General features: G+C 43.7%; 2 protein-coding genes across 4 annotated transcripts; one reads left to right on the plus strand and one right to left on the minus strand.

The window, feature by feature from the left end:
- Positions 1 to 3177: 3177 nt before the first annotated feature.
- LOC147903464 (uncharacterized) lies at positions 3178 to 45971 on the plus strand. 3 transcript variants are annotated; one of them, XR_015543712.1, is made up of 5 exons: positions 3178 to 3350; positions 3442 to 5668; positions 20180 to 20293; positions 42995 to 45364; positions 45659 to 45971. XR_015543712.1 is itself a non-coding variant. In XM_087399110.1 (4 exons), exons 2-4 carry the CDS (start codon positions 3713 to 3715, stop codon positions 45305 to 45307), a joined length of 4383 nt encoding a protein of 1460 aa, XP_087255236.1. In that variant the 5' UTR covers positions 3178 to 3350; positions 3442 to 3712; the 3' UTR covers positions 45308 to 45971. The 3 variants fall into 3 exon arrangements, 2 of the variants coding, with proteins under 2 accessions (XP_087255236.1, XP_087255246.1); XM_087399110.1 differs by having other exon boundaries at positions 42995 to 45971; XM_087399120.1 differs by having other exon boundaries at positions 3534 to 5668; positions 42995 to 45971.
- Positions 45972 to 60410: 14439 nt separating this feature from the next.
- Positions 60411 to 62292, minus strand: LOC147903465 (L-lactate dehydrogenase B-like). Its single transcript, XM_087399128.1, has one exon. The coding sequence runs from the start codon at positions 61909 to 61911 to the stop codon at positions 60655 to 60657; it is 1257 nt and encodes a 418-aa protein (XP_087255254.1). The 5' UTR covers positions 61912 to 62292; the 3' UTR covers positions 60411 to 60654.
- Positions 62293 to 72089: the final 9797 nt, after the last annotated feature.

Here is a 72089-nt window from a genome sequence, read left to right on the forward strand (position 1 = left end):
AAGCATCTTCCTCCAAGTCACCAGCAACATTCCACGCTCCAGATTTGTCACCAAGCATAGAAGCACCTGCAATAGCATTACTAACACCAACCTGACCAGCACTAGTGAGACTGGTAATACACCAACAGCTCCACCATGACTACCACTCCCAGAAGCAGCACACATGCCAACAAAACCCAGAGTAGTGAATACCAGCATCACTAGAACTCCCTAAACCACCACCGGCATGATGGAAACCACAACGAGAAACATCTCCGAAAAGAATATCTGCACTAGTAGAAATCCCTGAAGAAACACACCAGTAGATCCAATAGAAACACCAAAAGCATCTTGAATAAAATTAGCAGAAACCGATACACGATCCTTCACACCATCACCACCACCAGAATCCGCACCACCAGCTCCAAGAATCCTAGGAAAACCACCATCAACCTTCCTACATTAAACCTCCAGATTTCTCTTTAAAACATCATCATAATTCTGTAAAGAACCCTGATCATCATAAGGGTTAGCAGTCAACTCCAGCACCATTTCTACTTTCACATTCTCATTCCTATCATACTTACTCAAACTACTAAACCTTTTATGCCCTGTAACCTTCATTGCTCCATCAGAAGGAACACAACACAATCCAACCTTGTTACAAGAGTCACACGCAAACTTCAATTACTAGAGTTTCCCGAAAAACCGACAGAATCCATCATTGTCCTCACACATTTGTTTAGACCTTTCAAACTGACCCAATTCCGATTATACCACACTTGAACCCACACAAACAAACACAATCAGCAAATAAACTTACCAAAAAACCACAAACAAAAACACAAAACAACAACACTTACCACAGTCCTCGGATTATCAATAACGTGCAAAAAAATGTGCATCATCCTATTTAAACCCTCTCCATCATCAGGAAGATGTTTCACCAATGGATCATAAGGATCACATCAACGTCATGAACCCTCATAGGTGGCCGCATATATACTTTAGGAAAATGACGCATATCGACCCAATAATTTTTAGACAACTACCACTGATTAAACCTACAACCAAGCCACACGAAAATATAAACACACAAAACTACAAGACATAACAAACTTACTCCACAAAGTCGCCAAGAGTGTCACCTCACAAAATCACCTCAAAGAACATTACAGAGTTCCCTCCTGCCTCGAATAGAAAAACACATCAAATAGTAATACACAAACCTTCTTGCAAACCCTACGGATGATAGATACAATAGTCAATATCTGCCAAAAGACTCTTCTCAGTAGCAAAGCCAACCACATCAACCTTTTTCTGAGGTTTACATGCACCTTCCTGGACAGATTTGTTCATAAACATCACAATATGATGATGCGCTGCATCAAAGATCGGATTCTTACAAATATCAAAAGGAATCTCATCAACCTCGGTTTGAGCAATCCAAGCTTTTGCTTTCTAGCAATAATCCGGCCGAATGCACGAAACATACTCATCAAAGACGAAGCAGGGAACACCTCACCATTCATTTTCAAGATTGCATAAAAAATCTCTTTAGCATCTGACTAAACTCACAAAGATTCAAATCCTCCAACCTAACACTCAAGTCCAACCCACAGAACTTCCTCCAAGCATCAAAACGGTTCCTCGCCCATTGGTCCTCCACAGAACGATCATGGACACTCCCAAAAAGACGAGCAAGCTCATCAGGATCAAGATCCAAGAAAGGCACCTCACGACTCAAACCTAAAGAGCTAGAAACACGAACTAACTTAGAAGGACGACCATGACAACTCGTCACATCTCTCCCTACAACTTCACTTGCAACACCAAAGCTAACAGAGCAAATGCTACCAGCACCCTCCATAGAAACACCACCGCCTTTCGCAACACAACCTCAACATCCTCACCACCAACAATGACACCATCCTTAGGAATGCCCAAACTGAAACTAGGACCCTCGCAACCTTCAACCGCATCCCATCACTCCCTGCGACTAGAAGCTGCACCACAGAAGAGTTGCGAAGAAACTACAGAGAACGCAGAGAAACTGGCGAAGCTACACCCACAAAGGCACCTCCCACTAACACACACCCCCAGCCAAATGCACAAAACATGCATCCAACCAAAATTAGATACGTGTCTAAGGACACACCCAAAACACCACGTCTAAAAAGCCCCGAATGCAAAGGACACAATCAATCGGCATGTTTCGGTCATAATTAGCCATGCTGTTACTCCCCGCATGTCATCTCCATGCTGTAACCGCCACTTAGCTTGCCGTGTTGTAACTCGCCCGCACGTCATCTCCACATGGCGCAAGACGAGACCCTTAGTGCGACCCTTAACGGTCGGGAAGGGCCACATGTTGGCCTTTTCGGTTAAAATCTGATCAAATTTTGGCTCTCGACCTCTTGGCCGATCGCGTGAACCCTCCTGGCTTCCTAAGTGAAAGGCCTCCCGGTGGCCCTCCCCTACTCCATGAAATCTCAGGATTCTAGCCTAGCAATGCAATGCCCAAGCATTCTCATTGGCCCAAGCATGGATTGGTTGTGAAGCCTGCAAACCTCCCTTGAGCCTCATTAAATGAGACTTTGGACTTCTACAATTTTACAAAATGCTGGGTGGGCAGAGGGCTGCCAACATTTCCAGTAGTGGAGGAGCGCAGGGAAGCGCTCTAAGAGTGCTTCCCCGCACATGCTAGTGTGGCTATCTTAGCCCCACTAACGCACAAGTCTCATAGCCCCATGGCGGGCTAAGGCTGGGTGAGAATGCTAGGTTGGCATTGCAGCTCCAGCTCATCAGCATCTTGAAATTTCAGGATTCTGGTCCAGCCTTGTCTCCTCATTGGCCCAAAAAGTCTACTGGCTATGTGACAGCCTGCAACCTGCATTAAGTTGCATTAAAGAAGACCTTCAAACCTTCACGGGGTTGCATTTCTGGAAATGCTGGCTGGGCAGCAGCCTACTAAAGATTGTAGCAGTAGAACCAATGCAGGGAGGTCCTCTAAGGATGCCTATGGGATTAACACCTACGAACGTTTGCCTTTGAGTCCAAGTTTCAAGAACACTTGAACCTCGAGGCGCAACTGGAGCAAGAGCTTGGGCATGTTGTGGCGCGAAAAGCGTGGTAGGATCCTGAGTGGACCATTCCTAGTGGGAAAGCCATCAAGGAGACGTTCCGAGGAGTAAAGGTCGCCGGGAGACAATTTTCTGCAAACTTGGTTGTCGTTTGAATTTGTTGCCCTTTCTCAGTCTTTTCCAGTCCGTCGTTCGAGGATCTTGATCAGCCTGCTCCACCGCCAATCAATCACGTCTCTCGCCATCGATTTCTGCTCTTGCTCCGATCATTCTCTCGATTTTGGCGTCGTAAGTCGCTCTCTGTTTCAACATTTCATGCCATCTTGTGATTTTTGTTTCGACCTGCACCTATATTTGGGATTACGCCCTTTGCCAGCAGCTTCCCAGGTCTGGAGACTCAGGATATCTCGGAGAGAGATGACTCTAGGCGGTAAACTCATCCAGTTGCCTCGTGCTTGTAATTGGGAGAAGCTGGCGCGCCAAAATCCCAAACTTAGGCCTTATAAAGGGGGTGGAGTGATTCGCCAGGGAACCGCAAATCCGATGCGTCCTGAATGTGATTGTGTATTCACTTCCATAGAATCGGATTGTTTGAGCCCGCGGCCACTGGAAGCATCCATGTCGGGTGGATCTGATTTTAGCCTGTAAAGATGGAAGCTGATAGTGCTGAGATGTCTGGCAGTGAATTTGAGGGAATTGAGAAGCTCGTTATGGCGCATGAAGTCGAGCTTGGCACCAAGAAGAATGACCAGGAAGATGGAGACAACGTGGCTAGCATGCAGCATCACGGAGTAAGGGAAACCTCCATTTCCACGGATGTAGTCACGGTCACACCGGCAATTTCCCCGCCTTGTTATCTACAGGGTGGTCTCTCGAAGGGAGCAGGGTGCCCCGTTGAAGGTGACAAAGCTAAGATTTCAGGTGAAGTGGTCCCCGTCAGTGAAGAGCATGTTCTGGTTTCGAAAACAGAAATCGATCAAGATGCCAAGAACGCAGCCCCGGAGACTAGTGGATTAAGAATTGCCACTGCGGATGAAGAGATTGATGCCCCCGACGCAGAGTGCAGCGCTTTAGCCCATGCTGAAGAACCAGGGTTACGGACTTTCACGCAGGACGGGATCGTGGTGCCAACAGCTGTTGTGGCATTGGAAACTACAGCCCTTATCCATGATGAACAACGCAACCATCACGTTGAAGGGACAGAAGAAAGTTTCGATTTTGTCTCAAAAGATGATAATGCAGGTTGGAAAGCCGAGCAAGAGACATGCAAAGTCAATGATGAAGGATGGAAAGAGGTCCTGGACAATGCTTCTAAACTTTCACGAGAGGATTCACATACTCCAGATAGCCATACGGACTCAAAAACCAAGGAAGAATCCTCCAGTCATGAAGGCGAGGTTTCTTTATCAGAGAACATCAGCCTAACTTGTCAAATGAAGGAGGGGACCGATGATGAGGAAGGCGTTGTCAGGACAATGGGTGGAACTTTGGTATCAGGAGTCTGTCCGGAAGCTGAGAAAGACGCTTGCTCTGTTTTGACCTTTGACGACGTTTCTAATGTTGCATGTTGCGAAATAGAGGAGTCTGGAATTGAATTTGAGGCCACCGAAACTAATAGTGTTCATTCTGCAAAGTTGACGGAGAGTGCAAAGACCGCTCAATTCCTCCCTGAACAGGATGCAGATGTTGCAGAGATTTCTGATGGAGAGGTCTCTTTAGAATCCAGCAGCTTGCCTTCTGAAGTCGCAGATGCAGTGATTAGGACTGAGGATGATGGGAGGAATGGTAAGAGCAACGAATGCAAGATCAATGAAATCAGTGATCCTGTGGTGTCAGGAGTTCATATGGAAACTGACGAAGACGGCCATTCTACTAAGGGGGTAGAAGCTTGTAACGTTGCATGCATTGAAAAAACACGCTTTGGAATTGACTTTGGGACCTCTGACGACCCGTCAGGTGGTTATACAGTTGTGAAGGAGGCTTCCCAAAAGCTACTCCATTCAGAAATGGAAGGGGTATCAGAAAAAGAGACCGTGTTTAATACTTCGGAAGTGGTTGCTAATGTTGAAAACAGTGCAGAGACAGGTGAGGACTCACATCTCAGTCACTCTGCTCAAAACACAAGTGGTCAGGCCATTATTTTACAGGAGTTCCAGAATAGAGAAGAATGTGACACGTTCATTGATGAGATTCCCTGTCTGACTGTGAAGCAAGAAGCAGCCATGTTAGGAGAAGAGGATGATTGTATAGCGGAACATCCTACAGCAGGCGCATCCTACGGCAACTCTCTGCTGGCTCCTTTAAGCGCCGATAAATCCCAGATTCCAGATGGCTTAGAGAAGCAACAGTTGCAACCAGGAAGCTGCGCTGCAAGCAGTGAGCAGCAACTCTGTCAGGTATTAAGTTATGACAAAAGTGGAGGCAGCAGTATGGATAGCACTGCTGCAAGTGGACAGAAGCTATGTGAGACTGAGGGCCAGCCTGCTTTTGAGGATGCAAACAATAGTTGCAGTGCAAACTGTGCCAGCAGCCCTGTTCATATTCAACCTTCTACTCAGCAACGGAAGAAGAGGATAGATCTAAGTCACCAGTTTGTACGAGAAATTGTGAGTTGGATGAAAAGTAAGAATAGGAAGTGTGAATTCAACTTTGAACTGCATGCGTTTAATATTGTAGGCTGTAATGTGAAGTTGAGATATTGTTCATGGCCAGATGTAGGCATAGGTCAATTATGGATGGCTATGTTGTTGTTCCTCAAAATTATGTAGTGGCTGGAAAATACACAGATTTCTTAGAGAGCTTATACAGGTAGAAGGACCTTGGAGGCTGAATTTCTTAGTCCTACTTTGTCGATAGACAGAGCACAGAGAGTAGATAGCTCCCACCAGATATTGATCAGATTTTGCAGAGTATAATTTAACTCTAGTGGCTTGAGAATCAGTTATCCTGCATACAACTTGTAGGAGCTGTATAAGGGTCTACGCCATTGTAGTTAGTACCTGTAATTGATTTTCATTCATTATGAAAATCTCAAGAATGAATCTACAAGCTCTTACTTGCGGAGGTTTCACTCTTCTGTTATGAGCTAACAAGTCGTCTCTGTTTTTGAGTTGATTCTGGAATTTTTCAAAACAGTTTTTCATAGCCTGATTTCCACTTGCGACTGTATGCATTTGTGTTCTTATTTTCTTCAAAACACACTTGAAGCACCGGCATGAGCGGCCATTTCTTGCTTCAATTACCGTACCATCCTCCAACTGAAGCTATCCTTCCAGGCTGTAATGGGCTTTGCTGTGTTTCACATGGTCCGTCTCCTTATTCTATGCAGGCATTGACGCCTTGGATCATCCCTCTAACTCTCCAAATAGCATTGGAAACATAGGCTTATGAACGTTACACCTGGTGTACACACCAGGTACACCCCCTACCATCACTAAGTGTCAAATTCAAAGATGTCAGAAGTTCAACACAACGAAACCCCATGTCTGAGTAAAGAAGCAAGATGCACAGTTCTGTAAAGAAGCTTAGCAAGTCCTCCTAGTTGGTGTACGGATCTTATACCACAGTATTAATGGTTGATTAGGAGGATGGTGATGGAATTAAGAGTGGAAGCATTTTGATGAGATAATGTAGGACAGATGAACTCATCTCAGCCTATTGAGGTTTGGAGCGAGTGTATGGACTCATGGGTTGATTTTTGCTTTAAATAGGCTAAAACTTGGGTTTCAATGAATTTGCCTAATTTTTGTGCCTGCCAAAAGATGATATTTCCGTGGCAGCAGAAAAGGCCACACTGGTAGCATCTTATCATTTGCTTTTGGTTGGTTGCTGACAGTAATTCAGGAACTCACACATGTAAAGAGTCTGATTTACTGTTTTTAGACAGATGCAATAACACATTGTCATTTGGAGCATGTATGCACCCCAAGAGCTCGTATGAAATTGTCCATGTAGATTCCATTCACCTATATTAGATTTCATGAAGCTTACAATCTCAGACTATATGAAAGAGTACAGTTTCTGTATAGCTGTGTGACTGTTTGGGGTGACTTATCTCCTTGTGACTGATGTTGTCACCATACCTTCTTGTCTGTGCAAAGAAAACAGACATGTGGCTCTGAATTGTATGATTTGAAGACGTACTTATTGCTATTGAAATAATGTATAGCTCTAAATTGGACTGGTTTGAAGATGTACTAATTGTTCTTGAAATAAGGTATAGCTGACACCAGTACATTATGCGAACAACTTATGAGATAATATAGGTCAGTGATCATGTATATTTCCTAAGGAACTTCTAGTTGGTCTCGTGCCAAAAGAGGCATTTTAAGGTTATATTGGTGTGACATCTTGAATGTGTCGTGGGCGACCTTCTACACTGGGAAGCAATGTGGCACATAAATTTAGGTGCAGATGGTGCAGTCATGTAAAAAAGTCCTCTTTAAATCTAGCATGTCATTCCTGGGAAGCTGTTGTGTTGTTTCTAAAAAACCAACAGTCATTGCGCTTAGCATTGATTATGTCGTGGACAGAACCAGGTCACCATGTTTATCATTTGCTGGTATTACCCCCTCCACATATGGATGGTTTATCAGTTCCCATGAACAAACTGTAAATTCTGCACTGGGTAGCATCAGTTCAGGATCATACCTGAAAATAATTCTACAAATCTATTTAGGACATGTTTTTGACATTGGGTCTGGGCTACATGTACCAAAGATCTTGCAACATTCTCGACCTCTAATTAAAAATAGAAGAATCTTTGGACCTCTTTCGTGCGGTAAGGATGGTACTGAGAAAAATTGAAGGCATTCTTGATTCCTAGGTGCCAATAGTCGACTATATTTAAAGCCCCCTCTAAAAGAACAAGTTGATTTAGTAATCAAAGAGGACAAAGAAAGAGAAGCTAATGCATTGAAATCAGGGTAGGGGGACTACCTAAGGATTGGTATCAAGCGGAAGCGATATTCGATGAAAGCTATGAAGAGATAAAGACATCAACACGAAGCATTGAGAGGCCAGAGGATGACTTGATTAGAATCCATTTAGATGGTAGTCCTGCAATACTCACTCTTGCAAACAAGAGCTAGTTGAGTTCATATTCTCAGACAGTGTAGATAGCAGGAAAACTCACTATATTCCAACTCAGGCAAAAGGCCACAGAGTTAGCAAAGGTGAATGCAGCTAGAAAGGAGGGTAAGTGGGCTGTTTACTCTGAAGGCAAGGGAGTTCAAATCGAAACCTGAAGACTCTCAGTCTATAACTGATCTAAGTAAGTAGGCTTTGGGAGTGGATGCTTAATTTAGTGGCTTCACTCTTCAGTTTTTCTCTAGTATCTTTTTTTTTTAGTCTTTGGTTTTCTGCAGACTATAACATACTCTCTCTCTCTCTCTCTCTCTCTTTCTCTCTCTCTCTCTCTCTCTCTCCTCGCTCCCCCCCCCTTCCCTTTTCTGCCTGTTGCTATATTTTTTTCATCTGCCACGACTGTATGCATTATTTCTAAGCTGGGAGATGAGTATTTTCTCCCTTTTTGTTTTTTTACCTTCTATTGGCTTTAAATTTACATCTTCGCTCGATGCATTATGCACCTTGTTTCCATGGCGTTTGAGTGAATCATGATTTCTGGAGTGCATCCATAGTGGTAATGTACCACTGTCTTGGACTTCCAGTTTCAAAAATAACAAATGAGGTTCATATTGGCACCCAGGTCACGGTAGATGCTGTTTTAGAGAGAACTTAGTGGCCTTTGAGAGTAAGTAGCTTGATAATGTTGGAATAAGGGCCCTTAGTGTGGTCCTAAACTCCTTATGGTACCATGGACAAATAAAAGAAAGGGGTCTAAGTGGCCCTTGGCACGCGCAGGTGACACGTGGATATGTAGGGTAAAAGAAATCCCATAAGCATGGGATAATCACAGGAATCTTGGGATATAAAGAAGGGTTTGAGACTTTCCCCATAATCCCAGCTGGTTCTTTTTGGGATGTGGGGAGATATGCGTGGCTAGGAGGCGGGGGAGTGGGACCCCCCGTACTCGGCGCTTCTTTGGACGCGTGGCAGCCATGCAGAGGCTGCCCTACAGATAAAGCTGATCTAAATTATCTGACTTATGACATGTTACTACAATTTACTTTTTCAAGTGTATATGCATCACTAGACTGAACGGTATGTTTACTTCGCATTTTGAACTCAATGGCCGGAGAGGCTAGTGGGCTCAAATACTTATGGACAGTAGATAGATATCTAAAAGGCAGTTGTGATGAAGGTTAACATGCATAATCTTGAGATATAGAATCTGCACATGCTCACTAGTCATGAATAAACATGGCATAAACATCCATTCATAGAGGCAGTATAAGGCTGAAGTACTCCACAAATCTGGTGGACTGCTCCAAGCTAGGGGTTTCCCACATGAATCTTCACAGCTTATGGCTGAAGACTGCAGGCTAGTACAACGCGGAAGGCTTGCTTGCTTAAGATTATCAATGGGGAGAAGTGGCCCTCATTATCTAGCCTCGGTCCCCCTTTTCTAGGCTGACCTTGCTGCCCCTATAGGCAGACTTTAGGTCAGCTGTCTTGCTGTCGTAAAAGGACAGCCTGGCTGGGGGCAAACTGCTTGCATAACTCTGGGGTCGTCTTAGGAATGTGTGGCCGCCAGTTTTGGCTACATGCTTATCTGTATGGATGCCTTTACTAGGTTTTCCATCCTTGTGTTGTCGTGAAGATCGAGGTGGAGATGATAGTACACAATGGTGGTCTAGTTATGCTATTACATTCGTATGGTAGAGGATGACAGAGCGGTTACTGTATTGTCTTTTTATCATTTAAAATGTTTCATGTGACACATTTATGCTTGTTGGATGCTATAAGGAGGAAGCTCTCAAAAGGGCAATGAAAGGTCTAGAGAACTTGGATGAGAAGCACTACAGGAGAGGTTATCTTTCAGCACATCCACGGGTCCTGAGAATGGGTTGAGGATGGGAGAGCTTGTTGAGCAAGAGGTTCCATCCATTGTATGGACATCTTGTGCCTCACATTGCGCCTGGACCTCCTCATGGAGGACATTGGAAAGCTTCTGTGGATTGCTACTGTCATGCAAGATACTAGTACCATTACATCCTCCTTTAAGAAGAAGCGGAAGGCATTGGCTATTTCCAGAGAGCATAACACTTTTGATATCATTCGGCCGTCCAAGACATGCTTCGCGTATATGCACATGATATGGGAGAGTCTTCTTGCCATAGACACTTGTGTTAGAGATGTATTTGGAGTGGAATGACTCTCCTCGGCCAGAGAGCATGGCAGCTCAAAGGATGTGCTTGGACCATATATGTTGGAGTGATATGCAAGCCTTAGTGAAAGCCTTTCATCCTGTCTTGCGTATAGCTGATATGGAGGGGAGCATATATTAGTCTTGTTACACACTTTATGGATTAGTTCCGAGCCTCCCTAGAAGCATGCGAAGCGCTGGCACCTTTGAGTTAAGCGTTTCATGATTTTGCCTTATATTATAAACTACTGGTACTAATTTATACAATGTAAATCGTAATATGTCTTTACTAGTAATTGAGAATTCTTGGATCTTACATAATTGCGACATTGTGACTTGTCAATATTGAATTGACAATGTTGGCTGCACAAATAAATTGAGATTAGATGGATGTGAATGCAAAGGCCTATCCATGGCGTGCAAAGATGTTGCATTCATTGTTCAAGTCTCGAGATGTGTTAAATAAGACCACATTACTTGCAGATAAAGATGCATATTTTCCAAGGTCTACACTGAGGACATGCGATTCGAGCATCAGACTCAGAGTATAGCAGGACTTTGATGTGGCTGTAGTAAGCCATAATATGATAGTGAGGGCGATAGTATCATAGAAGACGATTTTAGATTTGATGAGGATGAGTCGTGAGTCATGAATCTACTATCTATTTATTACTTGGCACTATTTATTTTTCAGTTTGACACACTATTTTCAGACGTGAGTCTGAGACATGCAAGTTCTAATATGTGTATATGTGTGTGTATACATACATACATACATACATACATACATACATACATATGTATGTATGTATGGATATATGTATCCATGTATACATGCATACGTGCGTGCTGACACACACACACACACACACACACACTTTTTTTTTTTTGGGGTGAAATCTTTGATTGATTATATTATATGAGTAGCAACCTCAAAACAAGGTGCTACAATTACATCAACTGAAAATTTCAGTATATGCGAAAAAGACCTCATGATCTATGCAGCGGGTCTGCAAGCAATCAAAGAAAGATTGCTGCAGAGAACGCCTAAAAAAGCTAAACAGAGAGAAAGTAGGATCACCAAAGACTTTACAATTCCTATATGTCCATAAAGTCCATAGTGCCCAGTAACGAACCCAAATGAAGAAAAGATGAAACTCCGGTTTGGATGGATGAAACCCAAATAGCCAGAAGAACTTCCCAAACGGAACAGATGGGAATTTCGCTCGCAGGCGTTGTCGAAGCAGATTAAAAACCTCACGAGAGCAATGCCAAAACAAGTGAGGCACAGTCTCTGAAGAAGCATAACATCTGTGGCAAAGTGCAAGAGCAATGTGTCGATGAGCTAATAGTTGTCCAGATGGAAACACTCCCAAAAGAACTTGCCAAAAGAAAACCTGTTGCCGAAGCGGTACTTTATAGGCCCAAAGTTGCTATAATCTTTTCCTCCACCACTTGGCTGGACGATGCATTCGCCAAACAAAATCACCTCTCTCTGAAAGCCAAGGTTGAGGCGAAAGGATTTTATACAATGTAGGTACAGTAATCTTAGATAGCCTCAAAGGATGAGAAGAGGACCCTGGAGAAGTCAAAGTCCAATCTTCCAGCTGGCGGTCCTGGAGTTCCAAAGGAGGAATCGGAACAAAAGGCGAAAGCATAGAAGTAATTTGTCGCCACAAAGGACGATAATGAGAGCCCAATGCATATGTAGTGGCTGCTAGAGAAAAGGGAAGCACAGTACCAGCATCATCTATAACATTAGCAATCGAGGTGATGCCTTTAAACGAGACAAAGTAGGAACGTCAGGTTCCTGTAAAGCCAAGGGAGGCTGAAAGACTTTCGACCATTGAATGCTTTCAGCTCTCAAAGAATTCCCAAGCAAAGATTGCCGTCCATTCCATTCCAGATGAGAGAGAACATGCTTTTAGTCAAGAAGCAAGCGGGAGACAAAAGGGCAGCCAGGCAAAGTGCCATCAGTGCAGCCAAAAAAGAAATCCCATTGATCAAGTTGCCAATGACCAAACACATAAATACTGATATGAGTGACCAGAGTCCTAATCATAAGAGCCCAAGGCTGATCACCTTGCAGAAATTGCAACAACATTTTCCCCCTGTAGGCAAGAATATGCACATGAATATCCGTGATGTGCAATCCACCATGCATCTTGGGAGAACAAATGTGATGCATCGAAAGCAGCTTGAGACTTTTTCTGCCATGTTTGGATCGCCAGAAGATTTCCATAAAGAGAGACATGAAAGATGTAAGATTTGCCTTAGTGAACATGATCAATGGCAAGTAAAATTGAATACATGCCACAAGGGTGGACTGCACAATTTGAAGACGAACGTGCAAAGGCCAGGTTGCCAGTTTCCAATACTTAAGCTTTTTTCGAAGCTTAGCCAAAACCCAATCAGTTTGTTGTCGACGAGTGAGTTCCCACCCCAAAGGGTAACCAAGATGACGAACAAACTGAGTGGGTGGAATGATATCCCGGGGCCATAATAGACTATGCTAATCTTTGGAATGCAAAGGGAGCAGCTTAGACTTCTGAAAATTAACACGAAGACCAGCTGCCAAACCATAAACAGAGAGGGCCTGCATCAAGGCACCAAGATCATGGGACGTATTCTTCGGGGTAAAGAAAGAATCATCAGCATAAGCTTGAGCAACCATGCTGCGATTAGCATCCAATTCCAAGCCATGACGTGATCTTGTAGCCACAAGATGATCAATATATTGCAGCATAGGATGAGTAGCAATGGCATACAGTAAAGCACTGAGAGGGCATCCTTGGCGGACCGAATAACGAAGAGTCCACTCATCAGAGATATCGCCAGAAAGAATGCAAGCCGCATTGCTATCTTTGTAAAGCCAGTAAATAACCTGCTGCATTTTTGGTCCAGACCCCAAAGCTCGCATAGTTTGCGAGATGAAATCCCATTGAACTGTGTCAAAGGCTTTTGCAATATTTACTTGCAAGAGTAGAACATCCTGCTGCGTGTATTTGGCATATTCAATCCCAATATAATCATTGGCAATGTTATCTGTGATATGGCGACGTGGAACAAAGCCATATTGGGAGGGATGCAACCCATCATGCAAATAACCTTCAATCCAATCAACCATCATTTTGGCAATGATCTTGTAAATGACTGGCATGAGCGTTATTGGCCTCCAATCAGCAAGTGAATCACATAGCTGCTTCTTTGGAATCAGCTTGAGAAGATCCTTTTTCCATGACACAGGCATCTGTTGATTTTGCCATGCTGTATTTACCATTTGCAGCAAGGTGAATTTAAGAAGATTCCAGAATGCAAGAAAGAATTCAACAGTGAGACCATCCCATCTTGGAGATTTCCATCTGCCACAGGATCTCAGTGCATCAGACAATTCCCTTTCAATCAATGAAGGGATGTTCAAGTTCCAAAGCCTGATCATCAGACATAATTGGATGAACATGTTGCAAAAGAAGCTGACGTGCAGACACGACCCGAGGAGAAACAGTATCCACATGCCCAAAATGAGTGGAGAAGTGCTGCACACATAAATCAGCAAGCTCTGAACGAGATGTTGACCAAGAACCATCAGGCATCCTGATCCGACAGTTATTGGCAGCCTGTCTTTTGTAGTGTAAACTCTTAAAGAATTGCTTGGAAGAGCAGCCTTTATCCAAAAAAGCCCGTTGTCTGGATCAGGTTTCCCATTTAGCAAGCTTTCTGCGATCATTGGATTGAAGAGAGAATTGAGCCTGACATAAGAGCATGCTTTCCTTTGAAGACAAAGGGCAAAGATGAGCAAGCTTAGTCAAAATCTGACAAGTAAATTTGGCATGTGCTACAGTCTCCCTTGTGGCTTGCATATAGGATTTGCCATAATCCTGAATAACTGCTTGCATCCGAGCAACAAAAGCCTGCCAGGCATAATCCAAACCAATGTGTATCTGACAAGAGAGAGACTGAATAGCATCAGAGACCAAGGCTTTAAAGTCAGCATGCTCCAGGTAACTATTATTAATCAGCAAAAGCCTTCGGCAAGGCAATTTGTCAGTGGGAAATTCATGTAAGGAAAGCCTCAACCAAAGAGGAGCATGATCCAAATGTGTGAAAGTATGATCAACCCAAATTTGACAAGTAAAGGCATCACAATGCTGTGGATCAACCTGATACCATCTGTCCAAGCGTGCCCGATAAGAGGATTGAGCATTATGCTGAAAGGTGTAGCCCGGAAACATGGGCTGTAATTCCTTCCAGAGATCAACCAGGTGCAACTGAAGCAAAAAGTCAGACCATGCCTGTGTTTCAGAAGCCAACATATGAGTGTGGCCTGAGGTGTTGTCACCTGATTGAAAGGCATTATTAAAGTCACCACAAATGAAGGCATGTTGTCGCCATGGATAGCTATGCATGGCAGCCCAGATCAAAGCTCTATCACGAGAAGATTGGGGGGCATAAACCGATGCAAATTCAAAAATTTTCCCTTGAACAAGGCATTGAACAATAATCCATCTACCATGGCGATCATTGAGAGCCACAACAGGTTGAAGGTCGTGCTTTACCCAAAAAGCCACACTAGAAAAGGAGTGCTCTCCAGCATAGAAGATATCATAACCAGCAAAATGGCCTATTCGATCAGCATACATATGCTGATTATGCTCTTGCAGAGCACCTATATCAGGCTGCAATTGCTTGAAATATATCCAGACCAGTTTCCATTTGCGACCATCACACATTCCTTGTACATTGAGAGTAACACACTTCAGATGATCAAGCATATTTATAGTTATGGGACAGGTATGTACAGCAACTAACGGGCTGTCTACGTCTGCATTTCCACCTCAATGTCCGGGCCTCTACCTTGGGATGAAGCATCAGCCTGAGGAGAGGACAAAAGTGCAGCGCGCGCGCACACACACACATGTATGTATATGTATATGTAAGATTTATTTATTCATTTATTATTACCCTCCCCAAAGTCAGGGATGGGTAGGTGTTTGGTTGATGCAATCTTGAATTCCTTCCTTTACTGAAATGGATAACTTACTGCTGCATAAAAACCCAGAAAACTGAAGCTACCTTTCAATGCCCAATGATCGTGTGTGTCATGTGAAGAGACTTGTGGGATTGCTTCCACCACTTGCTGCAGATATTTACTTTGGATAGCAAGCACTGCTTGCTCTTGCTCGCTGTGTTACTTAAAACTTTACGTCAAGTTACTGTTTCCCATTGGGCCTTTTCTTACTTACCTTTCTCATAAAGAAACAACTAACCATAAGAGCTTGATATTTGACTTTGCATATTCGCATGACATGGTCACTCTCATAGATTGAGATAGTCCGTTGCTAGTGTGCCGGTGCTGGTGCCATACAAGCTGCACTAGGGTGTCGAGGTGAAGCCCAAGGACCTTAAAGACGCGATGGGCATTAGTGTTAGAAACTCACTGTGCCCACCTGTGAGCCCCCGATTTGAGGGGACAAGGGGCAGTGAGAGGTAGGAGGGCTGGGGAGAGAGAGACTCAGGCTGGCATCATAGGCAACCAGCACACGGGCTGGTTGCAGTCTGCAACAGCAGGAATAAAGGGGCTCTAGGCCTCACATAGAGGCACCAGGAGCAGCATTGACTGGCCGCCCAGGGCACCCTTAAATAGGGGCCTGTGGCTGGCCAAGTCGGCCAAACCAGGGCCACCGACCAGGGCCAACCCTGGTCGGTTTTCTAGGGCCCATGTGGTCGGCCACCAGACAGGGTACCGACCCTGCTGGTCGGTCAACTGAAGGGGCCTGGGCAGCGCCTATAAAAGGCCCACTCCTCCATTGGTTCCAGCATCCAGTGCAAGACTGAAAGCTCCTCTCCAAGGCTGTGTTCAGCACTCAGATCTGGAGCAGTTGGTGAGAGAGAGAGTCCATCAATATTCTCCAGCATTTTGCTATGTTTTGTACTGCTCCCTTGGAGCTATTTTTCTGCCCACCATCGGGTGGATGAATATACTCTCTCTCTCTCTCTCTTTCCGTCATATTTATTTCTGAGTGAGTGTTTGTTGCATCTGTGATCATCTATCTGAGTTGAGTGTGTGTAAGAGTTGGAGAGATCTTGGGTGGAGGTTTGAGTGATTCATTCCCTTTTATTTTCTAACATGGTATCAGATCCATAGGCTCTCAACTCTTCATCATCGAAGTACTCTCTGAAGGAAGGAGTCCCTTGGCAGAAAGGCGATCTTGTTTTCAGCTCAGGCTAGCACGGGAGGTCAGTACATCCTTTTTGCTTCAGTTTTTCAGTTTGCTATTCACCGAGATGGATCAGCGTTCAGAAGCCTCTACACCCATCGCTCGTCCTTCCTCCTCCTCCAGTCATCTTCCTTCTTCATTCATTCCCAATTTTGGTGAAGCTGGAAAGCTCGATGGGACGAACTATCCAATTTGGAAAGTCAAGATCCGAAGCCATCTGGTGGCACGGAAGCTATGGAAGATAGTGATTGGTACTGAGATGAAGCCGGAGGACATTGTGGACAAAAGAGGTGATGTTTTATTTGAAGTAGATGCGGATGAACTCAGTGCATGGGAGGAGAGGGATGCTCAAGCCTTAGAAATGCTAATTGGCACGACAGCGGATGCTGTGATTCCTCATATCTAGTTGGCAGAGATGTCTTCAGAGGCGTGGGCCATACTGAAGGAGCTGTATGAAACCGATAATACAGCCCGTATCATTACTCTTCAGCATCAACTTTATAATCTTGATATGAATGTGGGTGATAGTGTGCATGACCATCTGACAAAGGTGAAAGTCGTGCGGGACTAGCTCGCAGCGGTTGGTCAGAAGGTGGACTCGAGTCAATTGGCGTTGCTCACACTCCACAAGTTGCCACAGAGTTTCAAAAGTTTTGTGACTACGGTCACTGCGGGTCAACGGACTAAGCCAATCACTTTTGAGGAGCTTGGCTCACTTCTGCTTCAGGAGGAGGCTCGAGAGAAACTCTTTATGCAAACCGATGAGAAGGCATTAGTGGCCAAAGACGAGCTAAGAAAAGGCAAGCCAAATGAGTTCAAGAAGTCAGAGGACGCTGACCGAAAGAAGAAAATGAAGTGCTTTTACTGTGAAAAGCTTGGCCACTCCGCCAAAGAATGCCGAAAGAAGAAGGCAGATCAGAAGCGGAAGAGAGAAGCTAGGAACAAAGAAGAGCCTAAGAATGATTCAGCCAATGTGACGACTGGGCAGTTGTTTTTAATCGGTGAACATTGTTCAGCGTATGTAGTCAGTGAAGGAAAAGAGGGTTGGTATGTTGACAGCGGTGCTTCAAAGCACATGTCTAACAGAAAGACTTGGTTCAAAACCATGGAAAGTATACACCCGGATTCCAAAGTTTCTGTCGGGGATAGCCGGACATGTCCTATGAAGGGCATTGGTAGCATTCCTTTCATTACGACCGCAGGTGAGGAGAAGGATATCTCTAGAGTACTTTATGTACCCAACCTTTGCAAGAACTTACTATTTGTAAGTCAGATGGACAAGAACAACATGTCAGTTCTCTTTGAAGACGGCAAGGTCATCGTGACATCCAAAGCAAATGGATAGATGGTGGCCCAAGGAGTTAAAGAAAATGGACTGTACCGCCTCAGTGCAATGTTGGTTCATGAAGACAACGGAAAGTCCAAGCTTTGGCATGAGCGCTTCAGTGCCGTCAGCTATGGAACCTTGGCTGAAATGTCAAAATTGAAGATGGTGGATGGACTTCCACCTATTACAGGCAATGCTGGTGTCTGTAGGGCTTGTCTAGAAGGCAAGCAGCACAGGGACAAGTTCCCACAAGAGGCCTCGTTTCGGGCCAGCAAACCACTTGAGTTGGTTCATGCCGACATTTGTGGCCCAATGTCTACAGCATCATGGGCAGGATCCAGGTACTCATTTCTCTTTGTGGATGATTTCAGTAGAATGACCTGGGTGTATTGTTTGGCTAAAAAGTCACAAGCTTTCGAGAAGTTCAAGGACTGGAAGGCTAGAGTTGAAAAGGAGACAGGGGTGGATGTCAAGACGTTTTGTATAGACAAGGGGGGAGAATTCACCTCAAATGAGTTTAACACATTTTGTCGCAAGCATGGGATCAAGCGACAACTCACCACAGCACATACTTCTCAGCAAAACGGGGTAGTCGAGAGGAAGCATAGAACCACCACGGAGACATGGCTTGCTATGCTCCGAGGGAGGAACCTTTCTAAAGCCTATTGGAGTGAAGCTATCAATACAGCCGTACACATTCTCAACAGGACCCAGACGAAGGCCGTTAAGGACAAGACTCCATATGAGGCATTTTATGGTAAGAAGCCCTCTATCACTCATCTTCGCATTTTTGGTTCTAACGCATGGGTGCATGTGCACAAGGAAGAAAGGACCAAGCTTGATTCTCGGAGCAGAAAATGTATCTTTGTTGGGTATAGCGAAGAATCCAAGGCCTATCGACTCTTCGACCTAGTAAAGAAGCAGATCCTTATCAGTCGGGATGTCATCTTCGAAGAAAAGGAATCTGAACCCTAGGAGGAGCCTCAGATAGAGGAGGAGGAGATTGTTCAACCCCCGAACCCACCCCGCCCCAGGTTGACCATTCAAGAGGTGAAGAAATCGGAAGCTGATGTTCCACAAGGTACTGAGGAAGCGCTGGATGTTCCAGAAGCAGTTCCAGTTCCTCCTCCCACTGAGAAGGTACCTACGGACATTGGAAGACTCTCGAGTCACCGAAATACCTGAGAGTAGCAGTTCCGGATTGCGACGGTCCCAACGTCTTCAGAAGACCCCATAGGTGAATTTTGCATTGGTGGCTCAGCTTGAAGAGCCAAGGACCTTCGAGGAGGCGAAGGACAATCCAGAATGGTAGGCTGCCATGCAGGCAGAGATGGATGCTATCCTGAAGAACAATACCTGGGACTTAGTGGCCAGGCCTCCGCGACGGAAAGTCATCGGCACTAAGTGGGTATACAAACTTAAACACAAATCAGATGGCAGCTTGGATAAGTATAAAGCAAGGTTAGTGGTCAAAGGTTTTGCTCAAACTGAAGGCATGGATTTTGATGAAACTTTTGCTCCCATAGCTCGCATGGTTACTATCCGGACAGTGATTGCCCTTGCTGCCCAATTCCAGTGGCCTATTTTTCAAATGGACGTGAAGTCCGCATTCCTTAGTGGAACCCTGGAGGAGGAGGTATATGTGGAGCAACCACCGGGATTTCAAGATCCAGGGTCCCCATTAAAGGTCTGTAGGTTGAAGAAGGCGTTATACGGGCTGAAACAGGCCCCAAGAGCTTGGTACCAAAGGATTGATGTATTCTTTCAGAAGATAGGGCTAAGTCGGAGTCCTTCTGAGGCAAACCTTTACTTGTTCATTGAGAAGGGGTTGCGATTGGTACTCATCCTCTATGTTGATGATCTTATCTTGACAGGTGACCATGTCAAGAAGATTTCTCAGGTCAAGGAGCTACTCATGTTTGAGTTTGAGATGATTGACCTTGGGTTATTACACTACTTCATCTAGATAGAAGTAAAGCAGGCCAAAGACAGGATCTTCATTTCACAGGAGAAATATTGCAGAGAGCTTCTGAAGAGGTTTCAGATGGAGGATTGCAGGATAGCAGTAACTCCCATGGAGGTCGGGCTCAAGCCATGGTGGAGTTGATGGGTTAAAACCTTATGGGTGACTATCACTAAGTTTAAAATATGCACTATTATGTATGCTTTTATGTGATGAATTTTTGCATGTTTTCAGATTCATTTAGCAGTTCATAAGCCTTTAATTGTGCTTCTTAGGCTTTAGTTTCAAGGAATTGTGGCAATATAATTGATTGTTTCTAACTCGACATTCCTATCATTTTAGGTAAGGATTCAACATGGTAGAGAACAATATGATCGAGAGCAACTTGAGAGGCAAGTTCAAGCTCAACAGGCTGCTAGTTTGGCAAATCGAGGGATAAAAGCTCTAGAAAGTTGGGTGAGTTTTTTCGTCTCTATATCCTTATAATAATTGAAGATTTCATTTTAAAATATTCCGGAGATAACCATTAGATTGCAATTTTCAAACATAATCGTATGAAATCAAAGGGAAAAATTCTGATAAGTGATAAGTTTTTTTGGGTTACAAAGGGAAGAAATTGGCACGAATGCTATAGAAAAGGGGGTAGGGGCAGATTAAAGGAAGAGGATAGAAGAGCGGGGGGGAGGAAGAATGAGGGAGAGAAGGAAGGAGAAGAGTAGGAGAGAGAGAGAGGAAGAGGTGGGAAGAGTGGAGAGAGAGAGAAAGAGAGATTGAGAGAGATTGATTGGGGAGAGAGAGAGTTGAGGCTGCAAGCAGGAGGAAGGAGGGAGAGAAGATAGGATTAGATGTCACATAAAAAATACAAAACGAGGGGTGGATGGGACTTATATAGTCCCTCCCCAATTACCACCTAAAGAACCACTAACATAGCCCTTTCCCCCCCTTCATTACAGCCATCCCTTCCCATAGAATCTTGCCCTCAAAATTACATGTACTCGCTGCTACGCAAGGGTGCTGGGACATCGAAATGATGCTGATCAGCCTGGTCAAAGATAGGGTTACTCCTGGACAATACTCTATGGCAGCCATGGCTGTTCATCCTCTGGAAGCCCTTTCCATCTTCTGGGGTACTCAATGTTTACTCTGTTGCGGAGTACTCGATACTTGAAAGACAGATATCTCGTATATTCATCCGCATACTTCTTCTGCTTGGCTTGGGCATCCTGCATAGCCAACTGCAGAAGGGCATCCATCCTTTCCAAATCATTCCGTGCTTGCTATTTTTTCACAACCATGTCTGCAAGAGAAAAGGGCATTCCAACCTTGCATCCGTACATTGCCTCAAACGGGCTCATGCCAATAGAAAGATGCCTATTTCTGTTGTAGCAAATTCAGAAAGTGCCAACCATATATCCCAACACTTCTGAGTATCGTGACAAAAGTGCCTCAAGTATTCCTCTGCCCATTTGTTCACCCTTTCTGACTGTCCATCTGTCTGAGGATGGTATGCAGCGCTAGGTGTGAGCAAAGTACCTTTGCTATAAATTTCTCTTGCTAAAAGTGACCCATAAATTTTGCAACCTTGAATTCATACAAGCTCCATTGTGTGTAGAAGGCCGTCTTGTGCTCACCTCCTCCTTTCACCCTGATTTGATGGTAGCCAGACCTCAAATCTATCTTTGTGAAAAACTGAGCACCCTTGAGGTCATCCAACAAGTCATCAATCTTGGGGATTGGAAATCAGTTCTTAATAGTGGCATTGTTGAGATCCCTGTAATCAATGCACATGCGGTATGATCCATCTTTCTTCTTCACTAGAAGCATTGGGGAGGCAAAAGGAAAGTGCTATGAGAGATCAGGGAATTCCCGCATCTGTACTGCCACTTCCTCCGGCTCAACTTTAGAAAGATGGTATGGGGCTTTGTTTATGGGCTTACTACCAGGCTCCAAAACAATGGCATGATCCACGTCCCTCTTGGGAGGCAATTGGAAATGCATATCAGCAAATATAGAGAGCAATTTCTGCATATCCGAGTTATCCACAAGGGGAATGCTTCCCTTCTTAGCTACAGACACATTCAGGGCATAGATGACATTCCCGTTCTTGAGCTCTCTGGCCAATTAAAATGACCTGTATTTTCGGGGACTGTCATGCCCTGTAATACCACTTGCTTACCCCTATGTGCAAAGCAGAGTGTTAAGGCATTCAAGCCCATGCTGAATTCTTCTAGAGATTTCATCCAATCACATCCCAAGACAACGCAAAAAGATCTCCTGCAAAATCATAGTTATCAGAGATCCTGATCCTCGCACCGTGGCAACACAGTCTACTGATCATATGCCGTCCGTTGGCCACTCTGCTCTCAGACCGTGGTCTATCTCTATAGCCACCTTCTACAAGGTCTTGGTGTTGATGAAGCTATGAGTGCTCCCACTGTCCACAAACATGTGAACAGTCCTGCCCTTGATTTCACCCTTTAATCTGATAGTCTCAGCACTCTTGGCACCCATCAATGTATAAGGGGAGATAGCATATAATGCTGGCTGAGCATCCCAATAAATCTCCTCAGCCACATGAGCATTCCCATCCGCATCATCCCATGTATGGAATCGCATGTCAAGATGATGCTCCACAAAAGAGGCTCTAGGGATAGGGTGTTGTCTACCACGGGGGGGGGGGGGCTGAATGTCAAATGCGTCACTAGCATGCATGTTTGTCAGTGAGGGGTAAGGGTGACTTTTGCTCACGGAACTTGCGCCAAAAATCTTTGGAGTTGCTACAGAACTGGTGCTGAGGGGTACTCAACCTATTTCTCTTCTTTGTATGGAAGAGTGCCCAAGTGCTCCAATTCTTGCCACATTGACCGGAATTGCTATCCTGAGAGAGCACTCACACTATACTATGTTGCATGATGCATCATGCATGTAGCTGAAACTTGTTGCTTGTTGAGAGACTCTCCAATCTTCTCCATGTACTCATATAAAAGACCAAGAGTGCTCCCCTCCATGTTTGTAATGCGCAAGACTGTGTAGATCAGATTGAGAGTTTTGATCAAATCCTCAACCTCTACCCACCAGTCCTCTCTCATGACAACACGAATAAAATCTCTTAAGAGCCTTAGGGCTCCCTCTCTCATCCCACTGCATCCACTCATATGAGTACACAGTGCGTACCAACTCCCTGCGAACTTGCAGGAGTCTCTCAAGCACAATAAACATATATGCAAATCTGGTGGTTGCAGGCTGCTGTAGCTCAAGATTGCTATAGGCCCGAAACATGCTCAAAAATTTTGGCCTCTTTTTCACAAATTTTACCATGCTTCGTGCAGTGCGAAAGATGGAATCAACCCATTGTATTTCACCTATGTTCTCGATCAATAAGTCGAGGCAATGTGATGCATAAGGGGTCCACACAATACTTAGAAACTCGTCCTCTAGCATAGAGCCCATAGACTTGCAATTGCTCCCATTGTCTATCACTACTTGCACAAGTGCTAGAGGAAAAGGCATCAGGAGGAGTACCACCTGCAGAAGGACCAGCAATAGAAGGAACCATTGTAGCATTGGCTGGCCTCAGATCAGTCCCAGAAACAATATTCCACAAATGCTTTGCAACAAGAATATGTTTCATGAGATAAGACCACATCGGATAGTTGGTGCCATCCAACTTATCATCTTCACGAAGAACTCCAAATAAATCTTGATTGTTCCCAACCATAGCAACTGTGATAACCTGTAAAAGACCTGAAAATCCAAAAGCCTCAAGGCTGTCACTGCAAAAAGGTGGCTGTCCCAAAAATGACAGCAAATATCTGCAAATTTCTGACCCAAATCAAAGGGCAAATGCAGATTTGACCCAAATGTGACTGTGATAGGCAATGTTCACTGCAAAAAACAGCAAATTTGGCAAAAGCCCCAAATTTATTGAGGGCAAATAGGCCAAAAAGAGGGCAAATTCAGAAAAGCCCCAAATTTTGCTGAAATTTTGCAAATGTGACCCAATGTTTGCAAATCTGACTCAATGTCCTGCAAATGTAACTGAATGTCTTGCAATCTGACCCAATGTACTGCAGTCTAAACAAGAAATTGCAGAACAAATCCCAAAACTCCAATTTCTTGCAAGAAATTGCAATTAAAAGAGGTGAAAGGAAATGAAAACCCCAAATTTTCCAATGTCCTGCAATAGCCCCAAAATTTTCCAATGTCCTGCAAAAGCCCCAAATCTGCAAATGTCTATAGATGACTGCAGTGAGACCAAGGACCTGTTTCCAACCAATGCTAAAAAAAGGTACAGAACCTATGGTGAATCTGTACGAAATACCCAGATGAAGCTGTACTGCTGACGACTGAAGGTACGTAGTACGGGAAGCTGGTATAGACTGTTGACGACTGAAGGTACGGTGAAAGTACCTTGTACTCCTACGCAGGTACAGTTGTATGGCATAGGTACCTTATACGGCGAAGGTACGAAACGGCGTACGGTACGAAAGTACGACGGATCTATCGTTGCACTGTACGTACGGTGAACTGCAGGTACGGGTGTACGACGGATGTACGGCGCGAAGTACGGAGCAGAGTACGGCGCCGACGGGTGTACGGCGTCCTTCGATGGATGTACGGCGACGATGCAGATCTGCTCACGTAAGGGCTGCACGACGCAGAAACTGTACGGAAGGTACGGATTGTACGATGCCTGCTTGTCGACCAGCAGGGCAGAAAAATCTCCAAAGAGCAATGGAGGCTTGGGGTTGAGGAGAGCTGGAAGGCTAGAGAAAAACCTGCTCTGATACCACTGTAGGTGCGAAACGAAGAGAGAAAGTGAGAGTGCAGGTACAGGACGAGTCGAAGAGAAGTCACGTCAAACTTAGATTGATAGATAAGGTTCCAACAAAGTACTTGTATCTAGGCCTAGGACTAAGTGTCCTAGGTGTCACATAGGACTAAGTGGCCTATGTGGCATAGAAGGCACTAACACTATAAGTGCCTACACTTATACCTACAAGGCACATACCATGGCCTATAGGTCATCACTAGAACCACCAAAAGATGGCCTACAATGTTCAGTAGCTCCTCCTCATTTCGACGAACGAAGTCTAGTTTCTTCCTCCGTACCAGTCTACGTTATTCACGTAGCGCATCTGGTGAGCTCGGAAGACTGTTTTTGGTTTCGAATCTGAGTTGACGGCATAAGGCCTTACACTCATCATCGTACCAACTATTATAGGGTACGGTTCCAGGGGGTGGTGGGCGGGTGGAGCGGGTGGTGTGGGGAAAAGCGTGAATGGCAGCCTCGTGTAGTGAGCGGGTGACAAGGGCAGCTCGATCCTCTAAAAGGGGTATGAAGTCAATATAAGCGAGAAGTATGTACAGACGGCCAGAGTAAGAAGGTGAGTGATCCTGATCAAAGCGTATATCGTGGTAGGTGGAGTAAGCACTGAGTGGGGTGGAAGGTGCTGTGCGAAGGGAGGTGGAGATGCGAAAGAAAATGTATTTATGATCAGCCCCCGGGGGGAGAGGTGCTACAGTGAAGTCAGTAATGCGAGATGTGAAGACAGGGGATCCCATGATGTAATAATCAACACTGGAGCCCCCCCCATGTGGAAAGCATGTGAAACCACCTGAAGCGGGCCATCTGTCAAGACCATTATAGATAATGAGATCATGTATTCTGCCTAGGTCTAATAGGGCCTGTCCATAGGATGAGAGTGGACCTCGCCTGTCAGCCGAAGCCCGTAGCATACCTACCTCCTCAAGGTCAACATCTGCCAGTAGAGTGGAATCATCTCTGAAATCAAGAAGTGGTACCTGACGGGCCCTTGTCCTCGCATTGAAGTCCCCCACTAAAAGGACTTCTCGCGGCTAGAAAAGTCAACGATGGACTGATAAAGGGCAGCAAATGGGGATGTCTCATCATCACCTCGAATATCTCTGGCAAAGTGGGAGGTCTCCGGGGGGAAGTAGCAAACTGCGATAAACAGATCCTGGTTGTCCATGTGTCGTATCCGGATCCAAAGAAATCTGGAATGTGTATCTCTCGGCTCTACTGAAATGATCCCCCGAAGTGTGGATCTGAAAAGGACTGCAACTCCACATGAACCTCGAACTCCTCCTGTACCCCTCGTCTCATCTCTGTAGGCAGACTCCCATGTATATCCGCTGACTATTGGGAGAGGGCACTCTGGACTCTGATGTGTCTCTGTATAGAAGACTATGTCGTGGCCTGTATAGGATTCCGAGAAGTTCCCTGGTTCTGACCATAAGGTATAATTACAGTTCCAAATGGTGCAGGACAGGGTCTCGGATATTTGAGTCTCATAGGCCCCGCTTCCCTATGTAGGGGAGGGGGCAGGTGTTCTACGGGGGCCTGTAAGAAGTCGTCCCTCTCGTACCATTGCCCACTTTCCCTCCTTTCGGGCTTGATCCCGCTGCTGCAGCAAAGAGCGCCTCTCCTCAACCTGTAGAGGTGTGAGGTCCTCATCCACAGAGATCGTTGGTTGATCTCGAAGGACTGACCTGCGTCGTAGAGCTGAAAGTCGTGCCTGAGTGTCATGAAATCGTATGATCAGGGGTTACTCTCGGTTGGGATCTCTCCCCACCCGCCATGCCCTCTCTATCTTGTGCTCAGCCACACCCAGGGTAGCAGTCACGAACGCAGTCGCATCTACCATCGGTGTAGCCTCAGTGCGTGGGATCTTGCGTACTCTGATGTTGAGAGCCTTACTGGCTCTCTGCTGCTGCTGCTTCATGAGGGTAGCCAAAATGGTGACCCTTGCGGGTTCGCGTTTGGCCACGTCAACCCATCCGGAAGTCTCCTCAATAGCAGATTGCATGCTCGCAATCTGTGCCTCGACCACCGGGGTACTCCCTAGGGCAGTGTGTATGGCTGTGACCTCCTATCGGAGCTGCATGATATCCTGTCTGAGTCCCTGAATAAGACCCGCTTGCTCCCGAATGGCCCTAGCCTGCTCCTGTATGATGCGGCTCTGCTCCTGGTTGAAGCGGACTTGCTCCCGTGCGAAGCGAGCCAGCTCCATCTCACGCTCACAAAAACTATGTATCTCCGTGAGTAGGGTCTCACGGGCCTCTGGTGTGTCAGTCCACCCATGTCCATGCTGAAACTGTGGTGATTGTGGCATGAAAGAGTGGGACTGAGTTCGAAAACTGGACGGTGGCTGAGTGAGGAACGGAGATGACAGTGGAATGGATGAGGCAGTCCCAACGGGATGTGGGAGGGTGGGCTGATTGAGAGGGAGAGGGGAGAGTGAAGCGTAATGCGGCACAGTGTATGACACCTCCGAAGTAGGGGTCATAAGCTGTGCGAGAGCTGTAACAGGAGAAGAGGGAAAGGGAGCAACAACCGGCGCCATGGGCATGAGTATGTCACTGATCGTAGATGTAGATGGAGCTGAGACTGGAACTAGAGCTGGGCCTGAAGCGGGGAGTGAAGTCAAAGTAGAGATAGAGATAGAGGGAGCTGAGGTTGGGGCTAAAAACGAAACTGACACTGTAGCGGGAGTTGAGGTTGAGGTTGAGGTTGAGGTTGAGGTAGAGATAGAGGCTGAAGAAGTTGAGGCGGGTCCTACCTTTGCCTTGCTGTTTACCCCGAGTCCACTTCGGTTGTAACGCGTGTTCACATCCTCCAAATTCAGTTGTGTCGTTTGCTTTTTTTTGTTGTTGTTATTTTCGTCTTTCTTGGCTTTGTCCCCCATTCTCTTGGGGTACGGGTGTAGATCTTAGTGTTAATGTTCAGCCGGGAGCGGGAGCACCAGTTTCCCCCCCATAATGGGAGGGTGGAGAGGCAGCCAAGAGGTGGAGAAGGAGGAGAGGCTAAGATGGAGAGAAGGAAGGAGGAGAGGTGAGAGAGAGAGGAAGAGGAAGAGGAAGAGGTGAGAGAGAGAGAGAGAGAGAGAGAGAGAGAGAGAGAGAGAGAGAGAGAGGAGGTTGCAAGGAGGGAGAGTAGATAGGATTAGATGTCACATCAAAAAGTACAAAATGAGGCGTGGATGGGGTACATAGTCCCTCTTCAATTCCCACCTAAAGAACCACTAACATAGTCCTATTTCCCCCTTCATTACAAAGGCTATGCAAGAGAGTGCATGTCGCATTTAGTAATTCTCATAACATTCGTTTTGTGTAGTTAATTTATGGATTACGGAGTAGCTTGCGCCCACACTTAGCAACGTACTTTGTGGAAGCAATTGAGGATGTCCTGGAAGCACATGGAGGGGAGGGATCCATCTAGCCTAATTGCCTTCCCATTAACATTTAACAAATACAATTAAGGAGATGAAGGTACAAGAGGCTGCCCATACTTAATGACACTCCGTGGAAGCAATCGAGGGTGTCTTGTTGGAACTTGAACGCAAGTGGAGCTGGAGGAGACGAAATTACAAGATATTAAAGTGGGCTGCATGTCAAATCTTTCATAGAGGCCTACAATCATGCTCACCACTTTGCAGATATAGATGCCAATAAGTCCTAAATCTACCCTATTGGGTGTGCAACCATTTTGCATTACAAAGGGACTGTTGGGATAACACCCTCATTGCTTATAATGCTTTTATTATTATTTTTAATACTTACGGTCACTAGTTCCAGATAAGGGCTCTTTAGGGTCCCATAGCTCGTGGTTTGGGGGACTTAGAATGTGACGCTGGTTAATATAAAATATGGTTCCTCTACAATTTCCAGGGCACACTTGTAAATTTAGAGCCAGTCACATTAGCAAATAGCGTGCTTTCTTCATTTCAAGCTCACACATTCAAAGAACAGCCCTTCAGCAAGTCAATTCTTGCTGTGGGAACACACCTATGCATAAAAGAAGGTATTTTCTGCTGCATATTTCTCTCTTGAAAGTTGGGGCATGGCACATGGTGAAAAGCTACTGCAGCATGGGTTTCAGCAGATGCACATCAGGGATTAACCTTTTGGTAAGGTACTAATCTCATTTCTGCTTTAGCAGCCTAGGGATATGCCTTTTTGTTGCAGGTAGGCATCAAATGATGTGCCTCATGTGAAGAAAAGCTCAATGACATGGGGAACTATTTAACTTACGTCCTGGAGTTCACCATGAACATGCTTTCACAATTAGATTCCAAGGACATGGAAGGTTGACAGACATGAATGGATAATCAAAGTTTATAGCTGCAAGCAATGTAACGTTCCCACTGTTTAACCTTATAGTGAGTCCAAAGTCTTCAGCTCAAGGTTGAAAAATTTTAGTGGATAAGTCGAGATTAGCAACACAAGGAAGCAAGGTGCTGCAGCTCAAGAGTCAGCTCGATTCATCATGGATGAGAGAAAGATCACTCTCTAATCAGCTCACCAACATATAATATATTACAGAGTATCTTGCAATGATTGTTGAGACAGTTAGGATAACATCTTAATTCCCGTCATCACAACTCCTCGGCAGCTTGCCCAGGATATTACATCTTGTTTCTCCACCTTAATATGATAGCAAGGTTTTCCATATCCATTACCTGCCATGGAAGAGATGATTGGGAGGCTGAATCATGAAGAACAGATAACACATTCCATGGAGTGTTGCAATGTTGCTGACTAGGCCCTTGTTGGGAAAGGCAAAAGCAAACTTAAAAAAAAAGAAAAACCCTTTTATAGCAGCAAACATGGAGGATAATGTTGAGGGATCTAGTAGTGGATCCTAGAAGATGCACGAGAAAGGTAGATGCCATTACTGTAGCCTACTACGCCATTATGAGACCAAGGCTGAGGGATCTAGCAATGACCCAAGAAGATGTCCAAGAAAGGAAAATGCATTACTGTGGCAAAGGCCACTATGAGAGCCAATGATCAAGCTAAAAAACAGTATGGATATGCAGTCCATGAAACCTCCACTATGAGAGACAAGGATTCACTATGAGAGGCAATGATTAAGCTAAAAACCAGTATGCATGCAGCCTAGAAACCTCCAAAATAAAAGAACATTTAGTCCATCATTTATGTGTCAGAATACTTGTTTGCAGCTGATTTTATGAAGCACATGATTTGTTTGGATGAGCAGCTGGCTGATGTGAGGATGATAGCCATGTGTAGCCACAAGTTGTGGTTCATGCACTTGTTGTAAGGCAACTATACCTTAATTTGGGAGAGCTATGCAATCGTATGAAGGCCAACATGCTTTGCAGATTCAGCTTGAGGGTGAGCATCTATATATTGCAGTATGAAAGGAGCCTAGTCTCCAGTAGCACAAATGATAGTGTTTGGTTGATAGAATCATTCGCTATAAGCACATGATCGGTCAGCGGGATTGCTTTCAGTCTTTAATCTTCATATTCAAGGGGTGTGTAGGGCATTGTATTTATCTACCTGTTGACTTAAAACAGGAAATCTCAAAAAATATAAGATATGTGCCAAGTTTCAAGAAATATGTACTTCGTAGGGTTTGCAGCCATGTGTGATAATAGAAATTGTCACATGCCCAATGGCTAACTACGGCTTAACCTGGATTGGAAGATCTAAAAAATTTGGATGCATCTAGGGTTTGACGTTGGTCTTACCCATGCTGTCAATAGTGATGGTTGAGCCGAGGCTAGTCTAGCATTGGTAGAGATGGAGGGTTGGGGTGCATGTGAAGGTAGGGTTAGGAATAACCTAGAGTTGACACTTGAGCTAGCATGAATGAGATTTATATTCCATGGAGAATGCTTCTAGGAAAAGCCCTTTTATGGAAAACTAGACTATTTAAGGCGTAGCTCTTACAATTAGAGTTGGATGTTAAATATAGTTGAGCTAGGCTTATAAATAGAAGCTAAGGGCTCATTATTAGTCACATTTTGGGAGAGGTAGCTAGCCAAGAGTAGTAGCTTTGTGGAAGGAGCACGTGATATGGGACACATGTCTAAGTATTTGGACTAACTTCCTCGGTGGTGTAGGTCGCAGGGTCAGGGCCTTAGGGTAATCGCTGTGAGTTAGAATCTTCCAGTCTATCAAACCATTGAGAAGAGCGCATGGACACATGTAACCAAACCCCTAGGTATGGGCCCTGATATTGGTATCAAATCAAGCTTTGATGTTGTTCTTTGAATTGTTCAATAGTTAAAAAATCTTGTTCTAATTGACAGTTGCAATGTATATATGTTCAGTCTGAAGGGCCTGAAGGGGGAAGAAGAGCAAGAGGGAGAGAGTGTGAGTAAGAGAGAAGACACAAGTGTGCGGGTGTGAAGTGATGAGCCACACCACAAACTCATTAGTTTTATTAGGATTAGGTTTTATCCTATGACTGTCTTAAGACAGTTTTATCCTATGACTGTCTTAAGACAGTCATAGATGTCTTAACTTTAATAAAGGGGTGGCAATGTGCCTTTACCCCAACAACCTCCCACCTAAAGGCCAATGTGCCTAAAGGGGAGAAAAGAATAACAATTACAGCAATATACAGTTACTGTATACAAGACCATAAAATAAGAATGGTCTCATCCTAATCCCATGATGTGGCGGCAATGTGCAAACCGCTCAGTAGGCAAGCTCTTAGTGAGCAAATCTGCAGGATTATCATCAGTATGCACCTTCACAAGCTCAAGTCGCTTGTCTTCCAGTACCTCCCTGATGAAATGATATTTCACATCTATGTGCTTGGTCTTCTGATGATAGACCGGATTCTTTGCCAACATGATAGCACTCTGACTATCACAGTGCAAAACTGGCATATCTCCTGTAATACCCAAGTCTCCCACCAGCCGAGTAAGCCATATTGCTTCCTTGCAAGCCTCAGTGGCTGCAACATATTCAGCTTCAGTAGTTGACAGTGCAATGCATTTCTGCAACCGAGACACCCATGATATAGCACCTCCTGCAAATGTGAAAATATAACCGGTAGTAGACTTCCGGTTATCTGCATTCCCTGCATAGTCTGAATCTGTAAAACCATGCACCAATGCATCGTGCTTACCATAGCATATGCACAAGTCTTTGGTACCCTTGAGATACCTCAAGACACCTTTCACTGCTTCCCAGTGCCTCTTGCCTGGATTTGCCATATACCTGCTGATGACTCCCACCGCAAAAGCAATATCCGGACGAGTGGCAACCATGGCATACATCAAAGATCCAACTGCAGATGCATACGGAACCTTGGCCATTTCAGCCTTATCATCATCTGATCTGGGGCTGTCCTTACTGCTGAGTTTTAAATGTGGAGGCAACGGGTACTAATAGACTTCCCCCCCTCCATTTTAAAGCGCTGCAGTACTTTGTCAATGTACTCTTTCTGTGACAGAAACAAAAGTCCCTTGGACCTGTCACGAGTAATCCGCATGCCAAGAATATGATTTGCATCACCCAAGTCTTTCATGTCAAAAGACTTATGCAGTTGTTTCTTCAAAGCACTAATCTCATGCTGAGATTTACTGGCAATAAGCATGTCATCCACATATAGAATGAGTAGCATCAAACTGCCATCCTTTGCCCGTTTGGTGTACAAGCAATGATTGGTCTCACACCTATGATACCCTTGGGACTGCATGAAGGCATCAAACTTCTTGTACCATTCTCTTGGCGCCTGCTTGAGTCCATACAAGCTCCTCTTGAGCTTACACACAAGCTGCTCTTTCCCTTTAACAGCATATCCCTCTGGCTGACTCATATAGATCTCATCATGGAGATCTCCGTGAAGAAAAGCTATCTTCACATCCATCTGACATAAATCCATGTCGTCATGAGCAACAAGAGCTAACACTGCTCTCAAAGTAGTCATCTTGACTACAGGGGAAAAGATCTCATCAAAGTCAATGCCCTTCTCCTGCTTAAATCCCTTGGCAACCAATCTGGCCTTATACCTCGGTAAAGCATTTGAATCCACTTTGACTTTGTAAACCCACTTGCATGGCAAAACCTTTCTGCCTGCAGGTAGCTGCACCAAGTCCCATGTATCATTTTGAAGTAGGGAGTCCATTTCTGACTGCATGGCTTTCTCCCACTTCTTTTTCTCTATTCTTCCCATAGCTTCCTTGAAGCTGGAAGGCTCACCACAATCAGTCAGCATGATAAAATCAGCCACATTATTGGCTCCTGGAACAAACCTGGCAGACGTCCGTTGTACACGGGTGCTCCTCCTAACAAAATGTTCCGGATTAGGCTGCTGTCCAGCCTGTTCTTCATGCATGACGGGTGGCTGTACCACCATATCTGGCTGTTCTACAGCCCCATCTGCTGGCATATCCAGTGGTGCATCATTGGCAAAATTATCTGGCTAATTTTCAGCCTGTATACCCTCTTGAACAGGGTTATCTGCAGCAGCCTGCTGCTGCATATAAATGGGCATTCTTTGCTGTCCAACATCATCATAAATAACCCTCCTGTATTCCACAGGTTGCACGGGTTCCTTGTGTACACTATCCTCTTTAAAGATGACATCATTGCTGCGTATAATCTTCCGTTTAACGGGATCCCATAACCTGTACCCCATTTCACCTTCGTCACCATAACCCATAAAGATGCATCTGATAGACTTTGGATCCAGTTTGGTGCACAGTTCTTTGCGTACATAAGCAAAGCACTCGCAGCCAAATACACATAAGTGCTTGTATGAAGGTGGCTTGCCAGACCACACCTCCTCTGGCACTTTCAACTCCAAAGCCTTGTTTGGCGACCTGTTAATAATGTGAACTGCTGTTTGCACGGCTTCTGCCCAAAAGCCATGGGGTAATGCAGCATAAGACAACATACATCGAACCTTCTCCTGAATAGTTCGATTCATCCGCTCACTTGCACCATTTTGAGATGCATTATGAGGGGATGTGAGTTCCTGTTTGATGCCCTTAGCTTGGCAAAACTGCACAAAAGCATGTGACACATACTCACCCCCATTATCGGATCTGAGGCATTTCAGCCTACGACCTGTCCGATTCTCAACCTGAGCGACAAACTTCTTGAAAGCATCTAAGGCATCGCCCTTATGCTTCAAGAAATAGACCCACACTTTGCGTGTGGCATCATCAATGAAAGTAATAAAATATTTTGCACCCCCTAGTGATAACTGTGGCATCTCACACAAATCAGTGTGTACTAGATCAAGCGGTGCTCTATTCTGGGGAGTTCTCCTCTTATGAGGAGTCACAGAATGCTTGCCAAATATACAATGATCACAAGTAGGCAAATCTGAAAAAGAAAGAGACGGCAGATAACCCAAACGTGACAGTTCTTGCATTCCTTTAACAGACATGTGTCCCAACCGGCTATGCCACAATGAAACCTTTGGCAGCTCGGTTATGGCAACAACATGATTACCCACACTGGAAACATAAAGAGGGTACAAGGTATCACTCTTAAAACCCTCAGCCACTACAGCGTGGCCATCAGTAATCACCCATTTGGAATCCCCAAATGTGGTGTGGTAACCACTGTCATCCAATAAGCCAGTGCTAATCAGATTTTTCTTGATTTGCGGCACATGACGGACACCATCAAGCATGAATATGCGTCCATTAGGAAATACCATCTGTATACTGCCAATCCCTGCAATTTGACATGCATAGTTGTTCCCAAGATGAACAACTCCATGAGTACCTGTGTAGGAAGTAAACCACTCCCTATGAGGAGTAACATGAAAAGAAGCACCTGAATCCAAGAGCCAGGTGTGCATGTCATGGCCATCAATAACCAAAGCATGTGCTATTACAGCAGAAGAGCATAAAACATCATGTATGTCACTGTCACTGTCCTGTTGCTGCAACATTCACTGCATCCAAGTCATCTGCCTTGGCCTTGCCTTTGCCTTTGCTTCCATTGCTTGCATCCTTTGTTTCAGCCTTCTTGGCTTTCTGATCCCGTATGAACTTGAAGCACTTAGACTTCACATGTCCCTTCTTGCCACAATAAAAGCATTCAATATCCTTTTTGCCACGGGACTGACTGCGGGATTTGGACTTACTAGCAGATCTCCCCTTCTGCTGAGTCCTGCCTCTATCCTGTACCTGCAAGGCATTTGAAGACTTGCTGCTCGCATTATTCTTCCTGCTCATCTCCTCCATAAGGAGAGAGCTCTCTACATCAGCATAAATAAGAGTGACATTCGAATTTGACAAGGTGGTCTTGAAAGTGTCCCAACTCTCAGGGAGGGTACACAGCAAGAAAGTAGCCTTGAACTCCTCATCAAGATTCAATCCCTGTGCAATCAGCTGTGTAAAGATGGCATTGAACTCACTCAAGTGTGAGGTCATAGCTGTACCTTCCTTCATGCGAAGATCAACCAGCTTCTTCAACCAATAAACCTTACTGGCTGAGCTCTTTTGGGCATACAATTCTTCTAGCCTTTGCCATAGACCATAAGAGGTCTTTTCAGCCTGAACATTGAACACAAGAGTGTCAGAAATAGTGAGCATGATAGCTGCCCTTGCGGACAAATCAAGCTCTTCCCAGTCATCAGCTGCCATGTCAGATGGCTTGACACCCTTCACCCTTATGGGCTTAGAAATCTTCTTTAACAGAAGTACATTCAAGCACTGTTCTGCCCATAATGCATAATTGTGTGCTCCTTCCAGTTTCTTTATGTTCAGAATTGAAGATTCACTTCCCCCTGATGCCATATCAGATAGGGAAAGTACCTGACTCCCTGGAAGTAAAAAAAAAGACAGAATAAAAATTCTGATTTCTCAGAAAAAACCTGCTCTATCAAGAGCCAGGAGCACTCACAATAGTGCTGTTTTTTACTGTCAGGAAATCTGCAGCAAAACAGAAAATTCTCCCAGTTACTGTACCTTCTGAAACACTGTACCGTGCTCAAATAGGCATAAAAACAGTAATTTCAGACTGCTGCAGCTGCTCAACAAGTGCTTAACAGTGCATAATCAGCTGACAAGGCACAAACACTGCTGTAAACACTGCTGTACTGGCTGTACTGATCACTTCTCCCACCTCAGATGAGGTATTGCACTGAGTTAATATGCATAAACCACTTGGCAAACACCCAAAAAAAATGACACTTCAGCCTGTCACAAAACCTGCAACAGAAAATGGGATAAATCCCAAGCAATCACCCTTCTGCCAAGGGGATAAAATGCATCTGAAGATCTCTGTCGGTGACCCAAGTGCTATCAAACAAAATCTGGGCAAAAGCCCCTTGATCTGACACCTGAACCAAGTGAAGAACACCTCAACACTGAGGTAGCATGCAATGTGAAAATCTCTCTGACAAAATCAACCAACAGTGTAATGCATATACTGTCCTGTGTAGAAATGACATACACAGATCCCAACGTACAAACACTCAATGAGGAACCTTTTGAGCACTGTCAACGATGGACAGTTAGGGACCGAGTAAACTCGATGCGCCCTGGCCAAGCGTGGCTCAACTGAGGTTCTTTGAGTGTTGCACAAGAAATGTGACCTGCAAGAAAATGTCACCTCGACACTGCGGAAATCGAGGCAAATGTGTGCTCTGTGGCACCACACTACCTCAAGGCATACAAAGCATCAACTGCCAGGCAAAAGCCCTATGATCTGCTCACCCAGAAACTGAGATTCAAGCCCAGTAAAAGCATAAAAGTCCTCTGCAAAATCAAGGCATTTCCTTCACGAAAACAGACAACTGTGCAATCAACCACACACTGTGGTTCTCTTCACCTCAAGCACGAGGTAAATGAAGGTACTTGCTGTACTTTCAAGAAAACACAGTTCTGTGAACTGAAAGATGATCCTGAATCAAGAGCAGAGAGCTCTTTCTCCTTCTTTTCTTCCCACAAAAAAAAAATTCTGCCTGCTGTACTTGATGTACCTTCGCACATGTGCAGAATCCCAGAAGAGAGAAGACAAAAAAATTTCGACGGTCTCCCTGATGCAGCTCCCTGTACCTGCGGAGTGTAGATCCGTACGGATGTACGGCTCCTGTACGGAGTCCGTACAGCAGGTACGGATGTCCGTACCTGAGCGCGCGCTGCGCGCTCTGGTTCCGCGCAGCCTGGTGCTGTGCACAGGTTGCCCCTGCGCAGGCTAGCAGCTAGCAACTGCTGCCCTGCTCTACGCCCGCGCCCGCGACGTGCCCTGCTCTACGCCCGCGCCCGAGCCCGCGCTTGCGCCTGCGATGCAATGCCGTCGCTGCGATGCCTTCGACGCCCGTCCGTACGGATGTACGGACAACGTACGTCCGTACGGCGCTGTCTGACCTGCTGGCTAGGTAGAGGTCGAGGGGGGTGGGTAGGCAAGGGTAGAGGGGAAAGGTGGCTCTGATACAAGTTGAAGGGCCTGAAGGGGGAAGAAGAGCAAGAGGGAGAGAGTGTGAGTAAGAGAGAAGACACAAGTGTGCGGGTGTGAAGTGATGAGCCACACCACAAACTCATTAGTTTTATTAGGATTAGGTTTTATCCTATGACTGTCTTAAGACAGTCATAGATGTCTTAACTTTAATAAAGGGGTGGCAATGTGCCTATACCCCAACACAGTCTATGGAATTTTCTAGTTTGCATCAAGGAGAGCATGAATTGCGTTTACCGGAAGAGCCAAATCAGCAGAGTAGACTTGTAATTGGAATTTGGGCAGGAATCCTGTATTGAGAGCAAGCCAACTATGTCTTAGCAGGGATAATTGTTTATGCTTTGGGTTGTGATGGGAAAAAAGTCTCGTGGATATTTATTAGTATGCTTTCTATAACAAACGAGTAAGCTGTGTCTTCTTGCTTGTTTGCATGGGTTAACTAGGCATAAGGATTAGCCTCGTAGAGAGTTGTACACACGTGAGGGTGCAAGAATGCAATACTGGGTGCAAGTAGCCCCTCCTCTGTAGATTGCTCCCGTATCAATGCCAAAATGAAATTGTGTTAGTGCTAGTGACCACTGTTGATTGGAGGAGTCACTTATCTGGCTAGCTTGGTAGTGATGGCTATGATGGACAACGAACTCTCCTATCCTTTCTTGCTCCATAGACCATGGCTCTAACTGGCAAGGTCTATACAAGTTTGAGAGAATAACCTACTCTCATTACCATTGGGTGCCAGCACTCTTGTCATCCTGGCATAAAACAGTCCATAGAGATGAAGACACGAGTGGGAAGGATGGATGGGGGCATAGGAAGTAAGAAGAAGAGGCGACATTGCAGCCTTCTCCATCAGAAATCCGACCGTATGCTGTCCATGACTGGAACAGGCTACTGCAAAGAGCCGCTTATTTTCTCTGCTTCAGTCCGTTCTGTAATAGCTTGTCAATCGCCGATCCCAAGCAGGTTCCTACGGCTGTGCTGCTGACCACTATGTTGATCCCAGCAGGTTGTCTTGGCTCCACCAAGAGTCGACCCCTAGGATAAATCATGCGACTTGCGAAGGCTGTTCCAAACACCAGCAGAATATATCCAGACTCCATGCCTTGGGCAGATACCTCCGAATTGTTCCCTGATCCCTCTGCTTCACGTTGCCTTGCAGAAGCTCTGCAATCAGCAATCAATTGTCCGCATTGCCTTAGATCTACGTAGCAAAGCCTGCAGATCTGCGTCAGCGCTGCACTATCCTGGTCCCTCATCGGCGATAACATTTGATACCATGTGAGAGTTGTGCACTTGCGGAAGCAAGTGAGAGATAGAGAGGGATTGACACTGAGAAATAGGTAATAGCAACTGTTTAGATCCAAGACTACAACCAGAGCCAAGGGGGCTGGTCAGGAGTAGTGCTCCAAGTGACCTCAAATATGAGATACGTGGGGAGGGACCTTTTATATGCCCCCCCTCTAGCCTGGTTGGCCAGCAAGGGTTGGCTGACAGACTGACCAGCAGGTTGGCCTAACCCGGCCCAACCAGGGTCAGGTTAGTTCAGTTTGAGCCGACCTAGTTGGATGTCCAATTGGGCTTAACTCAGCCCTAACCAGGGGTCAGGGTAGCTTCCATCAGCCAATCTGAACCAGGCCAGAAGTCCCCTATTCCTACTCCTCATTCCGAGTGGGCACACTGCCATCTCTATTGGGATAAGTGTGATCAAGGGCTGGCTCTATGGTGCATGTGTGCATCTAGGGGAGTCACATGTGTGTGTGTGTGTGTGCGTGTGTTGTAAAGGCACATCAAGTGCTATGATGTGTCTAGTGTGTGACCTAAGTGATGATGTAAGCCAAAGGTCCCCACATGGGAGGTTCCTTTGATTTAGGCCAGTCCCACTGATGTAGGGACTGATTGCCACTGATGTAGGGAAGGTGCCTTTGATCTAGGCCACCTTCTCCCCATTTCTATAAGAGAGAGTCACCTCTCTCACAATCAATAGTGAACAACATTTTTGGTTACATCTTGTGCTCTCACTCCTCTTCCAAGATGCATCTATTCTATCCCACGTGTTTCTACATTTGGTATCAGAGCTTTAGGTTCTAGATCTAGCCTAGCCTAGCATTAGATGCTCCCTAGTAGGATTCTTAGACTTTTTCAAGCTTCTACCATCTTCACCATTTCTTTCCCAAATTTGTGAGAGCTTGTTCTCCCTCGTCGTTTCACCATTCTCCAAGCCCTTTGTGCTGTAGATCAATCTCTGCAGGGCGCACCTTCAGCTCGAAGCTTGTCGCGAAATTGTGCCTCCACCCCTGTGCCAACAAGAAAACAGTCCGCCAATGTATCGTGTAATTCCGCCTCTGTGGTCACTCATTTCCAAATTCCTCTAAGCACGAGTTGGGCGACACTACAAGCAAGCTGCTGATGAAGTTTGAGCTCGTTTGGTTAAGCATTTGAGGAGAAACAGACAAAAGACTAGTCGATTTTACTAAGCTTCTATATGGCGACCTGGCGCAACATTGTGCCTCTTCTTGCTGGTAGCCCTGGTCTGGTATACTAGTGTTATTTCTGCATAAAAATCCCCTTGAATAGAGCTACGAGCTATGCGAATTGTGGCCTCCAATCTACCTTGGTCTCTGCAGGCAGAATTCTTCATATTCTGGTTAAAGGGTGTTGAGCAATCACCATAAGTTTGGGGCTTCTATTATTTACTGCAAACTTTCATTGTTTTGATTGTACTTGAGTAGTAGAACTCAGTCATGGAGCTCATGAGTGTCCTTATACTTTGCATTTAGAATGATGACTATGTGATTCTCTTTGACCATGATTGATGAGTACTTGAATTGTAAACATGACTAAGCCCGAGCAAGTAGAGAAGTTTGATGGAACTAGTTTCCATACTTGGCAAACAAAAGCTAAGTTTGTGCTTATGAAAAAGGGGATATGGAATGTTGTGAATGGACAGGAAAAGAAGCCTACAAAAGAAGAAGCTAATTGGTTGATCAAAGACAAGAAGGCTCTTGCTATCATTGCTTTGGGATTAAGTGACTCATACATTCACCACATTGATGGCTTTGAAACTTCACATGAAGCTTGGGATCATCTTCGCACAGTATTTGGTGCACAAGGGAAATGCTTCAAATATATCTTGCTCCTTTTGGAAAAGGGAATGTGTTATTCCATGAAGAAGAACAACTCCAAAGAGAATGAAGCATTTCTTGTGAAGAAGGGCTACTTCAACAACAAAGCAAATCTGGCTGAAGGAAGAACTCCATCAACAAATGAAGAATCAAACTTGGTGGTAGAAGATAAAGACTATGCTTTTTGAGCACTTTGTCTTTTGAATTTTTTGTTTATCATCACTTGGTCAAATTTTGAGGTTCTCTGCCTGGAGTAGTACTCCAAAAATAATGTCATATGTTTTGTCTTTTGTAAATCACCTTTGGTCACCATATGATGTAGGCCATGTGATGTGTGTTTGATCCCCTGGTACCTCTTGCAGACATGAGAAACTAGGTCCACACAAAGTCCTATGATTAATCCTTGTACATGCAAGAGAGATAACCATTTGGGGGGGTCTATCCCATTTTTGTAAACCTTGACCCTTGGGCACCCTTGCTAGCATGAGATCCTAGCCATAGATTTACCTTGACCACCATGAGATGGCATGAGAAACTATGAGACTAGATGTATCCTTGACATTGCAAGAGGCAAACCCTGAGGGGGGGTATGTTGGGATAAGTGTGATCAAGGGCTTGCTCTATGGTGCATGTGTGCATCTAGGGGAGTCACATGTGTGTGTGTGTGTGTGTGTTGTAAAGGCACATCAAGTGCTATGATGTGTCTAGTGTGTGACCTAAGTGATGATGTAAGCCAAAGGCCCCCACATGGGAGGTTCCTTTGATTTAGGCCAGTCCCACTGATGTAGGGGCTGATTGATACTGATGTAGGGAAGGTGCCTTTGATCTAGGCCACCTTCTCCCCATTTCTATAAGAGAGAGTCACCTCTCTCAGAATCAATAGTGAACAACATTTTTTGTTACATCTTGTGCTCTCACTTCTCTTCCAAGATGCATCTATTCTATCCCACGTGTTTCTACAATCTCTTACTATGAGATGCCAAACTCTAAGAGATGATACGTATGTCAAACCTCAGCTAATGAATCACTCTACTACCGCTGGAGTGGCAGTCAATATCTTGTTTTGTTGTCTTGCCTTTCTGTAGGCTAGCTAGATGGTCATGATGCCCATGATGCCTTCGTTTGAAGATGAAACATACAGAGAAGATCGAAAGCCTCCTTATATGAAAGCCTCCTTATATGATGAAAGGACGTGTGGGTGGCATATGAAAGAAAGTTTCATTCACCACGGTGCCTTATGCGAGCCTTGATTCTTGAACTTGACAGCGCACAATCTTTGGTGTTGCTTGTACCTTTCTTGAAACTTTGCTACAAGATTTGCTTTGGCTCAATAACCTTTGTTGTGGTGATAGTCTCAGGCTGCTCCACCTTTTGGTACTATCAAGATCTGTGATGTATTCCTTTCCTAAAACGTACTTATAAATGGATTGATGAATGGGCACTTGTGGAAGGGTATGCCCTTTTGCGGGGACACGTCCATGAGGCACTACCCTTCACAAGAGCTACAAGGAGCTACAACTCTTTCGAAGAGGCATAGGCTAATGAAGAGGACACTTCTATTTGTAACGTTGCAATGCACCCTTCACAAGTGGTACACACCTCTTCATGTAGACACCCTTTGGAGCATACACCTTTTATGTGTGGCTTTGGTTAACTTAGCACTTATTGACTCTCTAGTCGGAATGAAATGAGACATATTGGTATGATGGTCAACCACCACAAGGATAGAATCATAACCTGCTTGTGTGTGTGGCCATGGAAATGCTCTCCCATCTACCTAATGGTATTTCTAATGGCTGTAAAAAGCCAGGTGCCTTCACCCATTCTGCCTCACTTACATGACATGAAAAATATGGTGACATATTCATGAATATGCTTTATGAGCTCATATGTCTTTCCAACAATTGGGTGTCTCGCACATGGGCTATCATGGCACTGATGGGCCGGAGATCATTCCGATTAAGTACTACTACCCTGCCATTTTTTTTTAGCATACCATCATCTATGGTATATCTTGCATATGTATGGCCTTCCCTAGATTGTATATGGTGATTGTATGGTTTTGCAACAGGGCAAGCTCCATGGGCAAGATTCTTGCATCCTAGCAATTCTTGTTTACGGAAGTTCTTTTGACAGTTGTATTGAACTTTTTTGTGAGCCTTCTCCTGGGATCTGGACTCAGCATCCTTGGGTATATTTATGTAATGATCTAGTGTTAACTCATACAGCTTTTTGCTTGCTGTACAATATGAAGTTAATCTTTCCTCCTTTCTTCCTGCTTACTCGATCATCTTATTGCATCATCCCGTCCACCCCCCAACAGACACGCACACACCCAACTTGAACAAGGAAAAGGGAGGGAGGAGGGAAAAATCTGTGATGCTTGGAGACCCTGCCTCACTCATCGGGTAACTCTTTATTTTTGGGAAAATAGTCCCAAAATCACTTAAACTTTAGATGCCATTGCATGGATTTCCTTTGACAAGTGCCTCCTACCGGAGAGTTTAATGTTTAACTACAGTTTCCTGACTCGGCAGCTTTAGTAATTTGTAGGTTCATATAAGTGTTCCTTACAGTGGTGAAATTTTTACCTTTTAACCAGTTGTGATTGTTACTCTTCAACCACTGAGGGATTTTTTTTAAATTTTGAAAGTAGCATGGATGTTTCTATTTCCCATGTATTTACTTGCATAGCTACATGTTTTCTTTAGAGTGAACTGTGTTGCTAGGATGTAGATGCTTCAAGCATTTTGATAATGTAACTTGATTTCAAATATGTACTGTTCTCATTAAGGTTTCTATTTAATATTGGATGAAATTGTCTCAGGATCATAAAAGCAGCCTCGTAGGCAAACGGCATCTCAGGAACGATCAGGGGAAAGGTTTTGTACAAACAAGACCTATTGAAAGTGGAATTCAAGGACATGTGAAGGAAATGCAGCACACGTGTTACACTGAAAGCAAGAAAAGTTTTCCTTCTCAAGCTAAAGGTGGCTCAGCACCCTTCCAAGAGCCTATCAGTGAGGGTAATTGGCAAGGTCAACTGGCCTTATCAGAAGCAGAGGGTTCGTTGGAAGGTAATCGACGAGGAACAGTTGGAGGCAAACATCATCAGTTTATGCCGATCTATAGGCCCCCAAGTGCACGTGCTATGGGCTCAGATGAGCAAAGCAATATGTCAGAGTCTGATATATCCACTAGCTTTAAAGTTAATGGCTCACGCAATATCTCTACAGGCTCAGTTTCAGATCCTCATATCACCATGCGGTTAAATAAAGTAGGGGAAGACGAAGGTCAACTGACAGTGGTTAGGAGCGCTTCTGGAGAACGTTATGTGCATTATGTGGAGTCGCGAGGTGAACAACCCATAGAAAAAGATACTGGTATTAAGGTCACTTTTGACACTGAGAAACAGCAGAGGCATATTGAATTCTCAGATGTAGTGGACCTAACCAGACGGCGAAAGCTAAAAGAGCACGGGAGCTCAACCTCCATTGATCATGGACGTGTGCTTGATTGCGGATCAGGCTTTGGATTTGACAAAAGTCTGGACAGCAGCTCTGTACTCAGGCACCCTTCTCAATCGCCTACCTTACTCCCAGTTGAGAGTTCACCACCCATCAGCCAAGGGAGGTTTTCATCTGTTAATATGCTTTCTAATAGGAACAACAAGATTACCAAACGAGCAGACAATGGTTTACTTTCATCTACTCCTTTTTCTAGGAAACATGGTGCTGCATCACCTCCTGTGCAATTTCATGTTGGACTCGATGAGGGGTTTCATAGAAATGAAAGTAAACATAGACCTTCTGAGCAAGTAGAAGGTCCGATGCAAAAAACTTACGCATGGTTATCAGAGCCTCCCTCTGCTCCCATGTATGTCAGCAGTTCTTCTCATGGGAGTAGCACTCATTCGGGTCAATTGAGGCATGCACAAGATTCCAGTGGTGAGGTTTTCATGCAGAATTTATTCATACAACCCCCTGGAGCTGCAAAATTTGCTACCAGTCCTGTACATACCTGGAGCAATTCTGACAGGAAAGAGAGGTCTACTGCTGGTGGAGCTAATGATGTTATACGCCATCAGAATTCTTTGCAAGTCCCTCAGTTTGATAGTTCTTTTGCTGACAGGATACATGGTGATATTAATGGGAAACTGAAGACAAGTGCTGCTGCTGACAGAAACAAAGAAAAGAGGCGATCAAAATCTAACAATAGGGTGAAAGGCGACATTTCACCTTTCAGTACTCCGGGAAAAAACTTAAATTCACCAACTTCTATGGTTGATTTTCAGTCCCATCTTGCCTTGGGTATGTCTCCACATGGCTTTGAAGCAAAGCGTGTAAAAGAGAGCAAGATTCAGTCATCAAATGAAAATAATCTGGCTAATTTTCAGGAGAACTTAGAGCCTGACAGAGAGTCGAGCTTTGAAAATACAATTAAAGGCTCTAGACTGATTGTAGATCCTGTTGAGGGGAGTACACGTCATACTACACGACTGGTAGAGAAATGGGGAGATATTGAGGATGATATACCTGATTCTTATGAATACTTGCACATGGAGGAAGAGATCATGGAGGGAGGTGCACAATCCAGGGCTCTTAATTATCGCTATGAAGGTTCCATCAATTCTGATTTCAATGTTGCAGCAAGTCCTGATAGGAAAAAGCCAATGTCAAAAGATTTCACTATAGGCAGCAGATTAAGAAGGCATGGAGAGCAGAAGAAATTGGCAGCTGCTGAGGTGATATCCAACATTCCTGGTCACTCCATGGATGAACCCTATAGGAGCAATGTGTGGCAAAGATTAGGCCCTCAGTATGTCTCTAATGCATCAATATTGGGACCTCCTCCTAGGGCTTTGGGTAACGAGGATGCACTTGAAGCTTCTTTTGATGACTTTCCAAGCGCGTCACTTGAAACGAGGACAAACAGAAGCTTTGAATTCGGTATCCATGGCTCTGCACAGGCTTATATATATGGAGAGCATTTATCAAGTGTTTTGGATGATAGTTACAGTGATGCAAAATTGGATGCAAATAATGATAATGAACGTACAGAAAGGATGGTTCATGCTTACAAAGATGCAAATCAAAAGCGGGGCAAGCATGAATTATATGTGCCACGGCGGGGGTTCTAGGATTTTTGTGTCACGGTGGCATAAAATTTCCAACACTCCATAGTCAGCCAATCTGAGGTATAAAGATGGATCTTGTCAGGCCCTTTATATTTGCATGCTTATTCAAATTGCATGTGATTAAGTTCTGCTCCTTTGTCTCAACTTTATTTTAGCAGTATGTTCAGTTTGACTTCTGGTTTTCCCAGAGGTTTACAGAAGCATGCAGGTTTGTTTTCAAGCTTATCAAAAAGTATGATTGCACAAGAGAACACACACATGCAATATGTGAAGGCTCCTAAATTTGTATAATGAGCCAATTTTCAGTTTGTCAGTTGGTTTGTAAATGATTCTTATTCCTTGCTTTACTTTCAGGGCAAGTGTCGATCAGCAATGTGTGCTTAGGAACAAAGGCTCTCAGCATGCTGCATAGTGGCATTGCTATCTGTGCTTGGAAACCAGTATTTTTGGTTGTGTTAAGGTCTTCTAAGACACGGTGAGCCATATGCTGATTTCAAGCATAATGAGAACCTGAGTTGGTTTGGGTTGGCATACATTCAACAATTCTTTGCAGTATATTTGTCATAGGTGATTACGATTGTGAACATTGTACCACAGAGATAAGCATGCCATCTTTGTAAATAACTGCTACAAAACATCTTACACGAGTAAATTTAATGAAACAGAGAGCTTGTTTGACACAAAGTCTTTTGTTAGTGACATTGCTGTCACCTCAGGGAAGTATCAGCTGTATTTTAACGGCAAGATCCAGTATTTTGATGAATTGCTGTCTCAGGAATAAGCTGTATGTGGACGGCAAGATCCATCATTCCTAGTTTGATCCATTTTTTAAAGTTGATTTTTGTATCTGGAATACTTGGTTCTTAGTCATGGTAGCTTGAGGTAGCATGTGACCATGAAAAGTAGAAGAACCTTGTTGCTCAGGGTTGGGTTTAAAGCTCTTTGTATTTATTGAGCATTTTGTAGTATGATAACATCGATGGGTTTCGCTCGTGTTGCAATCGGTATGTCTCTTATCGGAAATGGCTGTGGCTCCAAGAGTCAATGGTCATGTGAACGTACTCCTATAATTGCAACATAGGAAATAGTACTAACCTTGGAGTGCCTCAAGATGTTAGTAATAACTAATCTTATGAACACACCACATCCTAACCATTCCGGTTAGATCAGAACAACCATCACTATATCACACGTGAAATCTCAAAAAGAAGAAAAGCCTAAAAGAAATCATAAAAACAGTTCAAAGCGTTGTCCTTTAGGAATTTTATTTACATCTCTTAATGCATACTAGTAGGGGACCCACACATTGCTGCGGCATAGCTCTTGCTCTAGTTGCTCTTGTACAACCACCAAAATTCCTTCCAAGGTGCTATCCACATGGTGAAGCTTTTACCGAACTAGGGAGGGTGCACTCCATGAATATTCTTTTGTGTAGACACGAAATCGAGGATGAAAGGGATGAAACCTCAACGGGGTGGCGAATCTTACAACAGAGGGGGTGATTGACAATCGTCAAATTTGATGTAGATCTAAGGAAGCAACGGAGAGAGATTGAAGGTGTTCACTCTCTCTTTGTTTGGGATGCATCTCCGTTTGGGACGCAACAAAGGGGGTGATTGGCAACGGTCAGATATGATGTAGATATGAGGAAGCAACGGAGAGAGAGATTGACCATCGTCAGATATGATGTAGATCTCAGGAAGCAATGGAGAGAGACTGAAGCTGTTCACCCGAGGCATAATTAGGGCCATTGATGCAAGGTTTGTGAGGGACAGCAAAGGTAGAATTGCTACTGGTGCTCTCTAGTTCCTTTGCCTCTTCAACCTTCTCTGTTGCGTTCCATGAGAGCAGAGGTCTAATCTAATTTGTGATGAGGGAGAAGATGGAATCCAAAGGAGGATCCAAGGCAATCGTCAGCTCTAATGAAAAAATCTAAGGAAGTAGTGGAGAGAGAGGGAAGACATTCACCCGAGGCATCCTGATGCGGGGTCCATGGGGGTAGCAAATCTCACGGTAGCAGTCAATTATTGTCCCTCCAATTCCATTGCCTCTTTGACCTTCTCAGTTGCGTTTCATGGGACCACCATGGGTGGCTTTCTAATCGTGGCTTTTCCTTATGACAAGTATAACCTCAATGGTCCTTTGCAACACCTGATGCCCCTGCATCTTTGTGTGTATTTTGGTTAAGTTTCTCCTTAGTAGACCCATTTGTTGTAGAGATATCATCCTCATTCACTTGAGCTAGAATCATGGTTTTTTGGTTTGCCTTCTTATCTCTACATCTTTTCCCCTCTGACTACTCTCTCCACTTGTGAGCTTCTACATTAGGAAAAAAGGGAGCTCATTTTGGGGCCTTGTAAGGCTACAAAAGCAAGAAAATATGGAAACTTGCGTGAGAAATGTCAGTGTGAAAAGGAATAAATATATTCTTTCACATGCTTTACATTCAATGTTCATATAAGAGCAACACTTTTCTGTGCAAAATTTGGTGATTTTGACACCGCAGACGCGTTCGGAACGGCCCAAAATCCTTAGAACGGCACTGGAAACATTGGAATCGGACATCCAGAGGTCCGAAAACGGCCAAAAAATGTCGAAAAGTGAGATTTGCAGAAAAACGCGATTTGGTACCTTTCAAGGTCAGAATCACCAAATTCTGCACAAAAATAAATTTTTTAAAGATTCAAATTAGATCACCTCATTAATGTGACATGCTTCTACGAACATATAGTACTATTTCTTTTTCTTATTTTCATCTTCTTTTGTTGAATTTTCAACGTTACGTTGGCCCACTCCTGATTGGTTGAGAGCCTATTTTCTCTCTCTTCTAAAAGGCCCCAAAATGAGCTCCCTTTTTTTCTAATGCACCTTCTCTTGAACATTGTCCTCAACATCATTTGGTTGTGCAACTAAGTATGCATTGAAATAGTCAACTTGATTGTAAGCAGTTAATTTGAAATTTCCTCTTTGAATGAGGTTGTGCAACCAAGTATGCAACAAAGTAGTCAACTTGATAGTAACTATCAATGACACTCACCTTAATACCCTTTCATGACAGTGTTTCACTCCATATGCTTTTCAACACCATAGTACTCTTCATATTCTTTCATCCTTTAGGTCTAGTTGGATTTCTCCTTTTGGCCAGATATATTACAAAAATACTCTGTTTGGAGGGGAGGGGGACTATTACAACCCAATTCATCCTGAGATTCACACACACATCCACAACAACAGCAGGTTTTTGTGTGCTTTGCTTTCAGTTCTATCTTTGTTACATTTGGTAGCTAATAGGAGAGACAAAGAGTGAGACTTCTCCCTAAAATATTAGTATGAGAGCATCAATTTTTTTGAGCCAGTGAGGGTCAAGTAGCGAATTTTCCTTGGTTGGTGGCATTGATGAGATTCGACAAAGAGACAATGAGTTCTAGTGAGCAATTCAACCTTGGGAGGGAACATGATGGGGGTTTCATAGCTCCACTAGTAGCAACACCTTCACCTATGGAGGTTCCTTTTTTAATAGTGACAATGATGCAAACCATAATGTGAATGTAGTCATAGCAATAGGAGAACCTCGTTGCATGCATGCTATAGATCTAGGAGATGAGAAAGGATCACAACTGAGAGGCTCAAGCAGCCAAGGAGGCTCAAAATTGTGTAGATTAGGTAGCTAAGCAAGAGGTTCATGACAATGATGCAAACCATAATGTGAATGTAGTCATAACAATAAGAGAACCTCGTTGCATGCATGCTATAGATTTAGGAGATGAGAAAGGATCACAACTGAGAGGCTCAAGCAGCCAAGGAGGCTCAAAATTGTGTAGATCAGGTAGCTAAGCAAGAGGTTCAGGAGGCAAGAGAAGAATGGGATTCCCATCTCTTGATTTCTGTACTTTGACCACATGGAGGGGATAATTTGGAGAGGGTCTAGGAGCTCGCCAAACCATCATTTCTTGGGAAACTCAACTTTCTAATGTATAATGATAAGGAGGAACCATTACTGCCGATTTCTTGGCTCAACTAGTTTGAGAGTTATTTCACAGATGTGCTTATGATACAATGACCGTACATCCTCAATTAGTTTGAGTGTTATTTCTTAGTTATTGATTTCCGGATTACTTTGAGAGTTATCTATCAACTGTGCCTATGGGAGACAATGAGCCATGCATCCTTGCATTGATGCACCTTACAAGCAAGGCAATCACACGGTCGTCTCGCAGACATGGCAGAGACTACTCTGATGCTACTAGTGAGATGCCTCATTGTTAATTGCTGCCACGATTAATAGTTCAGGTACTATGTAAAGTAAGCAGAGATGTAGGAGAGAGCGTGAGGCTTTCAATATGGTATCTGCCTGAATGGGCCCAAGTCGTCGTAAAATGAGAATGAGAGGTACATGAGAGTACAAGGGTTAGCCCTCCCTTCAAAAGGTGGATATGTATATAAGGCCAAAAGTTTGACTTTGGTCTTCATTGTGTACTTGCAAGATTTGGAATAGAAGCGCTCTCTTTCTCTTCACTCTCTTGCATTGAGTCTTCTTGCTTCTTGTTGCTAGGTTGTCTTGTGATTGCCACTTTGCCCATTCGTCATTCCCTCCCCCTTGCACTCATCTCCTTCTTCCTACCCCTCTCCCCTTCCCCCTCTCTCTTCCCCCTCGTGGAATCACTTGCACACAATATGATAGATGCTTGGGTGACACAAGCATGCGGCTTGTGCATAAAGAGCTCCACAAGGAGTTGTTTGAGAGTAGTGCCTTTGATGGCATTCCTCCAAGATCACTAGGTCACATGAGTCACTGTCGGACACCACATTTTTGGCACCGCTATCGGGGAGTTTGAGGTATGCTTCTGTATCGTACGAGCCTTCTATCATTATCCACCCATTGTACAATGCTCCTAGCTTATCTGGAAGTGTTGTTAGTGTAGTATAGGCTTGGTTTGAAGGAGAAAAGTGTGTATTTGGAGACTTGGAAAAGCATAAGCTACCACTTCTATCCATAGAGGGTTTTTCACCCATTTGAGCTTGCTTTTGGCATTTTTTGTTGTCACATTGTAGGAATAGCTAGTAGGGATGATTGCTAAAGTGTATGTGGGTGTCACATCTCACTTACAAACACTAAAAATGAGTTTGGATCAGATTGAGTTGACACAAGAGTGAGTTCTCAACCACCCCCTTCAAAAATCTCCCGTTTGATGTTTTTAGGTTATTGTTTTTTGTGCTTTTTTGATTTGTAAATGTAGAATAGGTATATAGCACCCATTTGTGCTCAAACACCTAGAACAAAAACTCAAAAATCTTCAGAGGACCAAAAACTAGTCAGAGAGATTGATCGAGATTGTGAGTTGCTGCTTTGCTGATAGCACAACGACTTAGCCACTTACTGTTTTACAACACAACGATCAACATGTGGACTGCCAATTGGCCACCCACCCACCCCCACCCACCTCACCTAACATCACGTGGCAGTTGATGAACTCACACTTGTCACTTTAGGGGTCAACCCCCACCTTAAGGCTAACGTAGCCACCTGTAGCCCGTTGAGTTATCACTTGTCGTCACTACCATATTAACCTACTGCGTTAATCAGTCATTGGTTTATTCAGTTGTCGGTGCTTTACTCACCCGTTGTGTTTATTCAATCAGACTACTTTAAGAGTCACTGCTATATTGCTAATGCAACAAGACTGACAACGCAGTGACTCCTTGAGTCACTGCTTTAAGGCTAACATAGCGGTTGCTGCTTTAAGGGATAGAGAGGCACAGAGACTGACTGGGTAGCCAGGCAGAGTAGGTGACACATGCAAGGGTGATAGGTGTTGAACCCGAACCAGAAGATAGCGGCCCAAACAACATCTTAGCTGGTCCATCTAATGCCGCACTACTAGTTAATCCAGGATCTCGACCTTAAGTTCATACTCAGTATATGGTCCCGCACGCACCGAGTCCTTGAGCTCGGAGGATGCTATGAGCTTTGAAGGTGAAATGGGAGAAAACTTGAACCCGAATCGTGGGGCCTCCATGGTCCTCCAGTTCCATAAGACCCCAATCGCCCACTCCTTCCACTAGAAGCTCACGTTTTAGGGAATCACTTTCTAATCTCACGGGACAGTTTGGCTTGTTTGACGTCGACCTAGTCAATCCTTGCACTAGGCAAACAAGAGTGGCTAAAGGACTACACGACCCCCCACCAACATTTGTATCAGGTAATGCTCAAGGCAATCTCGTACCCATCCTAGCTGGGGAACCTATAGGGCCACATGTTCAATTCTATGAGGGTGAATCATGTTCAATTCTATGAGGGTGAATCATCCTTACAAGAATGTTTGAGCCCTGGGTACCCAGGTTCTAGCCACCAAGCCCTAATGGTCAGGGAAATGATCAAAGGGACTTTGGGGAGAGCACCTTACCACATCCAATGGCCCCTCATCCAAATCTGTACACCACTTGGGGAGGAGATTTAAAAGGCATCCCTTTCCCCACGGCTCCATCTTACACACTTTGGGGAGAGCACCTTACCACATCCAACGGCCTCTCGTCCGAATCTGTACACGACTTGGGGAGGAGCTTCATAGGGTATCCCTTTCCCCATTGTCTATGCCTAATGTAAGCGTGCTTATGCCAAGGCCCAGACCGGTAAGGCCAATGGACTCGAGTCCACCACGCATGCCAACCCTAGGTCCCATGAGGCTAGGACTAGCTAGCCCAATTCCTATCCGACTGACAAACTTCTATAACCCCCCCAGGATCTCCCAACTATGGGATAGTGCCAACCCCCGCCTGCACCACAGAATGTGCTCTCACGGCTGAGGTAATCATGATCCCTGTACAAGCACTAGGAAGGGGGGCCGCACCCCAAGCGGTCATGGGAAGAGACACCAATGCTTCAGAAGCCGTCCGGTCACGATCTGCAAGCTTATCACTAAGTGAAGGAGTTTCCTTGTCCCACATCGAAAGGTTCAAGAAAATTTGCAAGACATAAAGGAAAGCCTTTATAGTGGGATCCGTTCCCACGGGTCCAAAATAGAGTCCGATCAACCAGTTGTATGAAGTTAAGCAAAAGGAACACAAAACCTTACGGGACTACATTGCCTGGATTAAACACCTAAATTCCCACTATGAATCACATGAGAGAATGAGCGATGAATGGCTTCTTCCTCAATCCTTATTGGATTAAGGGATGCCAAGTTGGGACCCTGCGTCCATTTATGAGTTTGAAGAACCATAATCTGAAGGCCGAGAATCGATTGGCCAACCCTGGGATGTTGTTGGGCTTGCTGCCTTCTTGTCCATAGAGGTAAAAATGCCCCATAGCATTCCTCTTAAGGGGAAACCCCATCCTTTGGAGAGATCTCTCCGATTGGATGAATGGACAGATGGTTGACTCAATAGAGGTGGCTCTCAAGGAAGCCAAAGCCCCATGTGAAAAGGTGAATTTGCTAAAGATACCAATCAACAAGCTGATCTTCTACGAAAATAACAAGGCCATGGCAATATTGGATGGCAAAGCGGGTATTAGCATTGTTACAAAGAAATGGAGAGCACCAACCTAATTGTGAAACTAGTCAATGGTGCTACAACTCAGCCAGTGGGAGTCCTGAAGGACATAAAGATCAAGACATTTGGTTTCGCCTATTGGGTTTGGTTTGTGGTGAGTTACTTACCCTCTTTTAGGTGAAATCTATGAGTGGTGGAGCGTTGATGAAGGTGGAGTCTTGAAGGAGCATCTTGCTTAGGCTAAATTAGCATGGGTGGAGGGCAATTTTTATGATAGTTTGACCCCCTGTTAGTGTTTTGCTCATAACTTTATGTTCAGTAGTCCAATTTTGATGAAACTTATATCAATGCGAAGCTCTCTTCAAGGCGCATGTCTATGTGATTAGATTTTGAATCAGATACTAGAGCAAAAAGTTATGAGTCTCTGTGTCTGACAGTCTGTTTTCATGATAGTTTTTACCCCCGTTTAGTAAACCACCCATAACTTTCTGGCCACTTCTTTGTTTCTTACGAAATGTATATCAGTGCGAAGCCCATCTCCAAGCGCATCTCTATATGTGTTCAAATCTTTGATATCATGTCTCTATTGAAAGTTTTTGGTCTCTGTGTCTAATGACAGTTTGCAGAGTGTTTTGAGCTAATTGTAAAGGTATCTATGAAGGAGGTGCAATGTTTCCTTGGAACCTACCCATCCGACCCAATCAACCCTCCTCGATATATATCAATTCATGTCATGTTGAGCCGCAAGATCTTCTTTCAACAACGTATCACTCTTCTCTTTGGCGCAGACCAGCTTGCTGAGATTATGGCTGCTGCTGATCCTTTCATTCTCCCTATGCTTGAGTACAACATCACTTGGGATGTTACCATCTTCATTCTCATCTAAGGGAGGAAATTATGGTGTGGTATCTTGGCATAAAAGCTTCTTCTAATGTCCCTTTCTCAGTGATAAATATCTTTGTCACACTTAGTTCAAAAGCAGTAGGAAGTGAAGAGGTGCGTGAAGTTTATTACCCCCAACTTCATGTTACATCTTTTGGTGGAGACGCCGGGTACGTTTGGTATTGGATTTATCCCACCTTACTAAACGGTCTCAGGTCTACTTGTTGATTGCATGTTATGCCTAGTATAGGCATGCGTTTTCTGATGTGATAAAGAAGATGCCTGGAAGAACTCCGTTAGAAGAGATTGCAGCTCGTTTAAGAGAACTAGAAGATTGTGAAGGTGATGCTCAAGCTATTCGCACGGTCATCATGATCATATCCTTTATGTTTGCACTCTTGAATATGTTGGTGAATCGACAATGCCAGCAACAGGCACAATGATAGATTGGGGATTGTTTCATGCACTGGCAGCTTGGTGTGAAAAAGAGTTGAGTCTTTGGGTAGTTTTGGACTATAACAGTGGAGTGGTGATTCTCAATGCTTTCAACTTCTTTTGCTATGCAAATGATGAAGAGTACAATATCTTGAAGCTGTTATGTGCACTTCCAATTGACAAGGGTGATTCTTGAATGCATGTATACACAATCTTTTCATGGTGCTGCTTGGTCACTTATTTTTGAAGATTTTGTTGAGGATCACATTATGGAGGGTTTTCAACAAGTGACAATGCATAATAAGTTGGTCTTGGTATACTAAGGCTCTTTGGGATCTTGTTTGGATCTTGTTTGGGATATTATTTGGATCTTGGTGTTTCCTTTCTGTGTTTCATCATGGTGAAGATTCTGGTGTTTCGAGGGACCCAAGGGGAAGACATCTTTGGGATTTTGTTCGAGGATGCCAGCTTTCTGGATGGTCCATGAAGGATCTTGGGCGGAGATTTTGCCTAATTTTCTTGAAGGTGTAGCCTTGAGTTGGCATGAGGCCTTGCCGGACTCTACCAAGGAGGACTGGGACCAAGTAGTGGCTACAATGAAGCAGAGATTTGGGGCAGTGGAGTCGCCAAATGCTTTGATGTTGCAGTTGGACTGGTTCTATCAAGGAGAGGGTGAGATGGTCTCTATGTTGGCAATCTGATATGAAACTTTATGGAAAAAGTATGAAAGGGTAGCTTTGCGAGCTGTGGCATCTACATCATCGGCCCCTCAAAGTCTCGTAGGCATGGAGCACTTAAAGATGAGTAAATTTGTTCACAACTAACAATGCAGTTGAGTATAATGCTTTGATTCTTGGTTTGGAGGGTTGTCTTCAAAGTCAAGTTAAAGAATTGGAAGTAAGAGGAGATTCTCAGCTTATTATAAAGCAAATGCAAGGGCATTACAAGACAAGAAGTCCTCATTTGAAGGAGCTAGCTGGAGCGTCCAATGGTCTAGGTGTAGATCCATTGACATACTCCCATCTGTCATGAACTACAAGAATGGTCTCCATTTGGTATTTCCATGTGCCGTAATTGGAGTTGTCTAGCTTAGCAGATGCCTCCAGATTAAGGTTGCTAGTCGTAGACATGGTGCAAGAAATGTACTCAAAGTGCCATGAAAATCATTCTCTGAATCAACTGCAAAAATTCAAAGCGTCTCCTCTATGGCGATCTAGTCTACTCTGATCTAGATCTATACCAACTGTCAATCGATGAAAGAATAACAAATAATTTCTTTTCTTTGGTTCTTTTTATGTGCTGGGTCAACTACGTCCATGTAGAGGCTAATGTGTTTGTAGGAAGTGGATTTGTCGACGAGTCTCAAAAGTAAGTGATACTTGCACCAAAATGTGCGCGTGATATAACAAGCGCGTAGAGCATGAAAAGTCAATCGTTTCACCTTTTTGTAACACCCTCAAATTCCTCCTAGATCAAGAGATATGACTTGATCTAGGTGGAGGGGCAAAAAGGGTACTCTGTGATGTGGTAGTCAGGATCACATGTAAACTGTGCTTGTGAAGAGGTGTGCCTGTGAAGCACGGTGGTGATGTGGTAGATCTGTGCACATCCTGTGGGAAGACTGTGCCTATGGAGGGGTAACTGTGCTTGCAGGGGTCAGTGTTGATTGGACAGTTGAGGTGGCATGGACTGACCTAACCCAGAGTCAGGTTGACCTAACCATGGTCAATTCACCTAACCTAGGGTCAAAATGACCTAACCTAGGAATAGGTCAACCTTGATGACATGGCAATGACAGGTGGCAGGTGACGTGTGGTAGGTGATGTGGTAGATGCTGATGTCAACAATGGTGACATGGCATGCCATTGTGGTAGATGATGTGGCATTGATGACGTGTCAAGTGCTGACTTGGTAGGTGGATAAGATGACGTGGACCTGCCATGTGTCAACAACTAGAGGAGGATGATGTGTCAGTAAGGCCGACCCTGCTGATGTGGCAAACAAGCCTACGTGGCAGGATGGGTGCCACGTGCGACTGTATGGTAGGTGCCACGTGTCAAGAGGACAACCACCTCATGGAGATAAGGTGAGCTGTAAGGATTCCGTCCGATGCTCCAGAAGCTCTAAATTCTGTCATCCAATCGGAAAACCATCGAAGTCGCTCTTAGAAAATTCCAGTGGCTTGTTTGTTGATAGTCCGTTGAGGTCGCTCTCTTTGAGAAAAGCCATGGCAGAAGGGAGTCGGGCTACTGCTTGCAAGACATCTATGGAGCTGTGAGCTCGTAGATGGAGGTCAGCTGGGAGCTGGTCCTGCTTGGGTCTGTGGAGCATCGTCCGAGGGAGCTGTGAAGGTCTGCTGGAGTGGGCGAGTTGCGATGAGAGCCGTTGCTCGCGTAGGTGCTATGGGAGGAGCCATTTGCAATTGTTTGGGATAGTCGTTGTGCAGGACTAGAGCCCGTCGGTGGAGCAGCCGATTGCTGTTGAGACTAGCCGTCGAGTTCAGCACAGAGATAGGAGAAGGCGCTTGTAGCTAGTCATTTAGGATGCGTTTAGCGCTGAGGTCTGCAGACTGTTGGAGAGGCGGTCTCGTGCCTTTGCTCTAGGGAGCGGCTCAAGCATTCATTGTAGAAGTCGTGTTTCTAGTCATCCGTGATGAGCTTGCATTGTAGGTCACCTTAGCTTAGTTGTAGGAGTTGACAGGCGTTTGTTGCAGGGGGCCGTCGGTGGCGTAGGAGGTCATTTACCTTGCAGTTAAAGCTTGGGAATTATGTAGACTCGTAGTAGAAGGCTTTGGAGAGCCTTTTCTTTGTTGAGTCGATCGGGTTGACTTCTCTTTGACACTTCCTTGTTGACTAGCATTAGAGGCTCTCACTTTCTCTCTCAATCTTTCAAAGGAACCTATCTCAGAGCTTGTTAGACTTGAAGGCTTTCTTCACAAAGAGGAAGATGAGCTACAGGATAGTCTTGCTCTCTCACATAAGTACACAATGTAAATTCTCACAACTCTCATGGACGAAAATCTCTCATAAAAGAATGGAAATCCTTCACTCAATGAAAGTGAATGGTGTAAGCTCACAATCACTCAATCTCTCGATTACTCTCTCACACTCTCACAAAGATGGTGCCGCAGCGGAAGGGACAAGCATGCTCTGATACCATGACAAAATGAAGGGTTGTTAGTTGAATTATGCCCTGAAAACATTAATCAACAAGATGGATTAGTTAACAGTGCAGATGGTGTTTTCATGGGCATGTCCACACATCAAATAGTGACATCATATGGATATCCACAAACAGGAAAAGGAACAAGAGAAAGTAATTTCCATGCATATACAATAACTATTAATCGCCAATGGACATTAATATTAAGAGTAACAAGAGAAATACAAATTGGTCCTTATAAAAAAATCATCCTCACTTATAGACAATTCCCAATCCAACTAGCTGTAGCGCGAACAATTCATAGAGCACAAGGGCTTACAATGGACATGGTTGTTTTCTCCTCGATAGGGATTCATATGCATGGTCTTACATACACAGCACTATCAAGTGTAAAAAAAATTGAAAATATTTTCTTGCTCCAACCACTACAACAATAGCATTTCCTCGTAGACAAAGACGTTCACGAAGAAATGGAAAGATTAGCAACTCAATCAAAGTGGGAAAACATCAACAGTAAAATGCAAGAACGTACCGACTTAACTGTACTAGTATAATCTTTAAACACAAGATCCTTACAAAAATATAAGGAAGACATTCTCGCCACCACTGAGACACTAATGAATTCAGACGTTATTTGTTTTCAAGAGACCAGGACTGAACAATGCCAAGTGCATGTACCCAACAATTTCCAATGCATTGAGAACCACTCAACATGCACCCTGGTGCGAAACGACATCACCATTGAGCAAAAAAACATAATTGCACAATACGGAATTGAGATTATAACAACACGCATTAAAAAAAACCACACTCGATACACGATTACAAATATATATAGATTGCCATCCAAACAATACAAATTATTATTGAGAGCAGAAGAGAGGAGATGAGGAGAGAGGGCACAGCTAGAGAGTACACCACAAATGACTAATTGTACACTAGATTTAGTTGAAAATATAGAATATATACAAACTCATTTAGGGTTAGGGTTAGGGCATCTAACCCTTTCCTTTATAGCACTCTATTGGGTTAGTGCTATGCACATATGATCACATGATGTTGAGCGTGGTCTCTCAAGAACACACACACACACACACACACACATATATATAGAGAGAGAGAGATAGGGAGAGATTAAAAGGGGGAGAAGAGAGAGAGGAAAGAAAGCATGAAAATTGGGAAAAGGGGGGAGGCTATTGGGATAGCTAAGGATGAGAGAAAGAGAGGGGGGAGGGGGGAAAGAATTTGGGGAGAGAGAAAGATAGTGGGAAGGGGGGAACTTATGAGGTACAAGAGAGAGAAGGAGAGCGGGGATAAACAAAGAGAGAGCTAGGGACAGAGAGAGATGAGAGTAGAGGGGAAAGGAGAGGAGAGGAGAGGCTTAGGTCCCTTTAAAAAAAGCTAAAAAATGGGATTAATTTATTTCATTCTTCCCTCCATTGGTTGCAACGCACATTATGGAGGAAAACAAAAATCACAATATGAGTATACAATCAAGAGTGAATTATTTTCTCCATTAAGGATATATGAGTGTTGTGGAGATTCATGTCCCAATAGCCACACCAAAGTTGTGAGTGGATATTGGAGGATTGTCATGGCATTGCATCATACTTGTTGGTGGTTATAGCATTGGCTTCTTTACAAGCATGGCAAGGAATGTATGGACAAAACTGAGCATGGATACATGCTAAAGAGGAGAACATATATGCATACAAGGAGGGAAGGGAGGGAGGAAAAGAGGGGGAATATACGTCAATGGGAAGGTATGGAAGAAAAAAGAGGGACATCTTGGGAAGGGAGATAAGGAGAAAAAGGGGGGGTGTGTGGCTCCGTGTGGAAGAGTGGAAATGAGGAAGTAGGCTTAGTGCATTAAAGGCAATATGTCCAAGGAGGCTATGTGGAGGAAGATATATGTGTGAGAGTCTCTACATCATAGTAGGCATCGGGGAATGGGTTGAACTTAACTTGCAAAGGAATAGGGGGGCCGTCGAGGAACTTAACGTCCACAAATGCTGAGATTGATCTAATGGACCTTGCGTTTCTTTCTCATAACACACTATCACATGCTCTGACTCTTTAGCTATTTCATAGCTCCAATTGACATACCATACAACAATGAATTACTCTTTGCTTTAAGCTTTGTAGTGCAAGGGGGTTATCCCAAGAAGATCTCTATATCTAACTATTCTCCTCCACGGCAAAACTGCTTCCTTGAGCAACTCCTTTGCATATTGTGACTAGAAGTTTTGTAATCGTGTAGAATTTGTCCCTTGTAAGGCTACTTTAAACAATCACCTCTTCACTCTCTCTCCCCTTGGTGATGCTCCTTTTCCCTCTTCAAGTGCATGTTTGGAGTACTCTATTGAAAAAGTGGAATGCGATCCTAGGAGTTGACATCAGATTTAATAATTCCACGGTCAATACTAAGAGTATCCTCTCTAACGGTGGCTACATGGACAATCATATACAAATTGTACTTCAATTCTAATCTTGTGAGTGTATGAAGCCAATTTGGTAGATAACTTGCTCATCGATCCGAAACTAAGAGATGTTATAAACATCTTAAAAGGAAGGTTTGCAAAAGATATCATGGAGGCTTTGATAAGAATGATTAAAGCTATGTGAAATAGGTAGGTATCTTAATGTGTTGGCACTATTTTGGTTGCAAAACAATGTGGTTTGCAAAAGGCATAAGTACAACAAAAAGGACATCTAGGGTATTGTCTCTCTTTCCAGAGGGTTAGTTAAAAGTGAATGATTATATCTCCTAGTGAGACTGTCTAAAAATTTGGCAATGTTTGTTGAAACATACTCAAGTAAAAATTGCAAAGGGATGGAAATAACATTAACTCTAGTGAACCACGTGAGTAAGTGTAGTCTTTAGTGGTTATAGTGGAAGCACAATCCCCACATTTGACTAGACCTCATGACAAAAGAAAAGTGCCTTTTAACCATGTTATTTAATCATGATTTTTTTTCTTGAATGGTCCCAAGAATTTTAATCAAAAAGCATACGGAATAATACAAAAATATAACTAAAGGAATAGTGTTCTACCTTTACTACTTAGAGGGCTAGGCCCAAGATGTGCGTGTAGAGATTTGTTGAAAAATAAATAAATAGATAAATAGTGTTTTAAAAAAATATTGATACAACTCAAGAGAGGAGACATGTGGGTAAATCAAATTACTATCAAAGTACTCGATACAGTCTATAAATTTTCTATTCCCGCTCACACAGTGGAAAATGTGCCCATGGCCTACGCAACCAAGCAACGAGTCATTCCTGAGGATTCAAAAGGGGGAGCCTCTTCACTTCAAAAGGGGCAATCTCTTGGATGGGAAGACTTCCTACCGGGGGAGCAGCTCCTATGACACTCTCGTTAGAGTTTTAGTTTGCTTTGGATGTCCCAAATGGCCTTGGCAGAGGCCTGAACTTTGAGGGCTTCTTGGGGGGAGAAGGGGACATGGGCGACACCCAAAATGCCACATCTACCAAGCTGAGAAGGCAAGCTAAGGAAAACATCTTCGTGGATGCCGTAAAAGCCTTGGGCTCTAACACTCACGGGATGAATTCTCCTGTGATCTCTCAACAAGCTCCTCACCAAGCTAGCCACTGAGTAGCCTATCGCCCACGACGTGTACCCCTTGAGCTTGATCACCTCGTACGCACTCCCTACCACCTTCCCATGCATCTTCTGTAGCTCCTCCTCATGGCACCTCACCCCTTCCTTGTCGTAGAGATTGTTCAATACCGGCACATTCGCCACTGTCACACTCGACCACAATGGCACCGAACTGTCCCCGTGCTCTCCCACCATATACCCGTGTATGTTGTGCGCGCTCACACCGAACCTGTCTGCTATCAGAAACCTTAGACGTGACGAATCCAGATTGGTACCCGTTCCTATCACCCGATTCGGAGCAAACCCCGAGAGTTTCCATGAGATGTATGTCAAAATGTCCACTGGATTCGACACGATGAGTAAGATCGCCTCCGGACTGTGTTCCACCAGCCTCGGAATGATGTTCTTGAACAGATTTACGTTGCGATCCACCAATGACAGCCTCGTCTCTCCTTCCCTCTGCCTCGCGCCCGCTGTGACTATGCAGATGTCGGACCCTGCTGTGATTTTGTAGTCTGTATCGGCCACGATCCTGGCATGGGGGAGAAAGGCCGCGGCGTGCTGCAGATCTAACATCTCGCCTCGGAGCTTATCGGCTTGTACGTCAACAAGGGCGAGCTCGTTTACAAGCTCTTGTGTGAGACAAGTCTGCGCACAGGCCATTCCCACGTTGCCCACGCCCACGACAGTCACTTTGGAAGAGCTCCTCAGAGGGGCCGTTGAAAGGGAGCCCAAAATGGGGGAGAACATGGAGGTGGGAACCTTTTCTGGAGGGCCATCGGAGGAAGCAGGCTTAGAGTCGGTGGGAGCTGGAGCGGAGAGAGATTCTGCTCTGGGGGAGCGTGTCAGATGCTGTGGGAGGATTCGATGAGGAGTGCCATTGCTGCGGGAGGGAGAAAATACAAGATGGGGCTGGAAGGAGGATGCTAGGGGAAGAAGCGGACGCTTAAGGATGGGATGGGGAGGGGAGTCAGGGATGAGGAAGCCAGAATACAACCCAGCAGCAGCAGCCATGGAGTAGAACTCTCGTTCTTTCTTCCTGTTTTTCTCTAAGTCACTCTGAATCTCTGCCTGTCACTCTGAATCGATCTCTTTCACACACTCCCAAGGTATGGGTGAAGGTAGCTGCCGTCTCTCAGTGTCCCTCTCTCTCTCTCTCACACACAAATCTCTAACGAAGGTCGAACGGATTGCAGCTCCCTCTCTCTTCTCCTTCTCACAGGCGCGACTGGTGATGGTAGTTGTTCTCTCGACTTGTGAATGTCAAAATTGCTTCCCATTTCTCACCCACTCGTATGGATACGTACGTAACCCAGTCAGGCTTGATGTTTTACAACGACTGAAGAGCTCATTCTTACCACTAAACCGGGTCTCAGGTCTCCTTTTGGCTGCTGTCTGCGACACTCTTTGGGCTGGGGCCACTCCCCCCGGGCCAGCTCTATGCGCTTTCCATTTTGCAACAACAAGTGGAGAATTGGCATTTGCGGATGGCACGAGGGCATCTTCAAGGCGAGGAAGAAGGCGTGGATGGCACCTCTTACATGCCCTCCGTCTAGTCAAGACAAATGTACAAGCTCCGGACAGTCAAGCCATTGAAGGCATGGTCTCTTCACACGGCGGTTGAAAGCGGTGTCCACATAAAAAGAATACGAAAATCGCGAAAAAGTTACTCCTTGTGGTTTTGGGTTGAGATTGGTCACTGAAGTCGCACTAAAATCGAGAAAATGAGAGACCAGTGCACTCGCACAGGCTGGAGCACTCCAGCCCGTGCACGACCTGGAGGTTTATTGGAGGCGGATCAAAGCGTCAAATTTTGCGTTCATTTCATTCACTCGCCATTTTGTTTGGCGATTTGTAGCCAGAAAATTTGATCGATAGCGAGCCCAAATTTCAAAACCTTCCATGCCGTCTGGGGCAACTCTTGATTGGCAACAACTTGTCAACCTTCAATGGCGCTTCGGTGCTGGTTTTGGCACCCCATATTTTTGGGTTGCAAATTTGAGCAATAAGGGCGCATCTATGCGTCCTCCCTATTCCATCGTGTGCACTGATTTGTAGCGCATCCACCTCCAGCGTGTGCACTGGCCCTAAGACCAAGTTCCCCCGATTTGCTATGCTAGATGCTTCAACATAAGTGGGCATGGCAGAGCATGTGTTCCCCCTCACGCTTGCCAAGCTTGCACCTAACAGAGCTCGAACAAATCTAATTAAAGTCTAAAAAGACAATTCAAGCAAAGACCATTCAAGGAAAGGCGATTGGTGGATGGACAACAAACCTCGTAATGCCTCAGGAGCAAGGGAAAAAACTGCGTCTCCAACGGGACATTTCAATGCCATCGCAGGTTTCGGAGTATTGCGAGGTTGTTTCTTTATCGTAAGCTTAAAAACCTAGAAATCTGAGTGTGAATGTAGCTAGAGTCCTCATGTATGCTTCGTTCTCATGTTCCACCAATTTTGAAGGCTCAAAACTCCCTAACTTGTGGGAATGTCCTCTTACTTTGTAAAAACAAAATGAGCTTCATTCATGTGGCTTGCCTTGAAAAGCACCAACTTTGGTAATTGTTAGTACTGGAGATCAAATTGATAGATTGGCACTGTTATTTAATACTATTGAAGGTCCAAGCTAAGTGCTAAGTGCTAGGGTGCTAAGCATTAAAATTGTTAAGTGAGCATTGCTAAGTGCTAGCATTGCTACGTACTTGATAAGCGCTAAGTGCTAAGCACTAGCATGGCTAAGTACTTGCTAAGTGCTAAGCGCTAGTATCGCTAAGTACTAAGTGCTAAGTGCCAAGCACTAAGTTGCTAGCATTGCTAAGTGCCATGTGCTAAGTGATAATTGCTAAGTGCTAAATGCTAAGTGCTAAGTGCTAAGTGCTAAGTTGCTAGCAATGCTAAGTGCTATGTGCTAAGTGCTAATTCCTAAGCGCTAGCATTGCCTAGTGCTAAGTGCTAAGTGCTAAGTCAAGGTGACCATTGATTTCACTTGTTCCTTCAAGTCTTGTCTAGAGACTATGATGAAATGGATGAAGTGGAAAATATCATTAGATTCATGTATTCAGACCCAGAGTTTGTAAACTCGTAGGATGTGCAACAAAGAATTGTTGAGCTGCTAGGTAACGTGTTGCAAGAAGTACTTACCCCTAAGCTAAGTAGTATCTTGAAGGTAGCTTGTGAGCAAGTTGGATATATTATGCCAAGTGTCATTATCCTTGTAATTTTATTATAATTTAGTTGTGTGCCATATATTATCAGTAAAGTTCACTCCAATCCTTGTGCCTAATGGTGAAGTAACAATAATGGTGCAAACGTTGCACTTTGTTTTTTGTATTCTCACTTTGTATTGGCTCTATTGCTATCAATTTGTATTGATTCTATTATGTAAGTATATGCTCTAAAACTTCCCATCTTTTCACCCATAATCTCACAATATATTTGGCACTACCAACTAGAATTTCTATTTTAGATTGAGAATTACTAGTTGTAAAACAAAACTATTATTTATTTATCTAGTTCCTTATGTTTTCTTTGGTTTGGTTTAGGGTTATTTTTAGATTTTATGTTTTCTAGTTCCTTATGTTTTCTTTAGTTTGGTTTAGGGCTATTGTTAGATTTTATGCTACAAGTGTTGACAAATTGGATGCACAACTAGTGAAAGGACCTACAAAAGAACTTGAAGGTATATCAATGGTTGCTACCGACATAGAACTACTAACCAAAACTACTATGTTGGTATATGACTACTAACTAATAGAAAACACTACTAGTCAGGTTCTCGTGCTATAGTAGTGCTAGATACCAAGACATCATTGCTAACTAGTATTATTATCTTTGCATGGATTGATAAGTAGCAGTACATGTACCATTAATTTTATTGCCTATTTTGCTACATTTTAAAGGTTTTGTTGTTGCAGAGCCAGTGGATGTAGGGAATGTGGATGCATGTAGATGGATGCAAGGAAGGTGGACGCAAGGTAGTTGGATGTAGGAAATTTTCGGTGGATGTAGAGTAGGTGGATGCAGCAAGGGTGGATGTAGGTTTGGTGGATTCGGGAAAAAGGTGGATGCACGGCAAGTGCATGCAGAGCAAGTGGGTGCAAGGTAGCTAACATGGCAATTTGCCACATCATGGAGGTTTTGACAAGGTTGAGATTCCCTTCTACCTTTAATTTATTAGAAACTGTTAGCCCTCGAGTCAAGCTAACATAGCAGGGTTCAAAGTGCACTCACTGAGTGGCTCACTGAGTGCCAACTTACTAAAAAATGATGGAGCATCTTGAATTGAGCAGCATTTTGTAGCAGAGGTGTAGGAGATTGTAGCAGATCCACCAATCACCAGTAGCGGCATGGCGCACCAAGCGCTATACTCTTAGAAGGCAATTTTTCTTAATTAGAATATCTACAGGGTTGTAACAGGGAGACAGGAAAACAAGAGAGCAGTGTACTGAGTTCTCTCCCTCTCACCTGAACTTGCTAGGATAGGAAGCTACTATGTTTATTGCAAGCCGAGGCAGCTTGGCTATAAGCAGATTAATACAAGTTGATTCTATTTGTTTATATACTTACCTTTGATGGTGAATTGCACAGTATTCTCGTAATTGTGTGTAATTTAATATTCTTCGTCTCACCATACGGTTTTCTTATGGGCAGCTAACCCCAAACTTTGAGTGTTAATGTTGTCATTTGTTCTATCGCTTGAGCACTTTATACTTAGGATTGCAAGAGAGAGAATCTTCACTGAGCTCCACACCGGGTTGGCTTAACACTATGCACCTTTTAAAAGCTAGTCATTAGTCAGTGAACCAGAGTGTCAACATTTTGAGATTTTGCTAGGGAAAGGTCAATCGAATTGCAAGTTGACAAGTTGTGTGTGGAACATCAAAATAAACGGGAAGAACAACTCAAGGAATGAAGAGAATGACTTTGAAAATACTCGGGTAATATTTTAGAGAATATGAAGGTAGAAGGCCAAAGAATCAATTGATGGGAAGAGCGGCATGCTTCTAATGGAGAGAGATGCCATCGAAGACTTGAAGTGAACATGGAGCAGCTAAGGAAATTTGCCTGAGTTCCTCTCATGTGGACAGAAGTTCTACTCAGCTTATAGACGTACACTAATCTATACCTCTAAGGCCTGAAGATAGTACAAATTGACTGTTGGATAGTCAACAACTTCATACACATGAAGGTAGGTATGATAGGTGGAAGACCATTGACTCCGTCCTTTGCATTTCTTGACTTAGGATCTAGCTTCTTCCAAAGCTCTTTTGGCACATGTGCATATGCCTCACACCCAAATATATGCAAATGAGAGTAAGAGGGCTTCTTGCCACTCCATGCCACTTCAGGAATACCACCATCCAAACTCTTACTAGGTGATCTATTCATCACATGCATTGCAGTCTTCATGGCCACAACCCAAAAACCACTAAAAAGACTTGCATTGGAAAGCATGCATTGCAACCTTTCCTGAATGGTGTGGTTCATTTGTTCTACAACTAGATTTTTCTCTAGAGTATGAGGGGAGGTGAGCTCCCTCTTGATCCCATGGGTATCATAGATATGCTGAACTTCATGAGAGAGATACTTTCCACCATTATCAGTCCATAGGAATTTAAGTGTTCTACCTGACTAATTTTCAGCATTCTACCTGATTGATTTTCAGCCAAAGCTAGCCATTTCTGAAATACCTGGAACACATCGCTCTTTCAAGCTATAGCATAAGCCCATATTTTCCTAGTTGCATCATCAATGAATGTCACATAGTATTCAGCCATGCCTAATGATCGTGTAAGCATGGGACCACATAGGTCTAAATGTACCAAATCAAACCTTTCAAGCAATTTACTACCCATTTTATGGGCTGATTTAGTCTACTTCCCATAGAGAGAATGCTCACAAAAATCAAAGTAGAATAAACTCAAATACGGTACATAACCCAAATGGCATAAGAGTTTCATTCCATTCTGGCTCATGTGCACCAACTAGCAATGCCACAAAGAAGTACTTGGCTGCTTGGTTATTGCAACAACATGATCAGACACCCCTGATACATGTAAGGGATACAATGTCCCACACTTGGCACCTCTTGCCAAAACCAGAGCCCTTTTAAAATTTCAAACTCTGAAAGCCAGACGTGGTCTGAAAACTAGCATCATCTAGCTGACCTACTAAAATGAGACGCTTGGTCAGCTTAGGCACATGTCTCAAATTTTTCAAAACAAAAGCAGACCCATTTGCAAAAGAAAACTTTATGTCACCCGCTCCCACTATGTCACATGCATTGTTATTTCCAAGATGCACACAACCTGTCTTTCCACTGTCATAAGTGGAGAACCTTTCCCTATGGGAAGTAATATGTAATGAAGCACCAAAATCTAAAATCCAATCCTGGGAAAATGAATCATTTGAAGTGGTAAGCAACTCTGCAGGAAGACTAGGCATGAAGAGAATGTCATTGTCACTATCATCAATGACTGCATTGATCTCCTCAATCTTCACTTTTCCTTTGTCCTCCCTTGGACTCTCTTGCTTCTTATTTGCACCCCAGTTTGCATTCTTTTTCTTATCCTTTTTCCCTCTTTTTAGCTTGTAGCAATCCTTTTTTGCTTGCCACAATGGTAACACTCAATGTTCCATGCCCTGGATCTGCAATGGGACTTCCCTCTTTCTTTCAACTTCCCCCTGAATTGTGATTTGCCTCTTTGCACATTTAAGGCTACATCCTACTTATTGCCATCCATAGACTTCCTTCTAATCTCCTCGGCCAACAAGCTACCCACAACATCATCAAACTTTAGTACTCCACTAGGTGCAGAGTTACTGATGACATATATATGGAAGGTATCCCATGAGGATGGCAATGAACATAAGAAGAATATTACCTTAGTCTCCACATCAAAATTCATCTTCTAAGCTTGAAGCTAGTTGAAAAAAATATTGAATTAATTCAAGTGAGAAGCAATGGAGACCCCTTTCTTCATCTGTAGCTCAAACAACCTCTTCATGAGGTAAACTTTATTAGAGGTAGTTTCCTTCTGATAAGTGGCACATAATTTCTTCCACAAATCTTTCGTAGTTTGTTCATTTACTACTCTGAAATAAATTGAATCTACAAGATGAAGTCTAACAGTAGACTTTGACAATGCATCCAACTCATTCCAATCATGCTCAGACATATTTGCTGGCTTAGCTTCAATCCTTGCCAAGGGTTTACTCTGCTTCTTTTGAATAAGCACAACCCTTATCTGTTCTTTCCACAAAGAAAAGTTTGTCCCATCAAACTTTTTAATATAGCATGTAGCAATTATAGCAAAGCTATACTATCACTTACCACTGCTATGTATAGCACATAGCTATTAGAAGTGCTAGACTATCACTTAGCATTGCTATGGATAGCACGTAGCACTAAGTATAGCAATGATATACTATCACTTAGTACATAGCACTTTTAGCAATTACCATATAGCACATAGCACTTATAGCAACTTAGAACTTAGCAGTTGGAAGTGCTAGCAACGCAGCACTTAGCACTTAGCACTTAGCAATGCTAGCACTTAGTAGTAAGCAATGCTAGTGCTAAGCGCTTAGTACTTTAGTACTAGGAAATGCTAGCACTTAGCACTAGGCAATGCTAGTGCTTAGGAACTAGCACTTAGAAGATAGCACTTAGCATTGCTAGCAACTTAGCACTTAGCACTAGGCAATGCTAGCATTTAGGAATTAGCACTTAGAACTTAGCATTGCTAACAACTTAGCATGTGATGATATGCCCTTCATATGGAAACCTTAAACTCTAGGATAGTTTCTTTGAAATTTGCTATCTACCTCAATTATGGCAACAAGTACTTTAAGAGCTTCTCATTATTGGGATGTTTATCAAATGATGAAGGAGCAATGCATGTTTCAATTGGGTTCAACATTGTTTTTAGAATCTTGTCACCAATGAGCTCTGTATGAATTGGATCAAACTCAATGCCATGCAAAGTCAATGGAGTGAGGGGATTTAGGAGACACAAGTCCTCCAGTTGCATTGGATGGTGGTATTCATTCTTTTTACAAAATTCATCTTGTGAAAAGTTAAACTTGAAAAGCAATTCACCTTCCCAAGCTAGGTTTCTCTGTATCAAAGACACCAAGGGCTCTACATTCCTCTTGGTCATGCTACTCCATGTAGCAAGATTAAAGAGGGTTTGCAAAACTGGCTCAAAGAGCATTTCATTCAAATACAATGTTCTCAATGCTTAGATGATCTTGCCCTATGATCAGGGTTATGCATTGAGCTCATTTTATTAGGATCCCTATGGTCCTTTTGGAGAATAAATTTCCATTTCTTTGAGCTAATCAAGAGAATGCTACCGTGAATAGTGTTGTTTAGCATATCTTCTTCGTGGTGGCCACTACTTGAAATAGCAAAGATTATTTTAGCAGCCTCTATGAGCTTTTTGCTACTATCCTTGTTAGTACCATTGGTGTCCTTCTGGGTATCCTAGCTATCCTTTTCCCCTCCTGGGATGTCTTCTACTAGAACATCCATGTCATCAATGATCCACAAGGTTCATAGCTTCCTCTACAATGGCATCTAAGTTCTATATATTATCTTCAAGGTTGCCGATGAGTTTCTTTTCCTTATCTGCAATGTCAAATATAACAAGGTTATTTTACATCAAGTCTAGAATTCAAATTAAGCATATACAAGTCTCAAAATATAGCTACATATGCTTGTTATCTTTTTCTTCTTGCTGTTGTTCAAGGGCCTTACTACACTTCTCTTTTTTAATTCTACTCCTTGCTTTGTTGCACCAGTGGGCTCATTTTTGTTTTGCTTTTACCTTGCAAAATAGATAACAAAACACAATAAACTCTATATGTTTAGTCCATATGTAATGCAATAGAAAAGATAAGGAGAAAAGGGAAGAATGCCAAAGACAATTCCTAACTTTATCCATGTCCACATCTATAGGCTCTCCTTCCCATCTCCCTCTTTTGGCTCTGAATTTCCCCTTTGCAACTTCTTGCTCAATGTCTTCTGTTACTTTCTTACCTTGTCCAACACATAATCTTTGTCATAATCATTGTCCCCCTTAGCCCATTTGCATTCTCCAAGGTATCATCCTCTAGAAGCCTCTCACCAAATAAGAGATTGCCATCTATCATGATATCATGGATAGGTTTATTACATGAGGCCTGTGTGGATCCATGCTATTCTTTGTTTAGATTGGGAAACAACATTGTATTGCTAGGACTTTTGAAAATCTCATCTTGGATAGGTGCACTCCTAGACTTCTCCATCTAGCTTGTGTAACATGAACTCCACCTCATTTAGTACTGTAGGGAAACAATTTAGTACAAAACCAACTATACCACCTTAGTTCTAACACAAACTAATTGTTCATTCAAATGGGGGGACATATTGACACAAAATGATTCCAACACACAAAAGCTAATCACGAACTAATTTTTCACTTCAAGGGGGGAGATACTTGCATAATGACATGCTATAAAAGAGTCTCAACATGCATTTGCATTTACTAATATAAGGAGGTATTTACTACTAAACCAACTATATCTCCTTCCAATACTTAGTCACTACTACAATCTACTAAATCAATACTAGTGTAATTTTGAAGCACTTGTAATAGAGAAACAGATAGTATTAAATTAGTAAAATCAACAATCGGTTTGTAACCTTGCTCCATTCTTGAGACTAGAGGAGATCAAATAGACCTATTTTCAATACCATTTATATAGGACAAAATCCACAAAATATTTTGGTATCTATTTCTAAAAGAACCACAAATCCCATCTAAATATGGGAGTGGGATTCCAATTTCACTCTTACTTGTTCTAGGCACACACACCAAGTTAACATAGTTTTAAAATCACACTAGCATAATATTAGAGTAGTTGTAATAAAGAAATAGATGTAATTAGGTACTAAATATCTAGGGACTTCACCTGGATTAGCATTGAGTCCTACAGGGAACTAGTTTAGTACTAAACCATCTAAATACTAGTTTATCACCACTACCATAGTTCTAAATCCATAGCACTAAAGTAGTACTAAAAGAGAAACGTACATAATGACTACTAACTATATAGAATTCACTAGCATTAGCATTTGATCTCAGATTTTTTTTTCAACACATGTTTGCTTCATTTACAAATAGAGCTATAATTCAACCATATGAAATAGCATAGATAGATGGAATAGGGTAAAAGTCAAAAAAGAAGATGAACGAGAGAGAGAGAGAGAGAGAGAGAGAGAGAGAGAGAGAGAGAGAGTACACAATCACCTCTTTGTTTTGAAAGCTTTAGTTGATGTGCACTCTGTGTCCAACATGTGCTTGTTCTTTGCCTACCAAAATTGAAAGCTTTAGTGATGTGCACTCTTTGGCCAACATGTGCTTATTTTGTATCTAGCAGAAACAAAAGCTTGAACTAATGTACACTCTCTACCAAAAACAAAATCTTGAACCATCTTAAAAGATCAAAAGAATCAAATTTTCATAACTTGTATCGAGTTTACCCTTCAAATAGGAAAATTTGGATTAAAAAATATTTGAAAAGATGTCTAGCACATGTTCATCAGAATCCGTGCTTTTTTTATCTTGACTTCCAACTAAAGTGTACTATTATCATAGTACTGCATTTTTGCAAAAAGTACATACACCGTAGCATGCTTAGACCCACAAGTTAGGAGCCTCCATGCTATTCTGGCATTATATCCAATTGACTTCCCTTTCCTCTCTACCATTCCCCTTGGCCACTCTTTGCAGTCTCCTTGAAAGCCTCAATAATGGTCTATTAAATCTATTGCTAAATCTTAACTAGCCCATAAAAAAGTAATAGAAAAGTAATGGTATGTGCTAAGGCACTTGGTGATCTCCTCACATTGGACTTTCTAGTCCACCTCCGGATGATAGCGGCTAGCTCCATTGTTCCAAGGAGTAGTCTAAAGAATACAATCTACCCCTATCATTCTGATCCTAATGGGAAGTTTGAAAGATAGGTTAATGAGATTTTCTCTAGTCAGTTCCATAGCTTCAAGACAAGTTAATGATCCTTTACTAGGGATGTATGTAAGTATAGGAACCTCTCATATTGAATGCTAGCAATAGACATTGATATCCTTGGTGAAGGTTCATTATGTAGAAAATTCCATGTGAGGAGATCATTGAGACTCAATGCAAACC

This window comes from Dipteris shenzhenensis, chromosome 3 (genome assembly GCF_047967505.1).
Source record: "Dipteris shenzhenensis isolate YYH24624 ecotype China chromosome 3, Dip_SZ_1.0, whole genome shotgun sequence".
Classification (NCBI taxonomy): domain Eukaryota; kingdom Viridiplantae; phylum Streptophyta; class Polypodiopsida; order Gleicheniales; family Dipteridaceae; genus Dipteris; species Dipteris shenzhenensis.

Coding starts and splice junctions, on each gene's coding strand:
- LOC147903464 (XM_087399110.1), top strand. CDS start 3,713: ATGGAAGCTGATAGTGCTGAGATGTCTGGCAGTGAATTTGAGGGAATT. Junction 5,669..20,179: donor ACCAGTTTGTACGAGAAATT/GTGAGTTGGATG, acceptor CTATCATTTTAG/GTAAGGATTCAACATGGTAG. Junction 20,294..42,994: donor TAAAAGCTCTAGAAAGTTGG/GTGAGTTTTTTC, acceptor AAATTGTCTCAG/GATCATAAAAGCAGCCTCGT.
- LOC147903465 (XM_087399128.1), bottom strand. CDS start 61,911: ATGGCTGCTGCTGCTGGGTTGTATTCTGGCTTCCTCATCCCTGACTCC.